At 36.1% G+C, this 72,089-nt stretch overlaps 1 protein-coding gene and 1 pseudogene across 4 annotated transcripts; both read left to right on the top strand.

Annotated features, from left to right (window-relative positions):
• Nucleotides 1-29,954: 29,954 nt before the first annotated feature.
• Nucleotides 29,955-60,080, top strand: Lactb2 (lactamase beta 2). Of its 4 annotated transcripts, none has more exons than XM_063257441.1 (8): nt 29,960-30,161; nt 34,397-34,560; nt 36,846-36,972; nt 50,449-50,627; nt 53,205-53,353; nt 56,332-56,413; nt 57,035-57,122; nt 59,454-60,080. In XM_063257441.1, the coding sequence occupies exons 1-7, from the start codon at nt 30,040-30,042 to the stop codon at nt 57,076-57,078; spliced, it is 867 nt and encodes a 288-aa protein (XP_063113511.1). In that variant the 5' UTR covers nt 29,960-30,039; the 3' UTR covers nt 57,079-57,122; nt 59,454-60,080. The 4 variants fall into 4 exon arrangements, with proteins under 4 accessions (XP_063113513.1, XP_063113511.1, XP_063113512.1 ...); XM_063257442.1 differs by having other exon boundaries at nt 57,803-60,080; XM_013144069.3 differs by having other exon boundaries at nt 57,035-60,080.
• Nucleotides 60,081-69,351: 9,271 nt separating this feature from the next.
• LOC100734873 (ubiquitin-conjugating enzyme E2 Q1-like) lies at nt 69,352-70,746 on the top strand (annotated as a pseudogene).
• Nucleotides 70,747-72,089: the final 1,343 nt, after the last annotated feature.

The raw sequence follows: 72,089 nt of genomic DNA, 5'->3' as shown, positions 1-72,089 counted from the left end.
GAACATGTGACCATGGAGAAGTTCTCTCTATAGAGCACCCGTGATGGAAACTGACTTCACTCCTCCCCAGTGAAAGTCTTCTCCCACATGCCAACAAGAAAACTATCCAGGGGGTAGAAAAACTTGTCCAACATTGAGTTCTGCCCAGAATGCCTAAAAATCTCATTGCTAAGATTAATATCATAGCATACTCAAAGCTACACAACTACCTGAGATGAGAACCCTTGGCATCTATCAAGGGAATTTAGATAGACTCTCTGGAGAGTGTTTCTGTTATCACAACTACGACCATCTTCAACAAGAAGTAGCCAGAACAATCTTGGCCCTTGCCCTCTCACAGCAGGAGGGCTGGGCTGGTACAGGCAGTCAGACAGGACTGGGCCCTAGAAGACAGTCAGTACAGGTCGGCGGAGGTATAAAGACTGCTAAAGGCCAGAACTCAAGACAAAAGATAGAATGACTATACCTACATACTTCCCCTATGGATGAACAGCAGTGATTGATCTTCAGCTGCTGCTATTACAAAAACAAAAGCAGGGAGATGTGGGAGACCAGATAAAAAGCTAGCATGGTAACATGCTTCAAGTTTCAGGGAAAAGTCAACACAACTGAGATCCCTGTTATTTACCTGGCCATATACTACACAGAGTAGGACGAAGGTGAACTTTGTGTTACTCTGATTGCTTGCTAATGTGTCTAAGTAAATAAAAGTGAAGTTAGCCAAACGCTCAGGGCTCTCTGTCCACTAGACGCAAGAGACTCCTGACCCCTGTATTCTAAACTAAATCTGTGCCTTTTTGTCTTTCAGCCTCATGTATGTCAGTCCCCTTTCCTTTGGGGACAAACTCATAGGCTAGTTCCTACATATGAGAAAGGTGCACAAAAGCTATATATTTTGAAGTCACATGTCTCAAAAATGTTTATTCTACTCTCATAGTTGATACACAGTTTTGTAAAAATGTATCAGCACTAAAAATTTAAAGTTAAAAAGTAAACTACTTTGATGATAATACAGTGTACTCTCCTACAATCTTGTTTTAAAATTTTATATGAATGTTTTTATTGTTTTTCTTTAAAATAAAAAATGTATGCATGTAAATATTTTTCATTGGAATTTTGACGTCATTGTTCTGTTCTAATTTCAATTATTATAATTAAAAATATCAATGTTGTTCCATTTCTCTCTTTAGGAAATGATCTTTTTGTACCAAATCTCCTATAATTTTATTTTTCATTGCTTTTCTGAAATATGACACCCTGTCTACAGCCATACCACCCTGAACATGCCCGATCTCATCTGAAATATGACATCCTTAGTGTGAAACATTTTGACTCATTCTTTCAGTGTAATAAACCACACCCTTCATTAAATTCTGATTTCATTCTCTGGTGGTTTCTCTAAAAGATTACAATATGCATATTATAAATACAAGTTTAACACTAATCCAAGTTGTTACCTAAAAGGTAGATTATGAAGGTAGGGAAACTTAAATTCCAAAGTCACTCACTTTCTCAGTCTTCTTCCAAACCTGAAAAGTCCCTAATAATGCATTCACCTTAGTGTATATTTTTATAAAATTTGCAAAGTAAGACATTTTTGTGTCAGATGATTAAAGTCCCTTTCCACTTTACTTAACCTCTCTCACATTTTCCCTTGGTACAATGTAATGGTTATGGGCATACTGGGAATGTGGCTAAGGAAAACTGAGCTGAGAATATATTCAGGTCAGGCTGAAGAAGACATGTTTACAGAGTTTTCCTGACTAATTAAGATTAGTAAATAGTTGTGCCTAGAATCTCCAGGCAGTTTGCCTGACCTTAACATCTAGTGAGTGATACAGTGAGTCCTCCAAATTCATAGGTTCCACAACTATGGATTCAACTGACCATAGATTGAAAATATTTGGGGAAAAACTACATTTACACTGATCAAAATCTTGTCATCATTCATTAACAATGCAGTGTAACTACAGAGCATTTACACTATATTGTGTATTATAATCTAAAGATTATTAAGTTCCCAAAAAATGCACACAAGTTATATGAAAATACTATGTCATTTCATATAATGAACTTGAGTATCTGTAAATTCTGGTATCCATGGAGACCCAAGAATCAATCCCCTATAGATACTGATGCATAGGTATATTGCCTGTCATGATTACAACATTAACTGGCCCTTGATTCCTAATATTAAGGCAGAATGGTCTAGCCTCATCCAATTAATACCATTAGTTTGGCATTGTTGCCCATTCCCCACTTCTAATGTTTTTAATGTTTTTTTTTTCCTGATTGCATGACTGTTCTGACCTGTGCATTACACTCTATTCAAAATGAAGTCCTTGTCTTTACTAAAACCTGCCTTTATTTATACATTTCCCTTGGCCTGAAATTATCTTGTACAATCACATTAAATTCTTGTTAATTTCTCAGTGACATGAGAATGAATTGTTTTTAGTCTATGAAAGTTATAAATTCATTTCTGAATCCAAAGACAGTATGAAGACAAAAATTAAACAATATTAAAATAATTTTTCAAATATTACTTTTCTTCATTTTGTTAAATCATTTCATGAAATTTGGGATCTATGTCAACCTTAGATAAACAGGATTTACTGTAATTTATTTTCTTTTTTTATTTAAAAAGAAAAAGAAAAAAACAGAACAAAACAAAACAGTGTAAGGGTACAAGTAATACAGAACTACAGAAAAAAAAAACAGTAAGATATCACCAGTTAATGGATTACACACTATCACCTTTGAAACGGTGATTCAGGTCACAGGATCAAAGCATACAAAGTGAACATTCAAACAGTGAGATTGCAAATAGTTGTGTTCAATGATCCAATCAAAAATATTAATATGGTCATCTATTTAACACACCTAAACACACTTGCTGTTGTATTCTTTAAGGCAGTTTTTTTTCCTCTCTTTATTACAACACAATTTACACATTTTGGGTTTTATTGCTCCCATAGATCTTATTACTTTTTTTGTAAGAGAATAAAATCAAACATGATAAAACAAAGCTTTCAGTCAGAACCAAGGATAGACATAGCACATGATATAAAAACAGAGTACAAGGTTATCAACATAATGCCTCTTGCTTTCTTAAGAAGAATTGTATATCTCATTAGGTATTATAAAGTTAAAACAGTAGAAAACAAGTCCAATAAAACCTAAACATTGTAAACCTTACAGAACTTCAAAAGAGGATAATAGTCAAACCAGATGGGATTCAAAGTGAATCTTATTGCCATCAAAGTAGTTGCCTATACTCTGATACTTAATACTATCATACAGAGCAGAACAGAGTCTAATCACTCAAAACAAGATACTGGGAGTATTACAGAACTTCAAATCAAGTTAATAGGAAATCAGAAAAGTTACTATAATATATCCTGCTAGTTTTTTTGATTTTTTTCCCCTTAGTTTAAAAAAGAAATTTAAAAAATTAAATAATTTTTTAATGAATAAGGGAGAGGTTGAGATAAAAGAGAGCATAACAACATAACGATACAGGTCAAAGCATGACAGTTTCAGCAACCTAGTGCTTCACCACCAAATAACCCAACTTAATAGTAGTTACCATAGTGTCTTTTTCCTTGAAATATTTGAATATAACTTCCTATGCTATAGCATCAAACATATCAAGACAGGGTAACACCATTCAAGTGGATGAAAGCATTGTAGAGTATTTAGAACCAGCTAACAGAAAAATGAACAATGGTTTCTATATTGTCTCTTTGCCTATAACAATTTTTATTTATACTACCACATATGATAAAATCCAGCAAGATACAACATGATAAAACCAATGCAGACAGAAGAGCCATAGTTTGGTGGGGCTTTAAAACAAGATGGTATTAAATCAGCACTAGCTATTATGATGTCTTGTTTTCTTCAAAATAGCTGTTCACTGCATCACAGCCCATAATATCAAACAGCCCAGAATAAAGCCATTCCAATTAATGAGTGAAAACTTTATAAGGCTTCAAGGCCACCTAATGGGGAATCATGATTACCACATACTTTTATATATTTGAATCATTTCCTACACTAGGGAAACTATTCAGTGTTCACAGATGCAAGTTTGATTTATTTCACTTATGAGTATGGTTTCAAGCTGCGCCCATTTATTGATAAATATCTCAATGTGATCCTTCTTTATAGCTGAGTAATACTCCATTGTACAGAAATACCACAACTTTTTTTATCCATTCCTCAGTTGATGTACACTTGGGTTGTTTCCAAGATCTGGTGATTACAAACTGTGCTGCTATAAACATAAGTGCACATATATCACTGTGGCATGATGCTTTCAGTTCTTCTGGGAATATGCCTAGAAGTGGAATAGCTGGAACAAATGGGACTTCCAATCCCAGTTTTTTGAGAAACCTTCAGACTGACCTCCACAAAGGCTATACCAGTCTACACTCCCACCAACAGTGTAGGAGAGTTCCTTTTTCCCCACAGCCTCTCCAGCATTTGTCGTTGTTGGTTTTCTTGATCCTAGCCATTCTTTCAGGAGTGAGATGGAATCTCAGTGTGGTTTTAATTTGCATTTCCCTAATGACCAATGATGATGAACATTTTTTCATGTATTCATTTGCCATTCATATTTCTTCATCTGAGAAGTGTGTATTCATCTCAGATGCCCATTTTTGGTTTGGGTCTTTGAATTTTGGGGGTCTGAGTTTTTTTAATTTTATATGTTTTAGACAAAAGTCCCTTGTCTGAGGGGGAGTTCACTAAGATCTTTTCCCAGTTTGTGGGTTTTCTTTTCACTATGCTGGAGGTATTTTTGACTTGCAGAAACTTTTTAATAAGAGGTGGTTCCAATTATCGATTCTGAGAAGTATTTTGCATGCAGTTTGAGTCCTGTTCATGAATTCTCTACCTACCCCTATGTCTTCAAGGTTTCTACCTAATTTGTCTTCCAATAGATTTAGTGTTTCTGTTTTAATATTCAGATCTTTGATCCACTTAGATTTTAATTTAGTACATGGTAATAGGCTTGGGTCTAGTTTTAGTTTTCAGCAAATGTAGAGCCAGTTTTTCCAACACCATTTATTAAAGAGACTGCCGTTCTTCTAGTGAACCTGCTTGGCTCCTTTATCAAAGATATGGTGGTTGAGTGTGTTTGTAGTTGTGGTTGTATCTTCTAATCTATTCCATTGATCTTCAGATCTGTTTTTATTCCAGTACCATGTTGATTTTATTACAGTAGCTTTCTAGTGTAACTTCAAGTCAGGGATTGTGATGCCTCCTGCCTTGCCTTTGCTACTTAGAATTGCCTTTGCTATTCTAGGTCTCTTCTGGTTCCAGATGAATTTTAGGAGTAATTTCTCTAGATCTATAAGGTATGTTGATGGTATTTTTATTGGGATTGCATTGAATCTGTATGACAGTTTTGGGAGAATGGCCATTTTCACAATGTTTGTTCTTCCTATCCATGAGCACGGGATGTCTTTCCATTTTCTGAGATCATCTTCAATTTCTTCTTTCAGTGTATTATAATTTTCCCTGTCTAGGTCTTTCACTTGTTTCATAAGAGTAATTCCTAAATATTTCATTTTTTGCTTGCTAGTGTGAGGTGTGGCTTCTCTTATTTCTCTCTCTGTGAGTTTGTTGTTAGTGTATAAGAATGCTATGGATTTCTGAGTATTGATTTTGTATCCAGTTACATTACTGAATTTATTTATTGTATCTAAGAGTCTTTCAATGGAGTTTAGGGGGTCTTCTATGTAGAGTATCATGTCATGTGCAAACAATGACAATTTAACTTCTTCTTTTCCTATCTTTACCCCTTTTATTTTTCTCTTTTGTCTAATTGCTCTGCCTAGTACTTCCAGTACTATATTAAATAGGAGTACTGATAAAGGACATCCTTGTCTTGTGCCTGATTTTAAAATATAGGCTTTCAATTTTTGGCCATTTAGTATGATACTGGCTGTTGGTTTGTCATAGATGGCCTTTATTATATTGAGATAAAGACCATCTATTCCAATTTTCTGTAAAGGTCTTATCATGATGCACCTTATCAAAGGCTTTTTCTACATCTATAGAAATGATCATGTGATTCTTACTTTTGGCTTTATTGATATGGTGAATTACATTTATTGATTTATGTATGTTGAACCATCCCTGCATGCCTGGGATGAATCCCACTTGGTCATGGTGTATGATCTTCTTAATGATTTGCTGCATCCTATTTGCCAATATTTTATTGAGGATTTTTGCATCTGTGTTCATTAGGGAGATTGGTCTGTAGTTCTCTTTTTCAGGTGGGTCTTTCTCAGGTTTTGGTACTAGAGTAATATTTGCTTCCAGGAATAACTTACAAAGGATTGCTTCCCTTTCAATGTCATTGAAGAGTTTGAGGAGTGTCAGCCTTAGGTCTTCTTTGTATTTCTTGTAGAATTCTGTAGTGAATCTGTCTGGGCCTGGGCTCTTCTTTGTAGGTAAGGAATTAATTACATGTTCAATTTCATTGATAGTGATTGGGTCATTCAGCAGTTTTACATCCTCTTGATCTAGCTTTGGTACTTCATATGTTTCTAAGAATCTATTTCTTCAGTGTTATCAAACCTTTGAGAGTAGAAGTTTTTGAAATAGGTGTTTGATGATCTTCTGTATTTCTATAGAGTCTGTAGTGATTTTACCTTTTTCATTTCTTATTGCATGAATCTGAGCTTTTTCTTCCCTTTTTTAATAAGGTTAGCTAGGGGTTCATCAATTTTATTTATTCTTTCAAAGAATCAACTTTTTGATTCATTGATTCTTTGGATTGTTTTCTTTGTCTCTATTGCATTGATTTCTGCTCTGATTTTTATAATTTCCTCTCGTCTTTTGGCTTTGGGCTTGCTCTTCTTTTTCTAGCTGTTTGATTGTAGCATCCAGTTGTTTATTTGTATTCGTTCTGTTTTCCTGATGTGGGAACCCAGTGCAATAAATTTTCCTCTGAGGACGGCTTTCATTGCATCCCACAGATTCCAGTAAGTTGTATCTTCATTTTCTTGTAGGTATTGCTTAATTTCTTCCTTAATTTCCTCTGTGACCCACTGATTACTCAAGAGGTGTTATTCAGTTGTGGGATTTTGCAGTATCTTTTATTGTTAATTTCTAATTTCATAGCGCTATGGTCCTATAGCATGCAAGGGATAATTTCCTCTATTTTGCATTTATTTAAATATGTTCTGTGAGTTAATATATGGTCTATTTTAGAGAATGTCCCATGTACTGCTGAGAAGAATGTGTATTCTGTTGTTGTTGGGTGGAATACTCTATATATGTCTATTAAGTCCATTTGTTCACAGGTGCAATTCGGTTCTTTTATTTCTTTGTTGATTTTCTGTCTGGTTGATCTGTCCATTGGTGTCAATGGTGTGTTAAGATCTCCTGTTAGAATTGTGGTACTGCTGATTTGGTTTTTCATTTCTGTTAGTACTTGTTTTATATAACTCGGTGCTCTGGAGTTTGGTGCATATATATTTAAAATAGTTATCTCTTCCTCTTGGAGTTTTCCTCTAACCAGTATGTAGTGACCTTCTTTATCACTTCTGATCATTATTGGCTTGAAGTTCACTTTGTCTGCAAACAGAATAGCTACCCCCACTTTTTTGGGGGTTCCTGTTGCATGAAGTATTGTTTTCCATCCTTTGACTTTCAGTCTGTGAGTTTCCTTTTGGGTTAGATAGGTTTCTTGTAGACAGCATATGGTTGGATTTTGTTTCTTGATCCATTCTGCCACTCTGTTTCTTTTAATTGGTGTATTGAGACCATTTACATTAATAGTTAGAACTGCTATATATTGGCTTATTGTTGACATGTTATCTTTCTGCTGTAGCATGTTTATCTTTCTGCTGTTTAATTGTCTGCTTTGTTTAGTGGTTTTTTCCTAAATGTATCTAGGCTGTCTTTCAGTATTCTTTGCTGGGTTGGCTTGGTGATCATGAAGTTTTTCAGCTGATCTTTGTCATGGAAGTATCTTATTTCTCCATTGATTTTGAAGGACAGTTTTTCAGGGTACATCAGCCTAGGTTGGAAATCATTTTCCTTTAGGACCTGAAATACTTCACTCCATGCTCTTCTTGACTTTATTGTTTGTGCTGAGAAGTCTGCTGTGATTCTACTAGGTTTTCCTTTATAGGTCATCTGTCTTTTCTCTCTGACAGCCTTTAATATTCTACTCTTTTGTTTGATTTCTGGAATGGTCATTATTATATGTCTGGGTGTAGATTCATTTTGGTTATGGCTATTTGGAGTTCTACATGCTTCACTGATCTTGATATCAGTTTCCAATCTTGTGTTTGGGAAATTTTCAGCTATTACTTCTCTAAATATCCTCTTGACATCCTTTATGTTGTTCCCTTCTTTTTCATTTATCCCTAGCAACCTTATGTTGTGTCTCCTTGCGTCATCTTGCAGGTATTGAATTGTTACTTCCTGATTTCTTGTTATTTTTAAAAGATCTTTTCTTTCCTGTTCACTGGCTGCAATCTTGTCTTCAATGTCTGAGATTCTATCTTCATATCCATTGAGGTGGTTTTTACAACTTTCAATGGAGTTTTTGATTTCCTGTATATCTCTTTGCATCTGTTTTATTGTTCATCCAGGGATTCTATCTTTTTGTTTAGTTCCTCCAATTTTTTAACTGCATCTTCTTTAGCTATATTTAGCATCTGCTTCATTTCTTTTATCATTTCTTCCTTTACCTGAGAGATTATTTCTAGTTTGAATTCCTTTAAGGCTTCCCAGAGTTGCTTCTTTATTTCAGTTACTATTATTTCAGGTATTTCAGTTATGTGGCATGTGTTTGCTTCTATGCACATGGCTCCTAGGCTTTCTTGGGATGGGCTGGATGTTTGAGATTGCATTTTGGTCTTTCATTTTGTCATCTTCCTGTGTTTCAGAGCTTCAAGTGTTGTTCCAGGTGTGGGAGAGAATTCTGCCAGCCTGGGATGGGGTTCCCTGTGGTGGCCCCACTCACTGGACCCGGCAGGGAACTGCCCTAGTCCCCAGGCCAGGAAGAGAGTTTCCTCAGGCTAGGCGGGATTCCCAGCCGCCACTGCTCCACTCACCAGTCCGGCAGGGACCGGCCTGGTAAATAGACCAGAAAGAAAGTTCCCTCAGGCTGGGCAGGATTCCCAGCCACTGCTGCTCCACTTACCAGTCCGGTAGGGAGCCTGCCTGGTCCCCAGGTCAGGAAGAAAGTTCCCTCTATTTTCTTCTTTTAAATAAATGTTTGCTTTCATATATGTTATAGGCTGAACTTCATATTCTCAAAATGCATACCTGAAGGCCTACGTTCCAAAATGGCTACTATATCTATTATTGTAACTAATAAGGAGATAATTAAGGTTAAATGAGGTCATAACGCAGGGGCCCTGGTCTGATGAAACTACTATTCTTATAAGAAGATGAAATACTAAACATTAAGTTCATCCTTCCCAACCAGGCATGGTAGTGCACATCTGTGATCCCAGCACTTAGGAGGCTGAGGCAGGAGGATTGTTGCAAGTTTGAGACCAACCTGAGCTACAAAGTGAGCTCAAGGATGGCCTGAACTGCAGAGTGAGACCCTGTCTCAAAGGCAAAAAAGAAAATCTTCCTTTCCCTTTCTCTCCCCACTATCCAGTACCTCTCTCCCTCTCTTTTTCCTTTGGCACGCACAGAGGAAAGGCCATGTCATTACTCAGTATGAAAACAACAATCTGCAACCCAAGAAACCAACCCTGCTAGCACCTTGATCTGGGACTTTCAGACTTCAGAACTGTGCAAAAATATGTTTCTGTTGTTTAAGACACTCTATCTAGAATATTCCCTTATGGCAACTGAAGTAGACTAATAACTAACATCTAATAACTATTATATCTACTATTATAACTAATAAGTAGTATCTTATTTTGTTTCCATAATACATTCTTTCACTTAATGTCTAAATGTTTTTAATTCACACCTCAAAAAAACAATCCATTTCTTATTTACCTTTTCCTAAAGTATCTAAGAATTTAAGATTTTAACTCTAAAAGAATCATCAAATAACTGACAGTTTTAGCTTCCTTTTTTGGCAGAGGAAGGAAGGGGAAGAAAAGAACAGGAAACAATATATCTTTTTTTTTTTGTTTTGTGCTTGAAAATATTTATTATTATTGCATACTGATTACATAGAGAAATGGATTTCAGAAAGGACATTTGATATCTGAATCATATTACTGAGCTTCCTTTTCAAAACATAATTCTTTCTTCAAAGGATTAAAAGAATTCTAAAACCAAATAATTGAAATGTGTTATGTACACGGACAAATTCACCACAATGAATATAATCGTACTTTATATGGACTGCAAATATATGCTAATAAAAATTTTAAACATTTAAATATAAATTTACATTTTTAAAAAATTATAAAACTTACTTGAGAGTTATATAATTTACACATGATCTTAGAGGCATCTGTCTAATAAACAACATAAAGAAAGACTTACGCTGACTGAGATTTGGTTGACTGTACTTCAGAAGGATGTACAGCTGAATAACAAGTTGTGGGCAGCCTTCCAGGAAAGTCTCAAAGGGTCTGACACACTTAAATCAGTCACTGCATCTATAACTTCCTTAAAGGGATCAATTTGTTCATTCATAAGGTTATTTAGTTTTACCACTATGTTTGAAAAACCACACAGTAACCTCTTATCAAGGCAAACCAATACCCATAAAAAATGAACATTTATCTTCAGTCATATATTTTTATGAATTTATTTAAATGATGCATAAAAACAAAATTATGCATGTTTATGAGGTATGAGAGATGTTGCAATACACATACACACTGTGTAATGTGTAAATCGGGTTAAATACATGTGTCTCCTCAATGATTCATACTTTATGATAAAAACATTCAAAATCCTTTCTTCCAGCTTTCAGAAATATATAACAGATGATCAAATAAATATTCAGCTATACACTGAATATTTAAGTTTAAAAATACATTACAGTAAAAGAGAAATTGCCATTAACTCTTCTTAAAATATTCCCCTTAATTTCAAACACCCTTGTGCCATCATTCTTACCACTTTCTGAAGCACTTTCAGAAGTCCTCCTTCATGAGTGTCTTTATAGAGTACAATCAAAATATAGTGCTGCCTCCTGGCATCTGAAGGATGGGTATGCTTATACAAAAGAAATTTTGGTGTATCCTCACTCACTGTATCTGTCACGTGGCTCTTCCTCAAAGTCAACTGGACTTTATGAATACTAGTCTTAACCTCTACTTTCCAAAAGAAACTGTAATTTCACGTCATGAAATTTATCTTAACACACACACACACACACACACACACACACACACACACACTGCTTTAAGAGAATGTGAGGGCTGAAGATGAGATTGAATCTTCTTTTAATTTAATTTGGCAAACAGTTGCTTGCTGGGCTCTTTGACTACTTCAAAGCTAGAAAATACTAAAATTCCTTGCTCAGGCTTCTCTTTAAAAAAATTTTAAATGAACATGAGCTGTCACTATAAAAGTAAAACTAATAATAAAAGCAATGAGGCACTTATTTAGAAAATATCTGAGACTAGCAGTAAGACAACCGAAACTTACCATAGTTTCTTATTTACACCTTAGTTTCCTCATATATAAAATAAAGGCAGTGATAAATACATATTTCAGTGCAAAGTGCTAAATACGCCATGTTTCTTAGACTCAAAATGTGAAAATTTTTCATGTCTTCTTCCTCACTAAGTTCTCTTGGCTCTTGGGTCTAACATCAAATACAATAATTCCCTAACTTACAAACGCATCCTATTCCAGGAGAACATTCATAAATCAGATTCATTTGTATCTGACAAAGTGAGTCTTATACAGTATATCTGTGAGAGTTTATAACTCAATGTTCATCAGTCAAGAACTTACTGTGTATCCAGATTTAAATACTTCTTACTACTTTCAGTGATACTATCCTAGTTTAAGCAGCCAACCCTCTGTCCTAGAATATTTCCATAGCCTCTTAATTGGTCTCTGATTCTTCTCTTGCTCCCTATAACTTACCATCTGCATAGCAGATTGAATCTATCTGATATAGTTCCTATGTCCTTTCTCTGGTGAAAATGTTCCAATGATTTCATCAAACTTAGACTAAAACTCAAATTCTTACCATATCTTGCAAATCCCTCTGTGACCTGCCTCCTCAACACACTACTAACTTTCCATCCATTTCTCCCATAGTCACAGTGCAGCTCCTTGCCATTCTTCATAAACTGAAGGCCTTTGTCTTTGCTATGCCATCTGCCTGGAACTCTCTACAATCACAGAGATTTTCAAAGTTGGTTCCTTAACTTTATTCACATTTCTTCTCAATTGTTTCTTCATAAAAGACTAATAAATCATATTCTATAAAATACTATTCTCCATCATATTTTCTTTACCATTATTTTTCTTCAAAATACTATGTGATACATTTATTTTTTGATACATTACTTATTCTCTTACAACAATGTAATCTATGTAAAAAGAGAGACTTTGATTCACCTGTTGCAACTAGAATAGTAGCTGGCACATAATAGAACTACTAAATGAATAAATAAGAATTTATGACATTTTTTTCCATAAAAGGGCAGTAGATTCTTTAGAGAACTGAAAGCAAAATACAAAAATAAACTATTCTTATTGTAAAAAAAATGTGTACATATACAGATGTACAAAGATTTCAAATCTAAAAAAATAGATGGATTTTTTTTTATTTTATTACTCCTTAGTGCTTATTACTTTTGGGGGGGGGAGAGAATACAGTCAAATATGGCAAAACAAAGCTGTCAGTCAAAACCAAGGATAGACATAGCACATGGTGTAGAACAGAGTACAAGGTTATCAACAATGGTTATCAACATTGTCTCTTGTTTCCTTAAAAAGAATTGTCTATCTCATTAGATATTATAAAGTTGGACAAAACAGTAGAGAACAAGACCAATAAAACTTAGGCATTGTAAACATTACAGGACTTCCAAAGAAGACAATAGTCAAACCAGAATGGGTATCTTAGTGAATCTTATTGCCTTCAAAGTAGTTGCCTATGTCTTCAAACTTGATACTATCATATAGAATGGAACAGAGTCTAATCAGTCAAAACAAGATCGTGGGAGTATTACAGGACTTCAAAACAAGTTAATAGGAAATCAAAAAGAGTTACTATTTATATATCCTAATTTTTTAAATTTTTTCTTTAATTAAGACAAACATAGAAATGACTAAATAATTTTTTTTAAAAGAATAAGGGGGAGATTGAGATAAAACAGGACATAACAATATAACAATAGAGGTCAAAGCATGACTGTTTCAGCAACCTAGTACTTCACCACCATATAACCCGACTTAATAGTAGTTACCATAGTGTCTGTCTTTTTCCTTGAAATATTTGGATAAAACTTCATATACTCTAGCTTCAAATATTTCCATATCAAGAAGCCCAGAATAAAGCCTTTCTAATTAATGAGTGAAACCTTTATAAGGCTTCAAGGCCACCTAATGGGGAATCATGATTACCACATATTTTTATATATTTGAATCATTACTTACATTAGGGAAACTATTCGGTATTCACACATGCGAGATTGATTTATTTCACTTATGAGTATGGTCTCAAGCTGTGCCCATTTATTGATAAATATCTCAATGTGATCCTTCTTTATAGCTGAATAATACTCCATTGTATAGAAATACCACAACTTTTTTATCCATTCCTCAGTTGATGGACACTTGGGTTGTTTCCAAGATCTGGCGATTACAAATTATGCTGCTATAAACATAGGTGCACATATATCACTGTGGTATGATGCTTTCAGTTCTTCTGGGAATATGCCTAGAAGTGGAATAGCTGGAATAAATGGGATTTCTAGTCCCAACTTTTTGAGAAATCTCCAGACAGATCTCCATAAAGGCTGTACCAGTCTACACTCCCACCAGCAGTGCAGACCACTGGAGTTTCAGAATAGCATGAGCTAGTGTAGGGAGCGGTTTTGAATAGCTGCTGCTGCCCTGCCCCTCCTGCCTGAGGGCATTTTGTGTGTCAGCCTACATTTCCCATGATCCTCCCCTTGCCTGCAATGCACATGACAAGCAAACTTCCTGTTTCAGCCTGCCTACATTACCCATAATCCTCTCCTGCTTACATCATATAACCGAATGTGACGATGACCTATCAGATTACGCCTTCTTCCTGCCTATGGCCCGCCCCCACCCTATATAAGTTGTAGCCATTTTAAAAATAAACGAGACTCGATTGGAATCTCATCCTGTCTCCATCTCTCTTTTCTCTTGCCCTGCCCCCATCCCCGATCCCCTCTCCAGGTTGAGACCCATAGATTGGTCCGCAGGCCGGATTAAGCTAGTACATTCAATACAGCATAGATACCAGGTTAGAGAAGAATGCCTACAAAGTGATGACTGAGCCAAGTACAGTGGTAGATAGATATCTGTGATCCCAAACTACTCAGAAGGCTGAGTCATGAGGATTGCAATTTCCAGGCCAGCCTGGACAACTTAGCAAGACTGAGTCTCAAAACTAAGCAATAGCCATTGTGGTAGCACAGACTTGTAATCCTCATCCTAGCTCTGGGGAGACTAAAATAGGATTGCTGAAAGTTCAAGACCAGCCTCCAGTACACAGTGAGTTTAAAGCCAGACTGGACTATATAGTGAGATCCTGTCTCAAGAAAAAAAAGGTGAATAAGTCGATGAGGGGTAAGCACAATTTATTTCCACATATTATTTTTTTTTGAGACAGGGTCTTGCTATTATAGTCCATGCTGGCCTTAAATTTACTATGTAACCCATGTTGGCGTCAAACTCCCAATACTCCTGCTTCAGCTTCCCAAGTGCTGGGATTTCAGGAATGTGCCACTATGCCCCACTCTCTCTACATTTCCTTATATTTAAAGTAAAAAGGTCCCACCTTCTAATAATGATTAATCACATTTAGTAGGCAAACCCTCTTACTAGTAACAAGGATTAAGCCCAAAAATAAGAAATTTGAGGGCACTCAAGCCTTGAAAGAAGGGAACTACACTATAAGAGACATACATTTACCTGACTTTTATTCTGAAGGCACTCTGCAGTCCAAAGAACAGAAAGGAGACATAGTTCAAGAAGTGAATCATTATCATCTTACCAGAAGAGTCAGAAGACTAAGTCTTGTGCTATAAAAGTGGCTAATTTAAGAGAGGATTTCAGAAAAGAGGGAACCACAGATCACAGGCCAAAATCTGCATCTCTTTCACTCAAATCCTTTTCACTGACCCCTTAAGGCACATATGTGGCCTGAGACTCCAAAAATTGAGGAAAAAAGAGTTGGAAGGAATCTGAGCAGATTTCAGCAGCTATAAGAGGGAATAGTTTAAAAATGGAGTCTCTCCAAATTAAAAGAGCTTGGTAAACATCTCAGAAATTTCCCCAAAGCATCAAAAATGCCATGCTTTAGGAGTAAATACCTATAACAGTCAGCTTTCCCATCATTAAGACACAATATCTGATACCCATAACTTAAAGGAGGAGAGCTTTAATTTGGCTAATGGTTTAAGGGATTCACTTCATGGTTAACTGGCTCCGAGGTTAAAACATCATGATGAAAGAGTATAATCAAGCAAAGACATATAGTTCATGGTGACTGGGAAACCTAGCAGAACAGTTCCAGAGATAAAGGGATAGATATATACCTCAAGGTCACATCTCTATGATCCATCCAGACACATCCAGAAATATTCTACCAAGCCAATCAATTTGACAATCCACCATATCTCACAAAAACCATACATGAGAACTAAAAAATTTTTCGCCAGGACCAAGGTCAAAAGCAAAATCTTCCTATGAAAGCTAAAACCAAGCCTCTACAAAAACATCTAAGCAATTTACCAATTATTTAACTGCTTTCTCATCACTGGATGGTAACAGAAACTGGTGTCTCTACCAAGAATCAATCTCCTACCTTATGAAGTCCAAAACACAATAACACAATCTCCTACCTTATGAAGTCCAAAACACAATAAAAACATGCTTAACATACAAATGAATGGGGAAATGTGACTCATGATAAAGAGTAAAAACAATATAAATAAATCAGTTAATAGAAACATAACTATAAATAATCCAGACACTGAAATAGACAAAATCAAAACTAAAATAACTATGCTATGTTTTTAAAAATCTATATGGAAGAGATGACAGAGTGATGAACAGCAGAGAAATAGCCTCTCTGAGATTTGGTGTCTAGACACTGGAATATAGCAATGTGAAGAAACAAAGGAGGTGGCAAGTGGGTCTCTGGGACCCAGGAAATCTGAAGCAAGAATTAAAGTCCACAAGGAGAAGAAAGCGGCAAGCAGTGCTTGCTCCCTAACACCTGGATTGTGATATGGAAGGAGTGGCTCACACCTACACATGCATGGTGACTACTGGAAACTCTAGAAGTCTCCATGGAGAAACATACAAGTGGAATAGAGAGGTGGATGAAGCAGACTGTAGTGACTGGTGAGTTATTCGGGTTCAAATGTCCCCTGGGAGAGGGTGATTGTCTGGTTGGCATCTTGGAGAGAAGCCAACTGAACTTGGAACTCAGAGCAGCTATAGGTTAGCTCAAGCTATTGGTCCCAGTGTCAGGTGAGGTTGCTGAGTTCCAGTTGGCAGAAGGTCAAGGAGTTGAGTTCAGGATGCAAGGGAGCCAAGTCCAAGCAGGCAGAAAGCACATACAGTGTTGCTGACTGAACAACTCAGGGTCCAGTCTCACAGCCAGAAAATGGCCTGAACTGCAGTGGAACTAATGGCACAGGCTTGCTGGGATTACCCACTAACCTGCTGAAAATCTACTAGCTCTAGGCTCTGTGTGCCCACTCTGTCTACCCATAACAGCAGACACAAGCCCTGAAGTGGACATACTTCACTTTTTGGAGCTTTTTTTCTCTTTTTTTTCTGGACTGATTTCAAATGAGTATAATCATTGTTCCTAGTTTCTTCTTGTTGTGGTTTTGTCTGTTGTTTTTATTTCTTTTCATCAGTTTCCCAAAAGTTTTTATAGTCTACCTTTGTCTCCCAGCCTTGCTTCTAATCTCTTTCTTTCCTTCTATTTCTCTATTTTCCCTCTAACCCCTTATAAATTTTCTCCCTTGAGGGTAAAATCATCATACTTACTGTACACAATCTTCTGGATTGTTTTAGATTTGTTATATAACCACAAATCTAGTTCCTATAAAGGTGGCAAACTAATAGTTACCACATTTTGACATATCAGACAATATGTATTAGTCAATATATATATCACTCAGTAAGTATCAGTCACATAACAATGTAAATGGTCTCAATTCACCAATCACAAGAAACAGACTGGCAGAATGGATCAAGAAACAACATCCAATCATATGCTGCATGTTTAATTCAAAAAAATTCACAGACTAAAAATCAAACAATTGGAAACAATGTATCATGCAATAGGAACCTGGGAAAAAAACAGAGTCATCTACTCTATGTGCAAACAAAGTGGATTTCCAACCAAAACTGACTAAGACAAAAGTCACTGTATCACTTAAAGAGAAAAATTTAAGAGGAAGAGATAACAATCAATATATTCACCAAGTATCAGTGCACCCAACTATATAATACAAATAGTAATTAACATGAAAACTCAAATAAGCACTAATACAACTGTAATCGCTCATGATAAAAACTCTCCAGAAAATTGGAATAGATGGTTTTCATCTCAATCTGATAAAAGCCATCTATGACAAACAATAGCCAACATCATATTAAATGGACAAAAACTGGAAACTTTCATTCTGAAACATTAGACAGAACAGTTAAATAAGAGAAAGAAAAGGAATAAGGATATGAAAGGAAGAAGTTAAATTATCATTATTTATAGATGACATGATACTTTAGAAGACCCCAAACACTACACCAAAAGACTTCTACATTTAATAACCAAATTTAATAACATAGCAGGACACAAAATCAACACTCAAAAACCAATAGTCTTCTTGTACACAAATAACAAACTCACTGTCAAAGAAATTAAGGAAGCAACACCTTTCACAATAGCATCTAAAAAAATGAAACACCTAGGAATCAATCTAATGACAGAAGTAAAAGACCCATATACTGAAAACTACAGTACTCTTAAAAAGGAAAACAGGATATCAGAAAATGAAAACGTATCCCTGCTTTTGGGTAGGAAGATTCAAAATAGTGAAAATGGCCATACTTTCAAAACTCATATAGAATTAATACAATCATCAAAATACCAATAGCATACCTCACAGAACTACAGAAAACAAGCCTGAAGTTCATTTGAACTAAAAGAGACCTAGAATAGCAAAAGCAATTCTGGGCAACAAAGGCAAAACAGCTGGAACCACAACCCCTGACTTGGAATTATACTACAAAGCTACTATGATAAAAACAGCACGGCAGTGCCAAAAAATGTCCCAAGGATAAATGGAACAGATTCAAAGATGCAGAAACAACTCCAAACACACTAAGCCACTTTATCTTGGACAAAGGGGCCAAATACCTCCATTGGAAGAAAGATGCCCTCTTTAATAAATGGTGCTAGGAAAACTGGCTTTCTACATTCCAAACATTAAAACTATGCCCATTATCTTTCATCAAGCACTAAATGAAAACTGAAATGGATCAAAGATCTAAATATTAAAACAGAAACATTAAATCTGCTGGAAGACAGACTAGATAAAGCTTTTGAAGATATAGGAAGAGACAAAGACTATGAACAAAACCTCAACGATGGAGGAAATATCACAAAGAATCAACAACCAGTATCTCATTTTACTGAAAAGCTTTTTCATAGCAAAAGAAACAGGTAACAAAATGAAGACACAAACTACAGAGTAGGGAAAAAATTTTTCCAGCTGTTCCTCAAAGGACTAATATCTAGAATACATAAAGAACTCAAAAAAATTAGCCCCTGCCAAATTTAAACAGAAGAATAATTCCTCAGATAATAATGAAAATATCATATTAAACATACAGATATTCATAAAATTCTCCAGGCCTATTTAGCTTCCAGGTTTTCTTAACCAGAAGATGCTTTAACATGATTTTTAGGGTTGTTTTTGGTTCTTATGAATCTGCACATAGCTAACTACATCCTACAGATTATAGTATAATTTTCATTTAGTCAAATCAATGGTAGAAGTAATTTTTTAAAAAAGTGTTCTCTCAGAGTTGTAAATGATAGCCTACATTTACATATCAGACTTAGAATGCACAGAAAAAGGATCAAAGTGAGTACTCAGCAGAAAAAGTAACTTAATTAGGTAAATTAAAATACTGTACTAAGGAATCTGAAAAAGTCTGACAGTTTAACAATGATTCATATAAACACCAATAGGGAAGACAAAGTAACCTTTGTGCTACTTATAAATAGAGGACCTTTGCCCATTTGATTTTCCAGATATAAAAAGCTAGTAAATGTTTGGATAAATGAACACCAATGTTAGTGATCAAGAGACTCACTTTATAAAAATTCCTCCTTGTGGGGGCTGGGGATTTAGCTCAGCGGCATAAGCGCCTGCCTTGCAAGCAGGCAGTCATGAGTTTGATCCCCGGTACCGATAAAAAGGAAAAAGACAAAAAAAAAAAAAATTTCTCCTTGCAAGTAATGAAGTAGAAGAAAACAATGGACTTTCTTTGCTTGCTTTCTTCAAATCAGTTTTGAACCAAGAATAACTAAAACACTAGATTACTAATGTTCCAAAAAGTATAAAACTTAATGTTAAACACCAAAAACATATTGACCTTCATGAAAAATCTGATATCCAAATGTCCACAATTAAATCAGTTATATAGATTATAATGCTAAGAACTGACATCATAAAATTGCATTTAGTATATTTCATTATGAAGAACTATAGCTCTTAGTTACCTACTCTCTTCTCTCAAATATGAAAAGAAAAAAATGCGAAAATGAGTATTAGCACATTTTTTGGTATAGCATTAAATGTTAATTTCCATTCCCTAAATTTGTTTAGAAAAATATTACGTATTATGAAATGAGAACACAAAACTGAAATAATTTTAACTTTCTAAGTCTTGAATCTTCATTATAGAAGACAAAACTTAAAATAAAATAAAACAAAACAAAATTTTAAAAAAGAAAATTACAAATATTTGAAAATAATAAAAAAATAAAATAATACTGTAAGTTCCTAAAAATCTTAACTGTAAAACCTGAATCTTGATTTTATATAATTTTATAAGAATAATATACTGCCAATAAATATAGGTCTTTTAATAGCTTTTGGAAAGTAAAGTCTCAGTGACCTACTTACTAGTTGACAATTTCACCTCAAAGTATTTCCTTTCAGATAAAGTATTTATCTTTTAAAAATATAATCTGCTCACAAAAATATTTTTTTCCTTTCTTTTTCTTTTTTTGTTTTTTCTTTTTCTCTGTCTTTTTGAGACAGGGTCTCTCTATGCAGTTCAGGCTGGCCTTGAGCTCACTTTGTAGCCTAGACTGGTCTCAAATTCACAAGGATCCTCCTGCCTCAATCTCCCAAATGCTGGGATTATAGGCATGAGCCACCACGCCCGGCTGCTCAAAAAATATTTACCACAGGCTCATTTGTAGTGGTAAAAACTGGACACAGCCTACATGTATCATCATAAGAAAATAAGTAAATAAAAGTATATTTACAAAAATGGTATATTACAAGTACTAAAAATAAATTTAGCAAAGATAGAATAGCTGTGAAAATTCTTAATATGCTTTTAACACAGAAATTGCTTGCAGGATTCCTTGTAGGAAAATGTTCACAGATATGCACAAAGATCTGTACCCTTTTTTAAAACAGCAACAAAAAATTAAAATTGAGCAAAAAGGACAATTGTGAGGCCTAATTTAATAAATCACAATACATCACAGTAAAGGATATATCATGCAACCTTTAAAAAGAATGAAATAACTTTGTCTAAACTGACTTTAGGAGATTTCAAGAAGTGTTAGGTGAACAAAGTACCAGAAAGATAAATGTAGCCTTTAAAGTTTCTAATTATACTATATACTAAGAGTGGAAAAGTATATAGGAAGTAAATGCAACTTTAGTATTCATGTACTCATGTATTATTCCTATAAGTCTTAAGATAAAAACAATGGCAAATGATTCTTATGAGGAATTTTGATGATTAGAGAAAATGTTTATGCTAGTGAGAGCGAACATTTATGTAATATTATGCACCAGGCACTGAGCTAAATGTAGTATATAAAGTCCTAATTTAAATTTACCAAAATTAAAGTGTAGATCCTATACTACTATTGAAGTGGCCGCTACAACACCATGTTAAATAGACTCCATTTTAGCTCCCCTTAGTCCTCTTACCTACCCCTCCCAATTTCCTTTGCTGCATCATACAGGCTAAGCAGCCATGAGACAGACCTGTCGTAGATTACTTCACCACGACAGCCACTCCTACCACCAAATTTCACACCAAATAAAGAGCAAATCTCAAACCCAAAAATCATTCCCTACATAATATCTAGTCACTTGATCCCAGGGTCAACACTCTGGACTCCAATTCAGATGCTGACCCCCTTTAATAATGCTTGTTTGCCTTATTCTTGGCCTCTGCATCTCATTGCAACACTATTACAATTTCAACTTCCTAAACTTGTGGTAAACGTAATCTGTACAATATTTGTGTGATTCAATCTGTACAATATTTGTGTGATTCAAATGTTTTTGTTTGTGTTCCCAATTGCCAACATTATACACACACACACACACACACACACTTCTGTGTGCTATCAGAAACAAAAAGATCAACACTATCACTTTATGAGCAGTGGCTTGCTGACTACATGCAGTATGCTCTATGCAGTTTACCACAGTAGCCATCTGGCCCACTTTAGTCATTTCAAAGGCTATGTCTCAATGCTAATGGAATTACCCAACTACCCACTAGCTCTGTGTCCTTATTTTCTTTTCTTCATCTAAAATATAGAGATAATAATGTGTATGTTTTATAGAGTAGTTGTGAAAGTTAAGAAAAAAAATACAGATAATATATATAATTATATATAGTATATAGTATAAATAATTATATATATATATATATCAAACATATAAACATATATATCCTTAAAAGAGTAACTGACAAATAGGACTCAAGAAATGTTAGTTATCATTACCTGGCATTTCTCTTATATCTAGGTTTTCAATCCCTGACTTCATTTTATATAATGTGAAGTGGAAAAAGTACTATGGCATGATGTCTAAGAGAGTCCATCAGAAACTAACCCTGATGACACCTTGAACTTGGACTTAAGTCTCCAGAACTGTGAGAAAAATTAACTTCTGTGGCTTAAACCAAAAAGTCTGTAGTATTCTGCTGTTAGGGAAACCAGAGGAGTTAACATACTATATCACCTATAAAGAACATTTATTACTTGAAAACCCAAAGGGTATGGGGAGCAGTTAAAGCCAGAGATCAATCACACATGCAGGGCTGGAGCAAGGCCCATCCTGAGAACAAAGAGAGCACCGTGAACAAGCAGCTCCAGCCCAGAGAACACCAAATGCCAGAGGCAAGCCAAGCAAACAGGTTGCTAGGCAGAGGCATGTCATGTGACATTAACTAGCCAAATGTATAAATAAATGTGCTGCAGGTGTTCATCTTTTCCTCTTTTCCTATCCTGTGAGAGGGCTCCATCTGTTTCCTGATTTTTGTCGTTTTTTCTTCATCCTGCACTGTCCTTCACCCCAAGAATTTTGATAGCTGCACTGGATGCAGCAAGAGAGGGAAGAAATACTAAAATACAAATAAATATCTGTGGTGTTCTTCTCATTCTACCATTTAGGGTCATTTTCTTTAAAAGCTTTCTGAATCATATCAAAAGGTATTTCACTCTTCTGACAGACCAAAACAAAAGTTCATTTTTTTTATTTTATTTAAAAGGAAAAAGAGAAAAAACAAAACAAAACAAGTGTAAGGGTATAAGTAATACAGAACTACAAAAAAAAAACAGTAAGAAATCACCGGTTAATAGATTACATATTATCATCTTAGAGATAGTTGCTCAAATCACAGTATCAAAGCATACAAAGTGGACACTCAAACAGTGAGACTGCAAACAGTTGTGTTCAATGTTCCAACCAAAAACATTAATATGGTCAGCTATTTAACACCCCTAAACACTCTTGCTGTTGTATCATTTAGAACTCTTTTTTTTCCCCTCTCTCTTTTGCAACAAAATTTACACATTTTGGGTTTTATTACTCCTTAGTTCTTATTACTTTTGGGGGGGGGAATAAAGTCAAATATGGCAAAACAAAGCTGTCAGTCAAACCAAGGATAGACATAGCACATGATGTAAAACAGAGTACAAGGTTATCAACAATGGTTATCAACAGTGTCTCTTGTTTCCTTAAAAAGAATTGTCTATCTCATTAGATATTATAAAGTTGAACAAAACAGTAGAGAACAAGACCAATAAAACTTAAGCATTGTAAACATTACAGGACTTCCAAAGGAGACAATAGTCAAACCAGAATGGGCATCTTAGTGAATCTTATTGCCTTCAAAGTAGTTGCCTATACCCTCAAACTTGATACTATCATACAGAATGGAACAGAGTCTAATCAGTCAAAACAAGATAGTGGGAGTATTACCGGACTTCAAAACAAGTTAATAGGAAATCAAAAAAGTTACTATTATATACCCTGCTAACTTTTTTTAATTTTTCCCCTTAATTAAAAAAAACATAAAAATAACTAAATAATTTTTTAATGAATAAGGCAGAGATTGAGATAAAACAGGACATAACAACATAACAATACAGGTCAAACCATGACTGTTTCAGCAACCTAATGCTTCACCACCAAATAACCCTACTGAGTAGTTACCATAGTGTCTGTCTTTTTCTTGAAATATTTGAATATAACTTCATATACTATAGCTTCAAGTATTTCCATATCAAGAAGCCCAGAAGAAAGTCTTTCCAATTAATAAGTGAAAACTTTATAAGGCTTCAAGGCCACATTATGGGGAATCATGATTACCACATATTTTTATATATTTGAATCATTACTTACATTAGGGAAACTATTCAGTGTTCACAGATGCGAGTTTGATTTATTTCACTTATGAGTATGGTCTCAAGCTGTGCCCATTTATTGATAAATATCTCAATGTGATCCTTGTTTATAGCTGAATAATACTCCATTGTATAGAAATACCACAACTTTTTTATCCATTCCTCAGTTGATGGACACTTGGGTTGTTTCCAAGATCTGGCGATTACAAATTGTGCTGCTATAAACATAGGTGCACATATATCACTGTGGTATGATGCTTTCAGTTCTTCTGGGAATATGCCTAGAAGTGGAATAGCTGGAATAAATGGGACTTCCAATCCCAGCTTTTTGAGAAATCTCCAGACTGACCTCCACAAAGGCTGCACCAGTGTACACTCCCACCAACAGTGTAGGAGAGTTCCTTTTTCCCCACAGCCTCTCCAGCATTTGCAAAACAAAAGTTCATAATAACTACTTTTCCTGACAAGAATACTGTGACTAACAGAATTTTAAAAATAATTTTAAATTTCAATTTTCTTAATCTATCAAACCATAAATTTCCCTGCAGTGTTTCTTATCTTAATACAAAAGACATAAAATTCAACAAATACACAGGTTTAGGAGGATAAGACTAATGAGAAAGTTCTGTTCATTGAATTAATTAAGTACTTATTTAGAATCTACTGGGTGGTGTTTTTTAGGCTGTCGGAGTAAACCAAATAATGAAACAGTCAAAAATTCTTCCCCTTGTGAAGCTTACATTGTAACACAGAAAATCAACCAATAATAAAAATAATTCAATTATTTAATTCTAATTTCAATTATTTAATTCATTTTCTAGCCTTTTCTTAGCAAAATTTTATAATCTAAAACCATCTTCAGAATAGCAAAACTTGTCTAAAAGGCAACAATTCTGCTAAAATTTCATATAAGGTTATTTTAAATATAAATAAGTTCTGTAAAATTACAGACTATGTCTCAGCAATCTGTGGGGAATTTCCTATCTTCATATTTGTACCCATTAGAATGGTAATGTTTATCTTGTACCATTATTAGAAGTGTTTAAATTTCTTTTCATTTCTATATGGGATCACATCTACTAGTTTGCTTTAAATCTCAAAGGATACACTGAACTTGGATTGTTTGGCAATGCTGAAACAGTCAGGACCTTGGCAACTCTTAAGAGATAGACTAAATGTATTTGTCAGTTAAGTTTTAAGAATGTATGATTTGTTCACAGCATATCCAAGTAACAAGCCATGTTTGTCAAATATTCATATTAGTAAATTTTAAATACTCTAATAAAGAATTTACAAATTATCATTAACTTAGTCTTTGTTGTGGTTTATATCTAATTGTCCCCCAAAATCTTATGCACTCATAAATGAGACTTTGGAATGGTCAATGGATGATGAGGATGTGGTATGCATTAAGTAGATTCTCTACTGATGAATTTATAGCTAAATATGATGTTTCAAAGTAAAGCCTTCTCTGTGGTGCTGGATCACTGCAGGTGTGGCATAGAAGGCTTATCTCCCTCCCTTATCCTTTAATCCGTCTCTCTGCCTCCCACTGACACGTCATGAACTCTTTCTCCTCTGCTATGTCCCACTTCCATTCCATCCTGCCTTAGAGCCAGCTGACTATGAAATGAAACTCCACAAACTATAAGCCTCTCTTCCTTTTAATTTGTGGGTGTCAGGTTTCTCAGTGATGACAAAATAATTAAAACACATTTTAGTACCAGAGAAGTGGTGGTGTTGCTGTGATGTTATCTGTTCACGTGATTTAGAAGCCTTTGGAATTGGTTTGCAGGAGTCTGGAAAGGTTTGGAGATGTCATCTGGAGAAGCAATCCTAGAATGAAGTAAGCTGAGCTTCATAGGAGATTCTGGTCAGAGCTCACAGCAGAACGCTGATAAAAATGTGGCTAGGCTTATGAGGTTTCAGTTGGGAAGAGACTCCATTGGGGGTTTGACTCTAGGCCATGTATGTTATCCTCTGTCAGAAAAGTTGTCTACATTTTGGTCCTGTCCTGAGACACCACCATAGACTAAGATTAAGGGCAGCAAACTAATTAACATTGTGGAAGAAATTTCAAGGCAGCCTAATATTGAAACAGTGGCACAGTTGCTCTAGTGGGCTTCTAGCCTGCTCAACTTTGAGAAGCAAGAGCAACCAGCAGAATCACTTAAAAAGTTTTCAGTTTGATGAGAAAGGCAGATTTGGTAAAGTTGGGGCCTGCAAAGATGAAACAGAAGATAATTTGATTGCTAAAAGGATTAGTATTAACAAGAACCCAAGTACTTTGGAAATGTATAATAGAAAAAAATACCTTGAGGTATGAGAAACCAGCAAAACCCTACCTGTCATAGGCTCAAACTTGCAAAGGTAAATGACTTCACTTTGAAAAGAGAACCCTAAGGTTCCAGATTAGTGTCTGCCTAAGGAATTTGTTCCTCAGGATTCAGTTCATAGTGATCTGTCACCTGCGCACTTAGAGACTCCCCATACCTGTGACTGCAGGAAGCCTGGCTACTGCTCCAGCAGGTGGCAGACCTTGACATCACTAACATGGTACTGGTTTTACATATGCAAAATGCAAGAGATGTGGGGTCAGGGAGGCTTCCACCCTGACCAAGCTTGGAAGGCCAGGCAGTGTGCTTCTGAGAGGGCAATATATGAAGCTGCAAGAGTGAAGTAAGCAAAGTGGAGACCTCAGAACGCTGGAGAAGTTAGGAACCTGGAGGAAAGGTTCTGAGGAAAGTTACAAGGAGTGAAAAAAGATGACAAAGAGAGAATCCAAAGGGACTACAAACACCAGCAACACTAGAGGGGCAGGACTGTCCAAGCCTTTTGGCGTTCATGTCTTGCCACAGATTGCCCCAGGTGTTACATATAAACCTCTGGATTTTAACGTTTGACATGCTAGATTTAGGTCTTGCTTTGGTCTCATTCCTATCTTCATATTTGTACCCATTAGATGGTAATGTTTATCTTGTACCATTATTATTATAAGTGTTTAAATTTCTTTTCATTTCTATATGGGATTACATCTACTAGTTTGCTTTAAATCTCAAAGGATACACTGAACTTGGACTGTTTGGCAATGCTGAAACAGTCAGGACCTTGGCAACTCTTAAGAGATAGACTAAATGCATTTTGCATAAAGGGATGGACATGAGTCTCTTGGGGGGCTGGGGCAGTTGCCTTTTATATCTACATATCCTCCAAAACTTTGAGGGGGGTGATTGGATCATGGGCACATGATATTCATAAATGAGGAGTCCACTGATGTGTTTATGGTTAACTGTGATGCTGGGAGGCGAAGCATGGTCTGTGGAGTTTTGTCACAACAGGTGTGGCCTAGAAAGGTCATCTCCCTCCTTCATTCCTTGATCTCTCTCTCTGCTTCCCATTGCCATCTCAAGCCTTAAACACATGGACCTTTGGGAGACATTCCAGATATACACTACAGCATTTCCCACAATAAACACTTCATTTCTCCTATTTCTAAACCTTGCTCAAGTTCACTTATCATCTACATGTAACCACTATCTGATGAAGTTCCGCCAATCCTTAAAGAATCAGCTCAAAACTCACCATCTTTGAGGTTTCCCAGATCTTCCCAATAAATAGGATCCTTCCCTTCCTTCTAGAAATTCCATCCTTTTAGAAACTGTACTTTTTGAGGATTTATTCACATTTTAAAGTAACGTCATGTACATCTACTTCATGGTTACGACCCTCAGAGATTAATTTACCCAGAGACTAATTTACTCATTTTAACACTCCCTATATGCCTATAATACTTTCATATTATAAGCAGATAATAAATGCTTATAAACATAACTAAACAGAATGTAAAAATCTTTGCTCTTATTTCTTGGAGAAAAACTTACACTTTAAGTCACATTGCTAAATGTATTCTCAGATTCGTTTTTCATCTATAGTCTAGACTCACTTTTGAGCTCAATCTATATACAATATCCCACAATGACCTCAATTTAAAGTTTTTGTTTTGTTTTTGTTTTGTTTTGGTACTGCTAAATTGAACTTACAAACTCACTCCTGACAGGCAGGCACTGTGCCAATGAGCTATATCTCTGGCCTCAACTTCAAGTCCTTTAATACATGTTCGCTATTCTTTCTGATCTACCACATCCTCATATGACCTTGAAAATCACTTTATTCACACTCACTGAGTCAGTTTCTTAATCTGTCAAGTAAAAATCCTGATGATGGATTAAATGAAGTCATGATGGAAAGTACAAAGGATACTGTGATGACTTAAAGGTGGGAGAAGGTGTTGCTCAAAGTCTCAGGAAGACTATAACTCAGAAATTATTACTTCATCGCCTTTTCCAGGGTTCACTGACTTTCCAGTAATGATCTTAAAGAGAATAAAAGTAGTTGCTGCCTGAATAGCCATTAATTGATGGCTATAAATAAATATGGTAGGATGAAAATGTCTGATAGATTTTGATGGTTACTCCAAGCATTTTTAAAAAGTATATCATTTATCCCAAAGATGAATTATAATGATTAATTCAGTAGCAATTTTTGAAAATTTTCCATTGAGTGTAATTTTTGGGACAGGAGACAAGTTTCTCACAAATGTTTTTCAACTGATTTGAAATATTAAACTGACTTGTAACCTAAATGTAGCAAGAAGTCTCTTCTAAAAATGCTAAAAATATCCTAATTTTTCAACTGCTCATTTTGTTAAAAAAAAAAAAACTACACAAACAACAACATTACGTACTGTTAATATGCACACACAAAAAAGGGGGATCAAGTGATGAGAAGAGGGAAGAACAAAGGAAGCCAAAGGGGATGATAAAAGTAGTTAAAATGCGAACATGTACCAACTCCCCACTAGGAATGTAAACATTATGGACCATAAACATGTACTAATAAAAGGATTTACAGTGCAGAATGGCACAGTGACTATGTTCTATATCTCTTTAGTAGTAGTTAATATAATTCTAGCAATTCGAAGGAATTATTCACAGGACTGCATTTTTTTAGGTAACTTAAAATTCAGGGTTTAAAATTGGAGTATTCTAACTTGGCCCGGTTAGAATAGGTCTTGTTAGAAAACAAGACACTTCCTTCTTGGGCACAACTCTACAGCCAACCTTACTTCCCTGGGAGACGTAAAGCACAGAAGAGGATGGAGCAGTACTTTTGTAAATGGAGCTCTTCCTCAGACTGTACAGCTCTCACCACCATCACCCCCTTTCAAAATTACACTCGTACAGGAGGGACGGAGCTGGTGTGAGGGAGATAGCAGGAAGCATAGAACTGTTCACAGAGCTGTTATCTGGGAAAGCCTCCCAACCTTCGTTTTTCATTTATAAAATGGAGACAAAATAGTGCCTCTTCAGGTTGCTTTGAGGATTGTGTGTGTGCAAACAGCACCTCAGCACAGAACTAAACATCATATTTAGCATTAGTTATCACTACTTAGAAAAGAGGCACTCCATCACTCCCTTTGAAACCTGAGCAGCAGTACTTTCCAGGACTTGGTACTCAATCTGCCGGCTCCTTGATCCATCCTTGGTTAAAGTGTCTCTCCTCCACTCAGCCAAACCTGTTCGCCAAAGCACAAAGTGCTCTGAGGCATCGGTACCCTGCTGCGCCACAGTTCCACCTTCTAGCCTCGTCTAGCGCCACCTCAGGCCACCTGAGCCACGCGCCAAGAAACCAGCGAATCCATTCCCGCCGCCGCGGTTTCCGCAAACCACGCGGCCTCACGTGGTCTGTGGCCCCGCCCCCGCCCCGCTGCTAAATCTCGCCCCGACTCAGTGGCGCCCGGGACTTGCGAGTGGCCCCGCCCCGCCCAGCGGCTAATGCGCATCCCTACTGGCTCACGAAGTGTCACGTGACTCTCGGCACTCAGCCGACCTCCTATTTGACTCCGCGCTGGGGAAGCCTGTTTCAAGTGGAAAGCTGAATCAGAGATGGCTGTTGCACTGCCGCATATTGAGAAGCTCTCCTGTCGGGTGGTGCGCGTGTTAGGCTGTAATCCAGGTCCTATGACCCTACAAGGCACCAACACCTATTTGGTGGGAAGCGGCTCCAGGTAAACGTCCTGTCCCTACCCCCACAGGGTACGCTCTGGGCTGCCGGTCGCGCAGCGGAGGAACTTCGCCTGTGGCGTCTGCTCGCGGCGGAGAGGCCGAGCGCGGGCTGCGGGGCGTGCAGGGACGCACCTGGGACCCAGTGCTCGACCACGTAACTAGCTGGTAACCGTTCTAACCGAGGACAAAGTCAATTTAGAAAACAGAAAGAAAAAGCAAAGTCTTGCCTCTGAGACTTTACTTAACGTTTAAGTCCCCAGGCGACCATGTTTAATTAGAATCTCCTGGAGTCCAAGAAAATTAGGCAGTGCTTTGCTGTCTTGACTACCTGGTCTGGACTCATTAATTGTTCTGGCAACATTTCCTTAACTCAGCGACAGAGGGCGGGATTTTCTTGCTTCCAACTTACTTGACTTGGTAAAACGCAATAGATCATACCGAGCCTTGGAAGGAAGCACTGACCGTAAAACTAATTTTGGTTTTTGTTACAGTTGCGTGTGAAATGTAATTTATTGAGTTTTTGTTTGAAGTATCTACAGTATTTACCCTTTTTCAGTATATAAGAATTTCTAGAGCAGGAGAACAGGAGAGACTACATACTGAAACTCTTGTAGGCAAAAGATTTAAGTCCAAAGTAAGCATGGCAAGGTAAAGTAGGTACAAGACCTTTAGTCTGCTTCAAGAATCCAGGGGAATAGCTAACGAAGCAGAAAAACAATAATAATAACTTGTCTCATGTATAGAGATGTCTTAGTTGGGCTCCCCCCATCCAGTAAGTCCACAGGCATTTTTTCCTTCACAGGGTCATTTTAAACAAGGTCTAAAATCAGTACCTAAGAAAAAGATTACATATAGTCAGAATTGCCCTTGAAAAACTTTTAGGAGACCACCATGGTGGCAATTAGGGTATGCTCTTAGTAAACTCAACACAACATTCTTTTTCAGCCAGAAACAGATGGTTTGAAAACCAGATGAAGAAATTGACTTGCATTTAGAGGCCATGTTGTATGAAAAATAACATACTGTATCTTTAAACACTAGACTCACACTTGACACAGCAAAGTGCCTGTGCTAAAGAGATTTTTAAAAATTTGACAGTAACTGAAGAAAGCAAATTCATGATCTCTCATCTGATACTGCTTAACATTATCACATACATTCATGAAGTAGAATGATGAGATAGCTAACGGGTTTCTTAAATCTACACTCTTCCATGACTCAGCCATTTGAAACATTTCCCAGACTGAACTCATGGTCTTTCATACTAAACCAGGCCCTTCTCCAGTCATCCCTATGTTGGTAAACAAAACTATCCGTGTATTTGATGAGAGATAATGCCTAAGTAACTCCCTGACATTTCTTTGCTTCCTGCCACACTTGCATTCCCTTTGAAGATCTCTCCATGTCCGCTGCTATCAGCCAGTCCAAAAGCCAGTTCACCTCTTGCACAGGCTACTATAATATCTTTCTGACTGGCTTCTCTGCATCGACCTTTGTCCCATTTTCAGTTGATCCACCAACATGTGACCAGAGTAACTTTTTAAACATGAAAGTGGAAAAGCATTGCATATTTTGGCTCCCACCTGCCTCAGCAGGCTCATCTCAAATCTGTCGTCATTCCAGTCATGCTGGCTTTCCTATGTATGTTTAGATGACTTGCATCTTTTCTGCGTGGGGAATTAAATATACAGTCTTTTCATCTTTCCCTCACCGTTTAAGGCTCATTTGAAATACCATTACCTGTTGGAGTTTTTCACCTTCTGATGAGTTTAGTGCCCCTATAATTCAGTCACCCTCCAAAAGCCCACCTCTGAAAAACTTTTGGAGGACACTTTACAGCTAAACCATAATACCTGTCATAAGTCAAACTTTGACCTGCAAACAACCTAGGCATTCTAAAAGGTGTTTGCTAAGAGATTATAGCATATTTGTGTGTTAACGCTATTTTGTGATGACTTATGACCAGAGCAATAGGATCTCACCCTTATTTAAGATACTGAGATTTAAATTCAGCTTTAAATTGCCAGATATTTCAAAACAGTTTCTCGGAAGGAAAGACACCAATTTAAATATAATAAGGGCCCTTTGAAAATAATTGAGACATCTTGATCTAAAACATGGAAAAATTCTTCTCAAAGACCAGAAGACCCCAAAAGTAGTTGAAGTGATTCTAATTACGAAGCAGCAAGAATTTGGGATAAGTAAATACCAAATAATTCCAGATACATAGTGATAGGGAAAATATGGGATTATGTGGAAGAATTATAGTGTTATAGTTTTATATATTTTGAATTTAGTGTAACTAAATCTATACATGGCCCAAGCATTAAACAGTGTATTATAGATACGGAAATACAACCTAAATTTCTTGAACCAAACAGACAATATTCCTACCATCGTGGGACAACTCACATTTTTAGAGTGATAAAAGATAAAGAAATAGGCAATAAGTATATGTGTAAACATATATTGCATACTAATTGTTTTGGAGAGGCAGCAAGGTGAGATGGTTATCTAAATCTAGTTAATCTCAAATTGTTCCCTCCAGTGTTTATAGTCTTTGTTAATGACCTACCAATGACCTAGAAATAGCAGAATGATCAACTCTTTCTCTTCCTTCCTTTTCCTTTCTTCATCCAGCTGTTTTAAAAAGGCCTGTTGATTGTACCTTTTAAATGTTTTCTAAACATTTTCTTTCTTACATTTGTGCTGCAATCAAGACCTTATAGTGCCCCCTTGAACCAGTATAACTTCTGGTCACGCATCCGCAGAACAGACCTTTCAACACTACTTCTACACTGTTCCACTACTCTACAGAATTTAGGATATAGAGTCCAGATGGCCTTGGGGCCACTGCCCTCCTCCGCCTTTACAGTGAGATGCCAGGTTTCATTTTTTAAATTTTTTAAACTGATTAGTGGAAATAAAAATTGTGCATAGTAATGGAGTATCATGTAATGCATTGGTACATGTATTACTGTGTAATGTTAATCAGATTAAACAGTTATACTTTTTTTATTTATGGCAAAAATTTGAAAATTCTTCTAACTTTGAAATGTATTGTACATTATTATCAATAATCACACTACTGTAGATAACATACCAAAACTTGCTTCTAATTATAAAGTAGTATAAAGCTAGTTTGTTTTTCATTAGCCATGGCTTTCAGGGAAACAAATCCATCCAGTGTAAAACATCCATCCAAGGTAAAGGTATAGCTCAGTGGCAGAGTGCAGGCCTGCACAAGACCCCGAGGTTCAATTGCCAGTGCATGGGAGTGGGGAGGAAAGCCATCAGATAGCTTCCTGTCTACCCACCTTATTTTACTCTGCTGTTACTTTTATTTTTTGTTTTTAATTATATACAGCTTCCCCATTCCCGCCCTTCTTTAAAAGATAAGCAGTGTTGCTTATCTTGTTTTATGGGTGAAATGAAGGCATGTACATAGTCGGTAATCTGTAAACCCTTCCTGATGAATGAATTAATGTTTCAGGTTTTTCATCAAGACTGTCTTCTCTCACCTTAAATTAGTGAGGTGTTACTGTGAAGCAGCATGAATTAAGTTCATGAGCTGATTCTTAAGGGAATTGTTATCCTGATTTCCTAATAGTGAAGAAAGCAAACAAAAGTATAGGAAAGAATTGCAAACATGAACTAAATGATGTAACAGAATTGTCGAAGTAAAGAAATAAAACAGCTAGATCTTGTTTCTATGCTTCCTACAGCCCTTTTGATGTGTAGGGGCACAAAAATAAAACTTCAGTGTTAGGTACCTACTCCAAAAGGCAGCTTTTATTTAGGGATGGTAAAGAATCAGATTCATTCGTATTAGTGGAACTGTATAAAAGATCTGGAAGGCCAGGTAGACAAGAGCATATATTCTAGTATCCAAATATCTGGGTTTGAATGCTGAGTTTACAGAGTAAGTTCTGATTATAATAATATATTTGTAGAAGTTATTTAACTTCTTAATATAATAATGAAATACCTTCCTTAAACAGTTGTGGTGTGGAACACTGACATGTTTTATTTTAGTTGCTATATAAGTGTTCAAGATTACTTTGATTACTTGTTTACACTTACATTTATCTATAATTTGTTTCAAAGAAGTTGAACACTAGCATGTTGAAAGCAAAATAATTTATAAACTTTCTTAAATTCAGTGTAGTTTGTGAGGGAAATATGCTCATGTTAAATGTGTTCCAAATTATGTAATTACTTTCCATTTAATTTTCAGGAGAATCCTCATTGACACTGGAGAACCATCAACTCCAGAATACATCAACTATTTAAAACAGGCTCTGGTTGAATTTAACACAACAATCCAGGAAATCCTAGTGACTCATTGGCATTTTGATCATTCTGGAGGCATAGGAGATATTTGTAAAAGCATCACTAATGGTAAAGAGAAAATATTCGTCAAGTTCATTGTCAAAAATGATATTGGGCAATAAATTATCATTTAAGTAAGCCATAAATACCTTTTATTTAAATGATACTTTTATAAATTGATAAAATTTAAGTATTGTTTCTAATTTTAAACAAGAAATTAAAAGTCCCGTTTTCTGTTTCATAGCCTCTTATCTTATTTTTCCCTATGTCTTAGTTACAAAATATCTAACACTCATAAATTAAAGGAGGAAAATTAAATTATCTGTCATTCTCATTTATTTTAGCTTACAGATTGGAGAGGTTTTAGTCCATAGCCAGGATAGCATGGCAGAGAAAAAGCAGTCCATGGCATAGCAGGCAAAAAGCATCAGTCTGTCACCTCGTTTTTTCTTTTTTTGTTTTTTTGTTTTTATTCCATCGAGGCACAAGTCTATTGCTTGGTGCCATCCAAACCTGGGGTATGTCTTCCCTCTTCAGTAAATTCATAAGCACACCCAGAACTATGCTAAACTAATCAGTAGATTAATCCAGTATCATATACCCATGGTCACATGTCATACCCCATGATCCAGTTACCTCCCAAAAGCCCCACTTATGAGCACATGAGCCATAACACCCTATAGTAAGGTTAATTTTAATTAACAATTGTTGAGCAATTACTATGTGCCAGGCACTGTGCTGAACACTTAAACACAATGAGGTAAATGCCATTACTGTCTACACATAAACAGATGATCTCAAACCTTCCCTAACTTTAGTAACTAGGCAGTTACTAAGATATATTGCAGTTAAGGCAAGATATTATTAAATTGATAATTCTGTCTTGACACCTGTTCCACAGTGACATTTTACTAGCCCTCATTCTTATACTTTCATCCCACATTATACACCTCAATTTATTCATCATTCATTCATTCATTCAACAACTATTCAAGTGACTACTATGTGTCAGTCATTGTTCTTGGCACAAGGAATAGAGCGGTGAACAAAACAGTCTCTGTTCTCATGAAGCTTTCATTGTACAAATTGGACATCCCTAATTTAACAACCCAAAATCCCTTAAAATATAAAACATTTGTGCATAGTACTTGCATACCAGAATACAAACATCAGAAATATTGTATAAAATTACCTATGGGCTTTGTGTAGAAGGTATATGTGAAACACAAATCAAATTTGCATTAGATTTGGGTCCATCTCCAAACTCTTTCATTATATATTTGTGAATATTCTAAAGAACCAAAAAACTTTTTCTAAACATTTCCAATAAGGGATACTCTACCTATAACTTGGGGAAGATAAGTAGTAGTAAATAAATAGATCAGATAATGGTAGGTGCTGTGAAGGAAAATAGAGCTGCACAAAGGGAATGAATAAAGTTAAAGAAGGCAGTGGCTGTTTTGTATAGGGGTGAATGGAGTATTTATGTCTTGATAGTTTTATTATTGCAGCTCCAAGTATGTGTCTGTCACATATTATACATTTAGACCATGTTATAATACATATTTAAAAAGTCAACTATTTGCATGTATGCTGTTCAATTATAATGTATTTTTAATTAGAAATTATTGTAAATGTATAAACAATACTGCATTTGTATCTGCTGAAATTAGTATTCCCAGTGATGTTAGGAAGTATTATTCAAACATCAAAAAATGACTGAGGATTTGTTCCTATTAAAATAACTGTATGGAACTGGAGGTGTAGCTCAATAGTGATGAGTATGGGTCTTTGTTTCCTTTTGTAAGTTCATTTCCTCCAAACATGACAGATTTTTAGTGTTCAATACCATGGCACATATATTCACTACACATAGTATACTGGTTAGATAATTGGGCTTAACCATTAATGGGCTGATTTTGTTTGAGTCAGGGAGTGGTGTGTTTTAAACATATGTTAAAGGTTAAATATCTTAACCTCAGATTTAAGGTTCTATTTTAGCACTCACAGTAAAAGCTACACTAGAATCCTCTTATTAGCTACTGCCATGATTTCTGTATTTTATGTAGGCACCTGGATAAAGAAAAGTTCTCAGGTTCCATAAAACTGCCTCTTTACAGTCTCTCCTATTAACAGAGCTAGGTGAGATTATAAAGAACTACTTTCAGACTTTTGTATAAAATAGAAATGACTAGAAAGTCACAAAGGGGCATAGGAGAATAACGCTTCTGTTGAGAGACATGAAATATTTATAGACCAGAGATAAAGTGTTTTAATTCATCCCATTTTTCTGTTGTCCTTTAGTATTTAAAGACTGAGTCATCTAAATCTAACTTAATGTGTTTTCTAACTAGACACTGCTTATTGCATTAAAAAGCTCCCACGGAATCCCCATAAAGAAGAAATTATAGGAAATGGAGCACAACAGTATGTTTATCTGAAAGATGGAGATGTGATTAAGACTGAGGGAGCCACTCTAAAGTAAGTAGATATCCTTTGGTGTGGAAGTGAAAGGATCTAATGTGTGTGTATAGATACACATATACATATACATGTATATGGACATATACATGGACATATACATATACATGTTAGGGGAGAAGGCAGATTTAAGTATATTTGCTTGTATGTGGGATGAAAGTCTCAGAAAGGGCCCCAAAGAAGTGCTGATATTGAGAACTGTGGGAAGGGAAAATGGATTGCTTGACAAACCATAAAACGAAGGCCTTTTATTCCACATGCCCTTTTTAATTGTTAATTGGACTTTATCAATTTTTTACCTCAGATTTTAAAAGTAGCAAAATTAAGGTGGTTTGAAATCTACTTATACTTCGGGGTTTCCTTATGTTTTTACTTTCAAAAAAATGACCTGTTCTATAGTGAATAGAAGTTAGGCCAGACCCATAATCTTTCAGGATCTGTTCAAGGAATTCAGAAAAGCATTTCAAACTCAATAATTTTAAAACTGAACTAATTATAGTCCTCCTTTGTCTCCTACTTTATTTGTGGTTTCTGATCTCAGAATATCTACTTTGCTCTGTCCTTTGGACTTCACTCATTCTTTTAAAATAAATGTGTGGGGATTACCTTTCATCATTTAATTGCTCTATATCATTCCCTCTTTTCTAGTCTTCCCACATTTATTCAGATTAATTTTGTCTCAGAAACATTTGTCAATACTGTCCTTTCTGCGTGTCCATGACAGATACTTCCTGCTTGACTTTCCTATCTCATTTTTCCCCTATCCAAGGTACTTTGTAGACTTATACTATCATTTGAAAGCTTTAGTGACACTCACTGTTTATTCTTCTTGTTGTGCCAGTCTGGCCTTAAGCCACAGTTTTGGTCTTCACAACCACTGTTCCCTTCAGGAGCACAGTTAGCTATATGCAAATGTTTCTGGTCATATTACTAATATTTATTCATGCCTTTGTTTATATCTTCCTTTTTTCTGAATGCTGTTCCTTTCCCCATACTTGTTTCCTAGTAAATTCTTATTTACTTATTCTTCATACTCCAGTTCACATTACTTACTTTAAAAATCCTTTCTGGGCAGAATTGACTGCTCCTTCCTCCTGCTTTGTATAACATTTATTATTTCATTATTGTACTTATTAAATTCTAACCTACTTGCTACTTCCCTAAAAGATAATCACCTCCCTAAAAGATAATGCTTGTTGGCATAGTAAGCTACGAAAATGTGTAATAGCTCAAACATCACATAAAGTCTAAAATAAGTTCTTCAAGCAACTAACTCAGAGAGATTAGGAAAAGCACATCCTTCACAATAGCATCTAAAAAATTGAAGTACTTAGGAATCAATATAACAAAGGATGTAAAAGATCTGTATAGTAAAAATTGTAGTATCCTAAAAAAAAAAAAAAGATCAATGGGATATCAGAAAATGGAAAGATATCCCTTGCTCTTAGACAGGAAGAAGCAACATAGTGAAAATTGCAATGCTTCCAAAACTGTTACACAGATTTAATGCAATCCCAATTAAAATACCATTAGCATCCCTCACAGTTCTAGAGAAAACATACCTAAAATTCATTTGGAACCTGAAGAGACCTAGAATAGCAAAAGCAATTCTGGGCCACTAAGACAAGTCAGAAAGCATCATAATCCCAGACCCTAAATTATATCACAAAGCTACTGTGATAAAATCAGCATGGTGTATTGGGAAGGGGAGAACAGGCCTGAGGATCAGTGGAACAGAATGACAGATGCAGACACAACCCTAAACACACTCAGCTACCTTATCTTTGACAAAGGAACCAAGCATGTTCACTGGAAGAAAGATAGCTTTTTTAATGACTATTGTGGGGAAAATTGGCTTTCCACATGCCAAAGACTATACCTAGACCCATGCTATTACCAAGCACTAAACTAAAATCAAAATGGATCAAAAATCTAAATGTTAAAATAGCAATAGTAAATTTACTGAAAGAGAAAATAGGTAGAAATCTCAAAGACATAGGTGCAGGCAGAGACTGCTTGAAAAAACCCAGCATGTAAGGGAAGTATAAAAGAATCAACAAATGGAATTTCACTTTATTAAAAGAACTTTCACAAAAAATTTTTTTAAATAAAAAGCTTTTGCACAACAAATGACAGAGTAAAAAGGCAACCCACAGAATGGGAAAAAATTGTAACCAGTTCTCCCTCAGACAAAGGACTTGTATCTAGAACGTACAAAGAAGAGGAAAATCAGACCCCTCAAATGCAAAGAACCCAATCCAAAAATGGGCAACTGAGATGAACACACATTTCTCAGATGAAGAAGTACAAATATATGAAAAAACGTTCCATATCTTTGGTCATTTGAGAGATTCAAATTAAACCAATTCTGAGAAAGAAAAAAAAATGCTGAGATTCTATCTCACTTCCAAAAGAATGCCTATCATGAAAAAATCAACCAATAACAAACATTGGAGGGTCTATGAGGAAAAAGAAACCCTTCTTTATTGTTGGTGGGAGTGTATACTGGTGCAACCACTGTGGAAATCAGTGTGGAGATTCTTTAAAAAACTAAGATTAGAGGTCCCATTTGAACCACCTATTCCTCTTCTGTGTATCTTCCCAGAAGAATTAAAAACATCATACCACAGTGATATATGTGCACTCATGTTTATAGCAGCATTATTTGTAGTAGCTAAATCTTGGAAATAACCCAGATGCCCATCAACCAAGGAATGGATAAAAAAGATGAGAATTTTATGTAATGGATTATTATTCAGCCATAAAGAAAGGTAAACTAGAGACTTTTATAGGTAAATGTATGCAACTCGAGACCATACTCATAAGTGAAATAAATCAGACCCACATGTGCAAACGTCATATTGTTTCACTAGTGTGAGAAACTGAACCAGTAAATAGGATTCAGAATATACAATGGGGAGAGCAGGGATATAGTTCAGGGCACAAGCAAACTCAGGACTTGCCCAACAAGTGCAAGATCCTGAGTTCAATTCCCAGTACCAAAAGAAAAAAAACAAATGCACACTAGATATTTTGAATTAGGAAGAAACTATTGAAAAGATAAACAGATGAGGGAAAAGAGAAAGAGAAAAAGAAAAATATACACGTATACACAAGATAGTTTATCTAGTTACATTGCTAATTTCTCATACTTCATTGAAAAGAAAGGTTTGCACTAGTATTGTTTAGACATATATCTATCTTGTACTCTTAATATACTATAAAGACAACATGCAGTGTATTATTGTACTCTTACTAACCTGTTTTTGAAAACTATTACTTTTTCTCTTTAAAACTAAAACAGTAAATAAAATAAGTTCTTAATTAGCAAGTGGCCCTCAAAAGTATACAGCAAGATAATGATTAAGACTTCTTCCATCTTGTGACTCCGAGCACTTAGCTTTCTGAGCACTTAGCTTTCAGTTACTGTACTTTAATCAAACCACAGTAAAGTATGGACAGAATATTATATTATGTAGTAGTTTTTATGGAGCAAGCCTCCTGCTGCATAGGCTGTGGATATAGCCACGTGCCACTCCTAACCATGGGGAAGTTGGAAAATAAAGTTTTAACTGCATGACCAGAAAAAGAAGGAATGGGCATGATAATTAGCCATTCTCTGACATGGGCAGGTACTGGGTTCCTCTTTATATCTTTAGTCCCTGAACACACAGAAGCCATCAATACTTAAAAGTGTGGTACATTTTTGTAAACAGACAAATAGATGAACAACTGAGAAAAAGAAAATGAAATAATGAGTATACACCTTAAAGATTTGGGGATCATAGTACTTGGGTATTGTGCTTTACCACAGCATTATGGCTATTAGACCTTTGCAAAGTAAGAAAATTCAACCCTTAACTTCATTCAAAGTGAATGAGCAAAAAAAAAAAAAGTGCTTCATTATGATTAGGACATGTTAACTACCACCATATAAGCAGGACTACAATTTTTTAACTTTTTATTAAAGTATAATATGTATAATATGTAAACATAAAAGTATGCTATTGTAGTCAGAGTTTGCAAGGGAATAGATTTAATACAGAACACATAATTGATAGGATCATTTTATAGTATTCACCCAAAAGGTCAAATGCAAAGGAGTATAAGAAATGTGTCCACACACTAGGGACCCAAAGGATCCACTGAGGACCTGGATTCCACAGCAGTGTCCTCCATGAATCCAGTTTAGTACCTAGGACCCATGGCAGTGTCCTCCACAGGTCCAACTAGAGGCCACAACAATGTCTCAGGCAAGTCTGTACCAAGAATCTGTGCTGGGAAGGCTGAAAAGTTAGTGGTAGAAGCTAGGAAGTGATGCTGAAAGTAAGGACCAGAGCTCCCTCAGAGAACTAGCCATCTTCAGTGACAGCAAGGACCCAGGCTCCTCCAACAATGAGAACACCTGAGTTCATATCACAAAAAACAGTGTGACAAGCTTCTCCAGGAGAAGCAACAGCATACCACCTTCCCTTCTACTTCTTTCATGCTGTTGGCAACAATCCTCAAGTGGGCCTTCCACACCCAGAACCACACTGATTCAATTCAGCTGTGTGTTACAAATTGACCATTAATCCACCTCATACACCTATAATAAATGTAATGTATAATGAATTTTTACAAACAAGCTGTATGAGCAACACTCAGATGAAGACAAAGAAGAGAATCAGCACCCCAAAAAGCCCCTTGCACACTAACTTCCTGTCACTGCCACCCCTTTAAATACTATCTTAGATTCACAGAATAAATTGATGCCAAGAATCCCAATGTTTTATGAATTCTATTTAATGTTTGTTGTGTTTCACTTTGAATAGGACAAGTTGGGGGTTTTTTGTTGTTGTTTTTGTTTGTTTGTTTTTTGTTTTGTTTTGTTTTGTTTTTGTCTTTTTGAGACAGGGTCTCACATGCAGTTCAGGCCAGCCTTGAGTTTATTTTGTAGTCCAGGCTGGTCTCAAACTTGCAACAGTCCTCCTGCCTCAGCCTCCCAAATGCTAGGATTATAGGCATGCACCATCACACCCAGCTCTGAGTAGGACAAATTAAAAATGGAAATCTGTTTTTAAGATTAGAGGGAAACTAACCCAAAAAATAAAAACCATCCACAATTATTATAAAAATGACTATTAGTGAGTAACCTCTTCCTAAAGTATAATTCCTAATTATAATAAAACATTTTGTTTCCTGAAGGCCATCATTTCAAATTTCCATTTCTATGAAGTCAGTTAACTGAGTTGTTTCAATATTTACCTACAGACTTGTTATAAGCAAAAGTTGCATAAATGGAAAGTTAAGCCAGAGATATATAGCTCAGTGGCATAAATACCTGCCTGGCAATCACGAGGTCATAGGTTCAATCCCTGGTACCAAAAAAACCCGAAAGTTAAAATCTGCTTAAATCTTCAGATATTTGTTGTCAAGTAGTCATTGTCCAGTTGATATTACCTACTTGCAAATTTTGAAGGAAAAAAAAGGCAAAATATAATAGAGGCAGAGGTAATAACCCACTAAAAAATACTTAAAGAGGAAAAGTAGAAAGCTAAAAAAAGTTTCTGGTGGATATCACCTTTAGGAATTTTCTACAGATGATCAATTTCTTGAAGAAAAGACAGCCTCATAGCTTTTGCTAACTGTTCTGAGTCTCCAAGAGAACTGTCCTTATAAAGACAGCAAACTGATTAGGAAAGGCCACAGCCACGTTTCTCCTCTGCTCTTTACCAAAGCTTTTCAGATGTCATTTCCTTCTCTCCACCTGCTCATGTGAACTGAATTTTAACAGTTATGGAAATTAAAGCTTTAGCCACCAGGTGACGAGAGTTGAATTTATGACCCCCCCCCCAGTGTAAACTATCTTGTTGCCTGACCTACAAAATATCAAAAATAAACCATTACCAAGTTCTAGTCTGGCAGCAGATAAGAAAGAATAAAAGCAGTATTGTAAGTATGTTGACAAGACAGTTTGTGGACTGAAAATGAATGGCTCGCCAAATGAGCTTTTATAGATTAAAAAAAAATAAGGCTTAAGATACAGCTCCGTGTAACAGTATTTGCTTTGGTATCTTAAGCACACATACACACGTGCATACACACAAATCAGTTGTTAATGCATTTTGTTCATTAAAAAAAATGATACAAACATGCATAATTTTATCCTGGGCTAGAAAAATACCTCCTGAGATTACTTGTATATACCATTAACTGTTTTATTAACAGGTAGCTGCAGATTTAATCGGACAAAAGAAATTATTTCAAACAGCTTTTTAACACCTCACCATTGGAACAATTATATAATCAGTAATTATTTGCAATATATAAAGCATATACTTGGAAATCGTAAAAAATAGAATAGTTTTTAATGTCAAGCATTGGCCTTTCAAAAGTAACTGCTCCCATTGCAGTAGTATTTCATTTTCTTATACCTTATGTAAATTACATTTTAAGCAGATTTTTAAAAAAACTTTACAGTTTCAGTGTTTAATATTAAAAGTGTGATTAATTTTTAGTTTCTGGCAAAGGAAAAACTCCTTTAAGTTAGTTATTTCAGGTCTCTAAAATTCTACTGAAAATTTTTGTCAAATGTCTTTTCAAAGTTCAAGAAGATGAACTTACTATGCTTCTCTTAACTATTATTTTCAGAGATTTTCTAATATTACAATACATGCTTTTAAAATTTTATTTGCTTATGATGTTACTATATTTCAGTGTTCTTATTCCATTTGTTAATATTCTAATTAATTTTTATGACAGAATGTGTATAAGGCTCCCCAGGAAGACAGAATGTAAAAAAAGAGAGACGTAAAACAAAAGAAGGGCAGAAGGAGGGAAGGAAAAGAAGGGAGAAAGAAGGAAAAGAAGAGGTTATGAGAGGGAATTTATTTGATGATTATATTATTACCACTGTAGACATTTTCATTGCTGAGACATACCCAACAACATTAAAGGAGGAAAGGTTTATTGTAGCTCATGGTTTAAATTCATCATGGACTGGCTCCCACTCATGCAGAAGAGAAGCCGTTCCATGTGGGCAGAGGGCAGCAAAGAAGCAGCAGGAGCAATGACAGCAGACCCACTTTATTTCTGTCCCTTCTATACTTCCGGACTGCCCACCTTTTGAGTGGTGCCATCCACTTCCAGGGTAGAGCACCCTTAACCCCAGCATCATGTGCCCTAACCCAGCCACCACCTATGTCCATGTGAGGCTTTTGGGGGGAAATCTGGCTACAAACCATAACAATGCTACTTACAGCCGAAGCACGTAGTCTACTATGCTTGCTTACTTTTTCTTTCTTGTCTTCCCTGCTTTCATGCACCTAACAATTACTTTGTTTTATTTGAATAGTTTTCTGTACACTTAATGCTCATATAAACATCTCCATATGTTTAAATATATCAAGGATTCTGCCAATTTCATATTCCAGAAGAAATCTTCATCTATGCCTTCTGTCTTTCTCTGTCCAGTCTGAACTGGTTTTCCTCCAAACTTCCTGCAGCTATCAAGTTCCCATCATTGTCACTTGGGGCTTCCCTTTTCCTGTCTGCTGTGACCTTTGGCCTGATAGCTCTAATTCAGAATTTTTTGTACCCTCTCATGTTGGAAATCCATCTCCAAAAACTTTGAGAAAAGGTTCATTTTCGAGACCTTCTGTGTCTAAATATGTCTCTTAATAATATGATATGAGCTTTGCTCGCTGAGCACTAATTTATTATTAGATGAAAGTAGTCACACAGTAGGGTGAGTATATTTGGCAATAGGGGGTAGCTATTTGGGAGCTCTGAGAATGTGAGGGAGGGGCTTTCATAGGTTATGACACTTTACTGTATGATTATCTAGATATACTATTTAGTTGGGAACTTCCAACATTATTATCTTAGAGTCTTTCTTCCTCAGCTAGTGAAATAACTAAGGGAAAATTCTTCTAATCTTCATGTCAGATAAAAGCCTGGCTGTCGGCATCATGGAAAGAATGTTAAAAGGCAGATGGGGGAGGAGGAGCAAAGATGCCGGATAGATAACTGGCTACAGAGGCTCTCTGAGATAGTCAACTTAGAATTCAACATAATACAGAGTGGGAAGCCCCAAACAGAGGGAGATGAATTCTCTCGTCCCAAGAAGAAATTAAGGTGAGAAGAACCAACCAAACATACAGTCCCGATGATATTATTGGAACAGCTAAAGGTTCAATGTTTCCGCCACAGCAGGCAAATTCCCAACCATCCAAGGTCCCGCTGCAACTTGCCGAGGTCCTGCCACGATTTGGTGAGCCATCTGAGGTCCTGCCACTTTGACTCACTGGAGGCGCACTTACATTGAGTTTGGGGGTAGGCAAGCCGAACGGAGAGCTGAGTTGGGGGGGTGCCTATATTGACCTGTGGTGAGTGATGGGTGTGGAGCCATTCCATAGAAAGGGGGACTCCGGCGGACAACATTCTGTGACCAGGCAGGACTGGCAAGTACAAGGGGCAGCAGTGAATTCAGTCAGTTATTCCCATCCTGAATGGGATTGGTGGAGTGAGCTAGGCCTTGGTTACATGACCCGGCTAAGACCCAATAGGTTATCTGAAATCAAGTCCCTACAGCAGAGGCACACACTAACCACACTAACCCAGTGAAGCCTCAACAGCTTGACTGACCCGGAGGGGAGGCAGCCCAAAGAAGTACAGTGCAGGCCACAGCAGCTTGACTGATCTGGAGGAGAGGGGCCAGCTTACGCTGTCCCTGTTTGCAACTCACTAGTACATGGCAGTAGGAAGGGTCATCTAGCCAGCACACTTCAGAAGAATTGTAACCAACAAAGAAAGAAACTGGGGCCTCCTGGAAGAAGCAAAAAAGATGGGAAGAAGAAGCAACAACAAAAAGTCCCCAGGCCCCAACCCTGAGAACATTGATCCAGGACAGGTAAATACAAAGGAGAATGAGAACAGCAAACATGCAATATCAGACACAGCACCAGTGGACATAAAATTATATATTCAAGACCTCATATATGAGTTCAAAAGTGAAATAGCCAAATAAAGCAAGATATAAGAAGATTAATAAAAGAGATACTAAGTACCCCTCAGGCAGACACAGATGGAAGAAGGGAGGAACTCAAAAAAAAGAACCATTTGATGAAGAATATTTAAAATATATAGAATACATGAAGCAGATCCAAAGACATTACCAGGAAATTAAAAAAACTATGGAAAGATGGCAAATCAGCTAGAAAGAAACTAAGGATAGATTATCCAAACTGTAGGACAATTTTGCAGTGTGGGAGTATGAAAGGGAAAACCTTTTTAAAAATAACAAGGAAACAAGCAGTAACAATACAAATGCTAGAAAATGGCAAGAGGATTTATAACTTGAGAATAAAGAATGAAAATTTAACAAAAAGAGAATAAAGAATGTGAATGAAGAAGCTAGAGTACAAACAATGGAACTACAAAGGTTATTCACAGAAATAATTAAGGAAAACATCTCAAACTTAGGAAAAGGAAATGATATTCTGATGTATGAGGCATACGGAACTCCAGCCACCTACAACCAAAACAGAGCTGCACCCAGGCATATAATAATCAAGATCCCAGAAATTCAGGGGCTGGGGATTTAGCTCAGCGGCATAAGCACCTGCCTTGCAAGCAGGCAGTCGTGAGTTCGATCCCTGGTACCAAAAAAAAAAAAAAAAGATCCCAGAAATGCAATATAAGAACAGAATATTAAAAGCTGTTAGGGACAAAAAACAGATCACCTACAAAGAAAGGCCCATCAGGATAACGGCAGACTTCTCAACACAAAACATCAAGTCAAGAAGAGCCTGGAGCAAAATACTCCAAGCCCTGAAAGAAAATAACCTCCATCCAAGATTGATATACCCTGATAAACTGTCTCTAGAAATTAATAGAGAAGATGCTTTGAAGACAAAGAGGAACTTGGGAAATTTGCAACCACTAATCCAACTCTACAGAGAATACTGCAGGGCATTCAAGAGAGAGAGAAAAGTACTAGGATTCCAGGAACAGTGGCAGAGAAGCCTCAATGAATAGAGCAGAAAACAAAATGAAGAAGATAAGCAGATAACAGATGAGAAAAAAACGAAGAGCATAACAGAAATGAGGCAGAAGGGGCCTGGGGATTTAGCTCAGAGGCATAAGCGCCTGCTTTGCAAGTTCATGGTCATGAGTTCAATCCCTGGTACTGATAAAAAAATAAAAGAAATGAGGCAGAGAAGATTTTATTCAAAACTGATATGATTGATAGTATCGAGTCTGAGAGTATAGACAACTACACTGAAGATGATAAGACTCTACCATATACATTCTGGTTTGATAACTGCTGGTTTTTGAAGTTCTATACTATATACAAAGTTGTATTTTTATTGATACTGTTATGTAATGATATATTCAGTTATACTATGTCTGATGATATAGCCAGTTCTATTGGAGATAACAACAACAACTACATGTCAGCTACAACACAACACAGGAACCATGGTAGAACTCTTTGTACAACGGTCTTATATGTTTATTTTGTTTCATGTGTTTATAGGAATATGTTTTGTTTTGTCTTTGATTTGTTTCTCCCTCTAATATAGAAAGGATAGAAATACATGTTAAGACTCATGCATGTGTAGAATCTATAAACAGTTTATGAAAACTGATCTTATGACACATAATGAAATGAACAGATACTTTGAAGAAAAAGAGACACTAAAATACCCAGTGCTGATCCTGGAGTGTCATAATGTGACACCCAGCAATAGTATTATTCTTTGTTCAGAGTGATATTAGCCTGCTTGGGTTTATTCAATCTCAGCATAATTGAAGATGCAGATAACTGCATGTATGTTTAAGTGTATAGGATTGATAACCATGTTACTAAGTTTTTGTTGGATAGCTGAACAGAACTGGTTGCAATCTCACTGTTTGAATTCCCACTTTATATGCTCCACTTTAGTATCTTGAATAACTAGTTCTAAGAAGACAATCTGTAATCATCAACTAGTGATTTCTTACTGTTTATTTTCTCTTTGAAATTATTTCTACCCATTTTCTGTTTTGTTTAGTCTTTCTTTAAATTAAAAAAAAAAAAAAGACACTACAGTACCCAGTCCTGATCATGGAGTGTCATGATACGAAATCCAACAATACTATTACTCTTTGCTCAAAATGATTTTAACCTGTTTTAGTTTGTTTAACCTAAACACAAATGAAGATATGGATAACTGCATGTATGTTTAAGTGTATAGGATTGACAGCCATGTTACTAAGGTTTTGTTGGACAGTTAAACAGAACTGTTTGCAGTCTTGGAGTTTGCATTCCCACTTTACATGTTCCGTTTTTGTATCTTGAGCAACTATTTGTAAAAGGACAATATGTAAACATTAACTAGTGATTTCTTACTGTTTATTTTTTTCTCTGAACGTATGTATTATTTCTACCTATTTTCTGTTTTGTTTAGTCTTTTTTTAAATAAAATTTTTTAAAAAGGCAGGTGAGAATCTTATCTATACTGAACTAATTTTTTAATATATTATTACTCCCTCCTCTGTGCCTGTGTTTTATCCTCTTCAAAGATTCAATCTTCTGTCTTTTTCTTTAATAGGATTAAGACCCTTCTCAAATCACTCAAGATAGGAAAAGAATCTGGAAATCAGAATATTTAGAGGTTTCTGTTGTTGTTATTGTTTTGGTTTTTGTTTCACTTTGTTTTGGGTTTTAAGGATGAACTGGGGCCTTGAGCATGTTAAACACATGCTGTGCTATTGACTTGTACCACTAGTCCTGAATATTTGTTAAGTAGGCTGTCAGTTAGGTGTTCTTACTGTAGTCACTCTTCTCCCACTTCGCCCTCCACGTCAGACTGTTGATATCTCAAATCCTCAGACTTCAGGAAATTCTACATTGTAAATCTCATTGGCTTTCAGGTTTCCCTGCTGCCTCTTTAGGCTTCAGTGTTCTTATGGATTTATGCCACTTGTGGATTATGCCACTTGTGGATTTATTCCTCTTAAAAATCCTTTTATGATAATTTTATTGGTATTTTAGAAGAAACACAAATAGATACAGGTGTCACTCTACTGCCTTTAACTAAAAACTTACATTTAGTTCCTAAATATTACATACAAATATGCAATTAAATTCACCTTATCTCTCAAAATATTCTATTATTGTGAATTTTATTAAGAATACTGCAGGCACATAAAACTTAATACTGTCTATAACAGAAAGATAGTTAACGTCTGAAGCTAAATAAAATGCAATTTAAACTATACCTTCATATTTATTGCTGTCTCCTGTGTTTCAGTTATCTAAAATGTAACTTGAGCGGTTGTATCCACCCCAAAGTAGTGTAAAGTTTAGTGTATAATACCTGTAAATCCCTAAAGACAGTGCCTGACATACAGAAATCACCAGTATGTGCTGAGCATTGAGAATAAAAAATTGGAACAAAATACAAGAGTTCTGGTCTTTAGGAATTCATAATCTGTGAGGTCAAATGGTTAAAAAAACAAGAAAACAGCATGAAACTTATATAGTAGAATTACCATTCAAAGTATAAGAGTAATATAGAGGGAAAAATGACCAGGGCAAAAAGTTAAGTCTTTATGTAGCTGAGAAGCTAAGAAGTGCTTTGCAGAACAAATTATTTACTCTTTAACTGGCTCATTGTTGATAATTTTTATGATGTGAATAAAAAGTCTTGAAATATTTATCATCATTTGGAAATATAATCAGTTTTACCATTCTTTGAAAATATTTATTATAATCAGTTTTATCAACAAAAACAAAAATTGGAAGAGAAAAAGTAAAAATGTACTAAATATTTTATATGGGATGAAATCAGTTTTCAAAACTGCTGTGTTCTTGTTTTGTTTTGTTTCAGTCCTAGGGATCAAACCCATGGTCTGGTCTACACTAGGCAAGTGTAAAAGGCTGAACTACATCCCCAGCGTTTACATTATTTAACTACTAAAATAAAGTATTGATCATTTATAAGCATGTAACCTTACGCCAGCTACATGCAAAGAATTACATACTTTGAAAAATATTTAATGATTTAAGAAAATAGAAGTAAAAAGTCATGTATTAAAGTAATATCACAATTTCATGTTCAAATGTATGCATAGGAAACTGTAAGAAATATGTTCTAAATAACAAAAGCATTTTGTCTCATGGAAATGATTGCTGATTTTTATCTCCTTTAGGTACTTCTTTTATTTTCCAAATTTTTTTAATCTGTGCTTGTTGGTTATAAGAAAAGTTAGAAAAGTATTAAATTTGTACTTGACAGTGAGATATGATTTAGTTAGAAGAAAGAAATACCTGATGCTAATTTTCACTGGGCACAAGGACAACAAGACTTTATTTTGTTTATTTTTTTAACTCATGGGCATCATTTATTTATGTCTTGTCCAAGTAACAAATAAAATTTTACTCCTCAGGACTTCTCCTCTGCCTAAGAGTTCATACTTCCTTTTTTTATTTCATTTTTCAACCAGAGTTCTATACACACCTGGCCACACTGACGATCATATGGCGCTACACCTAGAAGAAGAAAATGCCATTTTTTCTGGGGACTGCATCCTAGGGGAAGGAACAACTGTATTTGAAGACCTCTATGATTATATGAATTCCCTAAAACTGTTACTGGAAGTCAAAGCTAATATTATATATCCAGGTGGGCAATTTTTTTTTATTCTAGCAAACTATTCTTCAAATAATGAGGAAATTCATTTTGGCTTGTGTCTATGTGTATACTCAGCCTTGAAGAAATATGTATAAACTGCTTTAAAATAACACCCCTAAGTCTTGCCTAGATATATTGTTAACTTTAAAGAGAAAGCTGAGAGTTATATTAATAACTCTTTATATAATGAATGTAATCATTGTGTACTGCAAAACGTGTATTAATAAAAATGTCTAAAAACATTTTGGATAAAATTTTTAGAAAATAACCTATTATAAAGGTAAGATTTATTTTTCAATATCTACACAGCTGCTGATAGCCCTGTTAAGCAAAGAAAATAATATGCCAGAACAGGAAAAGGTTTTCATTCCATAAACTACCATTATTTTTGTTAACTTGCTTTCTATTGGAACCACATTTTAGCTCTCTGCAATCTTGGGCAATATTTTACATCCAATTTTTGGTTTCTTAACTCACAATATTGAAATGTCAAGTTTCCATAACAACAATAAAATGTTATTTTTTTTCTACTCTCCAGAAAAAGAAACTTGTTAGTATTTCAGACTGCACTGCCCTACAATATGAATCTTTTCTCCATCTTAAAAACTAAGATACAGAACTCAACAAGAAGGCCCAGATAGAAAGGGGGATTGGTTACTTGATTTTCTGATTCCTTCTAAATTTGCTCCAAGGGAGGCACAGTGGCACACGCCTGTAATGCCAGCCAGCATTCAAGAGCCTGAGGCAGAAGGATTGCCACAAGTTTAAGGCTAACCTGGGCCGCACAGTGAACTGAAAGCCAATCTGAACTACATAGCAAGACCCTATAACCAAATACATACATTAATTTGCTCCTACTAGAGCGACCATAAAATGTAACCATCTGTTAGAACAGTATCTTTATCATGCTTGCCTTCTCTCATTCATTCCTACTGCTGAGGAAATGGTAGAACTGGGCATTTAGATAGTTATGACATAAAAGAAACAGATGCTGAGAGCTTTTTTAAATAGAAGAGTGTGCGATGGACAATGAGAAGCTGCCTACAAAAGGTGCTTAGAGTGTTTGCTTTGGTGAATCCAGTGAACTGGCTTTTTAGCACAGCAGCTATTAAAATGTAAATTATGTTCTGTAACCATTGCTACCATGTATTAAAAACCTGCTGTCATCATGTTCTGTGTAGGGGCCTTTATACCTGCAATCCTCATAGAAACTCTTTGAAGTAGGTGGTGGTGTCTTCTTCACTACATGGTTGAAGAAGCAAGCTCAGAGAGACTTGGGCACTTCCTCACACCTACACAGCTATTAAGTGATACTCTAAATTCCAGAAATCTTTATGTGATACCAGGTTAACCTGCTTCTAGATATTATATTCTCAAGTGAAACATTCCCTTTGCAAGTTTGTGTAATACGTAAATTTATATTGTTTTAAAGAGTAAGGTAAATTTCATTATAACTTACTCTGAATTGTTACATTTGTGAATTACTTGCCTAGACATAAAATTCTTTAAAGTCAATTATGATTCTTTTTTTTTTTTTTTTTTTTTTTTTTTTTTTTTTTTTTTTTTGGTACTGGGAATTGAACTCATGACCTTGCATTTGCCAAGCAGGCAGCTGCGCCACTGAGCTAAACCTCCAGCCCTTCTATTACAGATCTTAAAAATTTTTATTAACCTTGGCCACCTGCATGACTGATTTTTGCTTTCCTCTTTACAGTCAAGTTTACCATAATTGTTAAGAGCACAGACTGGTTAAAAACAGCCAGGACAGGCTGAATATGCTGGCACGCACTTGTGATCCCAACTACTCGGGAGACTGTGGCAGCAGTATCTCAAATTAAATGCCAGGCTAGGCAACTTGTTGAGACCTTGTCTCAAAAAATAAAAAGGCTCAGGTAATAAAAAGCCCCTGGGTTCCATCCCCAGATACACAAAAAAAGAAAAGAGGAAAAAAGTCTCAGTCAGAACCCCAGTTCACCCCATCTAGGCAGATCATCTACTATCTCTGTGCCTCAGTGTCTACTATAAAAAAGGAATAACAGTAGTACCTATATCACCAGATCCTTGTAAAAGTAGTGTATATTAGGCATGAAGAACTGTGCTTGGCATATAGTATTCTGTAAATATTACCTATTGTTGTGATTATTGACTTTATTGCTATTAGTAAAATTTGTATTTTAGTATACACAATTACTTGTTTGTTGGTTATTTTTCAGAGACAGGGTCTCACTATGTAATTTAGGCTGATCTTGAACTCACTGTGTAGCCCAAGCTGGCCTGGAACTTGCAGTGATACTCTTGCCTCAGCCTCACAAGTGCTGAGATTACAGGCATGTGCCCCCACAACTGGCAACACAATAGTATTTTATATAGGTTTTATTTTATATCATTTTCTAATGTCTTTGGCATTATATATGTTTTAAATCTTACACCTCTGTAGCTTTCCAAATATTTGTGTAGTTAGTGTGCTTTTTCAGAGCAGCATATAAATAATTTTTAAATAGAATGCATTAACTTTGTACTTAATCATTTTATCTAGTTAAAGAAATTTGTGTAATTATTTCAATTCAGGTCATGGCCCAGTAATCCACAATGCAGAAGCTGCAATTCAACAGTATATTTCTCATAGAAATAACCGAGAAGAACAAATTCTTACATTCATTCGTGACAATTTTGAAAAATCATTTACAAAAACACAACTGGTAAAAACTCTTTACAAGGTAATTTTGATTTATCGTACCTGTGCATTGCAACAGATGTATTAGAATAAATAATTTACTCAATAGTCTGTAATTATACCTCAACCTAGATCAGATCACATCTGTCAGAATTTTATATCTTATGTCACTCATCTGAAATTGAAACCAGCAATCTCATCTTTATATTACTAAAGTTTAGAAAAAAATGTACTGTCTATAGAGAACAAAACTAGCCATCCTGAGGCTTTCTTCAGCTTTTAAATACTTCACTCTACAGGAGAAACTACTGCCCACAGTTTTAAAATGATGTATGTTGTTCTAGCATCTTGAGTGTCTGGTGTCTTAGCCTACAGAAAGTGAGACCAAGTGATTGGCTACAGACAGATACTGAGTTAATGGCAATGAACTGCCTAAAAGGGAGAAAATACCTGTCAAAGAACATGAGTAATTTCAAATATAAGAAACGATTCCCATACCTCTGAGTGTAGCCTTTGAGCATGTTATAGTACAATAGCTCTATGTGGCAGTATGTCAGTGTTACTTAGTTTTTCAGCAAATGTTCATTAGGTATCTGTTGTATTGTTAATAGTAAATTCACAGTTAAGAATTTAGGTTTTGTAGTAAGACTGTATGAGTTAAGCCCCACCATTGCAACTTGTATAGCTATAAGTTACATGAAATTGTTACTAAAGATAAATTTAGAAAGGTCATGTAGGGACACAATCCATAAAAGACTTTAATTTCCCATAGGCCTTAGTTGTTAAACACAGTTAAATTATACTCAGTATGCTTTGTTTTAAAAGAGAGGGATGAATGGTCAGAAGATTAAAAAATGTCATTATCTGGAACTAGAGATGCTACTAGAGAGCATTTGTCTGCCATACTCAGAGCCCTTGGTTCCATCTGCAACACCACACATACACAAAAATCATTGTCAAAAGAGTAATGTACCCTGTAATCCCAGCACTTAGAAGCTGAGGCAGGAGGATTGATGCAAGCTCAAGACCAGCCTGTGGTACATAGTGAGTTCAAGGCCAGCCTGAACTGCACAATGAGACCCTGTCTCAAGACACCAAAAAGAGAAAAAAAAAAAAGTAATATAAATATTTAAATTGCATGAAACAACTCAATACTAGAGCCTGGGTAAATCAAGGGTTTTGTTCCTAACCTGTATACAGATAGTGAAAAATCCCATAACCCCCACAGATGAACTATCAAGTAACTGCTCACACCTAGTCAACTGCTAAATCTGCACTCAGAAGTATTCAGTGTATGTTCAGAAGTGTTCAAAATTTACCTGATGCATGCAGTAGATAATCTAAAGCTATTTATTCATTGATCATTTATTGAATATTTTGATATGCAGAGATACAGAGGTGACTATAGATCTCTGACACTACTGGATTCATAATTTAATGAAGACAAATATGTTCAACAGATACTTGCAATACAGGCTTGATTTTAATAATGTCCATTTACTGCACACATGTCTGCATGTCAGGTACTAACATAAATGGTTTATACAGGTTAAGCAACTCTAATCCATAGTTTTCCAAAATCTGAAATCATTTGCGCATCCACAAAAGGTTTCAGATTTTGGAGCATTTTAACTATTCAAATCTTGTTGAAAGTAAGTGTTGGCTGAACTTCCTCCAAGACCTATACCCAGTTTGTCAAAGTACAAATATGGAAATCAACTACATAGTAAAGATGCAGAGAATAAGACACAAAAAGCCTTTTGAAACTTACTGAATTGTACCTTGAAGAAGGAACAACCATTTTTTAGGTCAGGAATAGAGAAGAAAGGAAGTTATTCTAGACAGAGAAGTAGATGTGTTCAAACAGAGTGATACTGCAAAAGAGCACTGCGTGTTTAGAAACTCAAAAAAACCACGTATGACTGCAGCACAAATTGTGTATGTGGATGGACAAGAAGGGAGCCCCAGAAAATGAAGTGAGAAAAGGAGGCATGATCAGATCACAGAAAATCTTCACTGCCAGCTAAAATTATGGGTTTAGCCAATAATTCAGGAAAGGTGATTTAAAGATCATAGGAAAGTCACATAATGAAATCTGGAAGAATCACAAATCTGTAAATTCAGATTTGGGAATCAATATCACTGCTTATAGTGAGTTACCTAGTAACAGAGAACCATGGGATGGCTCTTTGTGAACATCAGTGTTTAAGAGATATATAAGGAAGAATGTCCAAGACGAAGACTAATGACAGGAAGAGTGGGATAAACAAGGGAAAAGTATCTTCAAAAGAAAGAAACTACCCACTGGATTTCAGGTACAATGGGGCTGAGAAGAATCTGTTGAAATTTAACTGAAGTAATTTAGTGATCTTGGCAAAATACTTCAGTTGAGAAATCGAGACAATGAGTATAGGCAAAAAACTTGGTTTCAGAGTAGAGAACAAAGAAAGTTATTCTAGACAGTAGGGTGTAATCCTTAAAGAATAAAACAAATATTCAAATAGTTGGAAATGTTACACTGTTTTAGCAAAACTGGAGGGAAATTGTGAGTCATGAGGTGTAAAGATATCAGGATCTGGGCATTATGGCACATGCCTGTAATCCAAGAACTTGGAAAACTGAGAAAAAAAGGTCACCAGGAATTCGAGGCCTGCCAGACCATATAACATGACCCTGTTTCAAAAGAGAAAAAAAAAAAAAAAAAAACCTAGTAAATAAACCATATAGCAACTATTAATTTATAAAATATTAGTGTGTTACTACTGTGTATCATTATACCAAGCATGAAAACACTGCTATTGTTATGGAACTTATTCTACTTTATCTATAAAAGTATTCAGCAATGCAGTGTCTTAAAGCATTTACACATTCACAAAGTAAGGGATTTTTTAGGCTGTTACTATGTTAAAATGTGTTTCAATTAAACTTTTGTTCTTTGTTGTATTTGGTTTTCCTTTAATGGTTTCAAAAAAAGTTATTTTTTAAAAAGAAATATTTTTCCTTTCAACCTTTTTCTTTTAGAATGTTCCTGAGAATTTACATAAAATGGCTGAACGTAATCTTGAGCTTCATTTGAAAAAGTTAGAAAAAGAAGGAAAAATATGTAAGTGTACTTCCAAATTTTAAGTCATTTACTACTAGCATGTAAAATACAGGATGCGCTAGTTTCCTATTAAGAAAAACAAAACCTATCAGAATTCCCTCTTAAATATCACATTAAATTAGAGAGACAGGCAGTAGGAAGATTGGCCAATCATAAACTCCCCCAGGATCTTTTTCATAGGGTTCAGTAACACACCATTTTCACCCACCAGAATAATACTCAAAAGGCATGCATCAGGAAGAGTAGCTTCTGTTCTCCCAGACCCAAGAGCTACCAGGAAAAGTTCCACGTTAAAGATTAGGGAACAGGCAGAGGTTTAAAAACAGTAGTAAATTATTGTTTACTCCAAGATACTAAAGCAATAACTATAATATTTACTGTGTTAATTTACAGATTTACGTTCATACAAGTTTGATCCTTAAAACATTCTCAAAGCTTAAATCTTGTGTAGAAACTTCACCAGTGTATTTGCATAGACATAAAAAACCATTAACAAAATTATTTACACAACATTGTAATGAAATTATTTTAAAAATGAGCGATTTTTCTAGCCACAAACTAACTTCAAATCCAGTAGATTTGCTTACCTTTTACTAAATACTGGTTTTCTTTCTTCCACAGTTAGCATCATGGACCCTGACAAGAAATGGAAAGCTGTACTTTGAGTTCAGCTTAATGAAAGCTTTGTTTGCCTTTGCCTTTAAGGGTGGTATGTGTTCTTAGCTGTGTGTTATAGACACTACAGAATGTAGGACTTCAAAACTAACTCTAGATGTACAAGTGGACACTTAACTTACGAACTCACATTGTTCTAGAGAGCAGGTTGTACCTCAAGTTGGTTGTAGGTCAAGACTGTCTTTCCCATGAGAAATAATGGACATACCCATACTGTGTTCCACACCTCCCAAAGCACCCCTTAACTAACCTTTTCATGATAAAAAGGGCTTTCTAATGTGTCTAATTTATCAGAACACCAATAATTTTCCTAGTATATTCACCAAAAAACTATGAAATGTGACCAGTTTACCAAAAACTATTTTATACTGTACTCGGCATTCACCATTCAAGTTGACATCCTTGGCTTGCAGGAAGGGAGGATGACATGAAATGTGGTTATTGTTTGGAAGGAGAATCCCCTTCCATAAGGACATAAAGAATCTGGTATCCTTTCTCTCCTTGGGACAGTCTGTTGCCCACTACTACCTGTTTCTGGTTCACTGGGTCTCAACCTTTTCAGAACTAAAAACTGGTCTAAGGTTGTCTCTGTCTTTTAACACTTCCTATGGTATGACATGAGATTGTCATAAGCAAGTGAATGCAATGATTGGCTTTTTCTGTCTGGATGGGTCTTCTCTGCACTTTGTTTGTAACTCTGTTCTTTTTTTCAAGATTTCCTTTATTTCAGAAGAACTTTGCTGCACTGATTGTTGATACTCCCTCTCCTCTTCAGAAAGCTCCTCAGCTGCTATTCTCTGTTGCTTAACCAGAAGTTACTGAAGTTCCTCTGTAGACAATTCTGAGTGTTCCTCCACCAGTTTCTCAACTTTACTACTGTCTTTGTGCCAGCCTTTGCTGGACTTTGCTGTCAGTATCATCACAGGATCAACTGAAGGCTGAAGCTCCTCTGCACAGCTTTCAAAGTCTCTCTCCTGTATAATTATAGGCCACTCTTTGTCCCAGGCAGATCTCAATGTCCTTAAAGAGACATTGGCCCAGGATTTCTCAGTTAACCCCACACAAGAAAGGATGTAGCAATGTTCCTTCCAGAAGTCTTTAAGGGTTAAATCTGTATCTGAGACCCATCAGCAACCACTTTAGGAACAGTTCCTTGGTGTATGCCTTCTTAAAGTTATCTATAACCTGCTGGTCCATGGGCTACAGTATAGGAGTTATATTAGGCAGGAGGAACTAAACTGAGAGCCTTGAGAATTCATCAGTCAATTCTTTTTCCAAATTTGTAGGTGAGTAGAAGCATTGTCCATGATGAGGAGAGCCTTGAGTGGTAAACCTTTGTCCTCTAGATACTTCTTAAAAATAGGAGAGAAAGCCTTCTGATCCACTCAAGAAAAAGAACTCCTGTTACCCAGGCTTTTGCATTAGATCTCCACATGACCGCTAGCCTGTTCTTCATGACTGTATGTTTTCTGAACACTCTAGCAATCTCAGTGATAAACCAAGAGACGGTTTATCTTGAGGTCACCACTTGCATTGGCCCATAGCAATAAGATTAATCTATCCTTCATAGGTTTGTGGCCTGGCATTTTCTCTTATTTCTGGGTAGTATATATTCTCCTGGGCATTTTCTTTCAGAGAAAGCCAGTTTCTTAACAGTTGAAAACCCAGTAAGAGCAAAAGCAGTTTCTCTGTGTGACTGATTCAAAATGATGTATGTAATTTTCAGCAGCGCTTTTATCAGCACTGCCTGCTTCACCATGCCTGGTTATGCTATAAACCCCAGTTCTTGCTTTAAAATTGTGAAACCACCCCTTACTGGCACAAAATGTTTCACCACTATCACTCATTGATGGATTATCCTTTATGAGATCTACATTTACAGCGATAACATTTTTACAAATTATAAACTCAGGTAATAACCTGCTATCTGCCTTTTATCTGCACATTTAATAATAATAACCTTTCTTCCTTGGCTAATACTGTTGGTTGTGATTTACTAATTTGAATAACACCTTTAGCAACACTAGCTTCATTATACAAATCTTTTCTCTGTAAGAGTGTCAAGATGGTGGATTTTAACATACTATACATATTAGCAAGATCAGTCACACCAATGCTATACTCATATTTTTCTATAATTTCCTTCTTTTCAGTTGTGATTGTTTTCTTTACCTTCCCTTCCTTCTTTCCTTAGCTTCTTTTCTAGCTTTTTGGGGTCATTTTTATAACATTAATCATAGCAACTATATAAAGCACTGACTGAAATCACATCCACAAATACATGCGTATAGGCTAAGACTGATGTTTATATATAGTTTTCTGTCATCACAAGTCTTTTTTTTTTTCTTTTTTCTTTTTGATACAGGGGATTGAACTCTCGACCTCACATATGCCAAGCAGGTGCTTGTGTCTCTGAGCTAAAACACCATCCCCATCACAAGTCTTTTCGGCCAGCATTTGGGTTGTAACATAATACTTTAGTCATAAATTAAACCTAAAATTACAGTCATAACCCAAGTTTTTCATAACTCAAGTAGTTCATATGTGAGGCCAGTCATAACTTGAGGGTCCACTGTATTTCCAAACCATGTCAAATTTTTAAAACAAATCAGATTATACACTTACAATACAGGTTATTGAACCTTAGTCTTACAGCATTTTACAAAAAATTCAGAATCTAGAAGTTTATTGATTTTATATGTGTTAATTAAAATGGATACTTTAAAAATAATAAAATTTGTGTAATTTACACCGGGTAATCCTTTTGCAGAATAATCGTTATTAGTCATAAGTAAAAATTGTATTTTATTTTTCAACTCTCTGTATCTGTGGATAACAGTTTTGTTTTCATATTTTTGTCAATTATAATTAAGAATTGGTTCTATAGCACTGTATGATTATATATTTTTATAATATCAATGATTTATGTATAACAAGTGCTGCTAATTGAAAAATATTGAATGTTCAATTAAAAGTATTATATGATGAATAATTGTTTTTGTAACTCATTGTAATCAACATACTTTCCAGGTTTAGATATTACTATATAATTATCAGCTTATGTGTGAATTATATACCAAACAGTCTTTTCTAAAATTAGTCATGGGGCTGGGGATTTAGCTCAACAGCATAAGTGCCTGCCTTGCAAGCAGGCAGTCATGAGTTGGATCCCTGGTACCGATAAAAACGAAAAAGACAAAAAAATTAAAAAATAAAAAATAAATAAAATGAGTCATAAGATAGGGCCTTTTCCTGCAGGCTGCAGTAAGTGCTCAGTGCACTCTGCCCAAAGCCCAGACTATTTGTGACCCTCCAGGCTTCCGGGTGCAGTGAAGTGGATAAGTGGGTTTGAGGCATCTACATCCGCCTCCCCATTCCGGCTGCACTTGGAAAATGGTGGAATTTCCAGCAAGTAGGCAGGCGCACACTATCCCCGGAGCCCAGCCTATTTGGGACTCCTGCACCGCATCATCTGGGTGCAGAGGAAGGGCTGGGTGGATCTGGGGCACCTGCATCTGCCTCCCCGTGTGTCTGGAGAACTGTGGATATTTTAGCAAACAGGCGAGCATCGCAGGTTCCAGAGGCCCCACGGCCTGCAGTAAGTGCTCAGTGCACTCTGCCCCAAGCCCAAACTGTTTGGGACCCTCCAGGCTTCTGGGTGCAGGGAAGTGCATAAGTGGGTTTGAGGCATCTACATCCACCTCCCCATTCTGGCTGTACTTGGAGAACTGTGGAGCTTCCAACAAGCAGGTGGGCACACAGTGTCCCTGAAGCCCAGGTTATCTGGAACTATAGAGTTCTAAACAGGCAGAAGAGGGCCATTGGTTCTACAGGCCCAGTGGCTTGGGGTAACTGGGTGCCAAAGACCCAGGAGCTGCGAACATAGAAATGGATTTCCTACAGACCCTGAGGAAGGTTTCAAATAACACTTGAAACACAGAAATATAGAAAAATCACAAAACAAAAGACCAAATTACAACCTCAAATCTCCAGCCCATCTCAAGAAACCCTAGGAGCAATGTATATAGAAGAAAATATATGCCATTCACCTCAAATATCGGACATAATAGCTACTGAAATTAACAAGCAACTCCAGGAAGCTTTAAAGGAATTCAAACTCGAAATAATCTCCCAGGTAAAAGAAGAAATGATAAAAGAAATGAAAGAGATTCTGAATATATCTAAAGAAAACACAGTTAAAAAATTGGAGGAACTAAACAAAAAGAATCCCTAGATGAGCAATATAAGAAACAATATATAATGCAGATGCACAGAGATATACAAGAAATAAAAAACTCCACTGAAAGTTGTAAAAACCGCCTCAATGAAAGTGAAGATAGAATTTCAGACCTTGAAGACAGGATTGCAGCTAGTGAACAGAAAAGGAAAGATCTTTAAAAATAACAAGGAATCAGGAAACAACAATTCAACAACTGCAAGATGATGCAAAGAAAAATAACATAAGATTCATAGGGATTAGTGAAAAAGAAGGAGACAACATAAAGGATCTCAAGAGGATATTTAGAGAAGTAATAGCTGAAAATTTCCCAAGCATGAGATCAGAAAATGACATCAGGATCATTGAAGCATATAGAACTCCAAATATTCATAACCAAAATAAAACTACACCCAGACATATAATAATCACCATCCCAGAAATCCAACATAAGAATAGATTATTAAAAGCTGTCAGAGAGAAAAGACAGATCACTTACAAAGGAAAACCTATCAGAATCACAGCAGACTTCTCAGCACAAACAATAAAGTCAAGAAGAGCATGGAGTCAAGTATTCCAGATCCTAAAGCAAAATGATTTCCAACCTAGACTGATGTACCCTACAAAACTATCATTCAGAATTGATGGTGAAATATGATACTTCCATGATAAAGAACAGCTGAAGAACTTCATGAACACCAAGCCAATCCTGCAAAAAATACTGAAAGGCAGTTTAGATACACAAAGGAAAAAATCACTAAGCAAAGCAGATAATTAAACAGAACAGAAAGATAAAGATGCAACAACAGAGAGATAACGTCAACAATAAACCAGCATTTAACAGTAATAACCATTAATGTAAATGGTCTCAATGCACCAATCAAAAGAAACAGACTACCAGAATGGATCAAAACCCAACCATTTGCTGTTTACAGGAAACCCATCTAACCCAGAAGGATACTCACAGACTGAAAGTCAAAGGATGCAAAACAATACTTCATGCAGCAGGAATCCAAAATAAAAGCAGGAGTAGCCATTCTGTTTGCAGACAACGTGAACTTTAAACCAACAATGACCATAAAGGACAAAGAAGGTCACTACATGCTCGTTAGGGGAAAACTCCAAGAGGAAGAGATAACTATCTTAAATATGTATGCACCAAACTCCAGAGCACCCAGTTATATAAAACAACTATTAACAGAAATGAAAACTCAAATTATCAGTAACACAATTGTAACAGGAGACCTTAATACGCCATTGACACCAAGGGACAGATCAACCAGACAGAAAATGAGCAAAGAAATAACAGAACTGAATCACACCTGTGAACAAATGGATTTGATAGACATATACAGAATGTTCCACCCAACAACATCAGAATACGCATTCTTTTCAGCAGTACATAGATCATTCTCTAAAATAGACCATATAGTAGCTCACAGAACATATTTAAACAAATGCAAAAGAGTTGAAATCATCCCTTGCATGTTATCGGATCATAGCGCTCTGAAATTAGAAATTAATGATAAAAGATACTGCAAAAATCCCACAAACACATGGAAACTGAATAACACACTCTTGAGTAATCAGTGGGTCACAGAAGAAATTAAACAATACCTACAAGAAAATGAAAATGCAGATACAACTTACCAGAATCTGTGGGATGCAATGAAAGCTGTCCTCAGAGGAAAATTTATTGCACTGATTTCCCATATCAGGGAAACAGAACGAACACAAATAAATAACTTGATGCTACACCTCAAACAGCTAGAAAAAGAGCAAGTCACGCCCAAAGCCAAAAGAAGAGAGGAAATTATAAAAATCAGAGCAGAAATCAATGCAATAGAGACTAAAAAAACAAGGAATCAACGAATCAAAGAGTTGGTTCTTTGAAAGAATAAATAAAATCGATAAGCCCCTACATAACCTTATTTTTAAAAGAGAAGACAAAGCTCAAATTCATGCAATAAGAAATGAAAAAGGTAAAATCACTACAGACTCTACAGAAATACAGAAGATCAGCAACACCTATATCAAAAACCTCTACTCTCAAAGGTTTGATAACACTGAAGAAATAGACAGATTCTTAGAAACATATGAAGTACCAAAGCTAGATCAAGAGGATGTAAAACTGCTGAATAATCCAGTCTCTGTTAATGAAATTGAAAATGTAATTAAGTCCTTACCTACAAAGAAGAGCCCAGGCCCAGATGGATTCACTGCAGAATTCTACAAGAAATACAAAAAAGACCTGATGCCGACACTCCTCAAACTATTCAATGAAATTGAAAGGGAAGCAATCCTTCCTAAGTCATTCCTGGAAGCAAATATTACTCTAGTACCAAAACCTGAGAAAGACCCAACTAAAAAAGAAAACTATAGACCGATCTCCTTAAGGAACACAGATGCAAAAATCCTCAATAAAATATTGGCAAATAGGATGCAGCAAATCATCAAGAAGATTATACACCATGACCAAGTGGGATTCATCCCAGGAATGCAAGGATGGTTCAACATACGTAAATCAATAAACGTAATCCACCATATCAATAAAGCCAAAAGTAAGAATCACATGATCATTTATATAGATGCAGAAAAAGCCTTCGATAAGATCCAACATTCATTCATGATAAGGACTTTACAGAAAATTGGAATAAATGGTCTTTACCTCAATATAATAAAGGCCATTTATGACAAACCAACAGCCAGTATCATACTAAATGGCCAAAAATTGAAAGCCTTTACTTTAAAATCAGGCACAAGACAAGGATGTCCTTTATCACCACTCCTATTTAATATAGTACTGAAAGGACTAGCCAGAGCAATTAGACAAGAGAGAGAAATAAAAGGGTTAAAGATAGGAAAAGAAGAAGTTAAATTATCATTGTTTGTAGATGACATGATGCTCTACATTGAAAGACTCTTAGATATAATAAATAAATTCAGTAATGTAGCTGGATACAAAATCAATACTCAGAAATCAATAGCATTCCTATACACTAACCACAAAATCACAGAGAGGGAAATAAGAGAAACCACACTCTTCATATTAGCAAGCAAAAAAATGAAATATTTAGGAATTACTCTTACAAAAGAAATGAAAGACCTATACAGGAAAAATTATAATACACTGAAAAAAGAAATTGAAGATGATCTCAGAAAATTTAAAGACATCCCGTGCTCATGGATAGGAAGAACAAACATTGTGAAAATGGCCACTCTCCCAAAACTGTTATACAGATTCAATGCAATCCCAATAAAAATACCATCAACATACCTTATAAATCTATAAAATTCATCTGGAACCAGAAGAGACCTAGAATAGCAAAGGCAATTCTAAGTAGCAAAGGCAAGGCAGGAGGCATCACAATCCCTGACTTGAAGTTATACAACAAAGCAACAGTAATAAAATCAACATGTTACTGGAATCAAAACAGAGCCGAAGATCAATGGAATAGATTAGAAGATACAACCACAACTACAAACACACTCAACCACCTTATCTTTGATAAAGGAGCCAAGCAGGTTCACTGTAAGAATGACAGTCTCTTTAATAAATGGTGCTGGAAAAACTGGCTCTCCATTTGCCAAAAACTAAAGCTAGACCCATGCCTATCACCATGTACTAAATTAAAATCTAAATGGGTCAAAGATCTGAATATTAAAACAGAAACACTAAATCTATTGGAAGACAACTTGGGTAGAAGGCTTGAAGACATAGGGGTAGGTAGAGAATTCATGAACAGGACTCAAACCGACGGGAAATACATCCCAGAATCAATAACTGGGACCACTTCTTACTAAAAAGTTTCTGCATGTCAAAAGAAATCTCCAGCATAGTGAAAAGAAAACCCACAAACTGGGAAAAGATTTTAGTGAACTCTCTCTCAGACAAGGGCCTCTTGTCTAAAACATATAAAGAATTAAAAAAAAACTCAGACCCCCAAAATTCAAAGATCCTATCCAAAAATGGGCATCTGAGATGAATACACACTTCTCAGATGAAGAAATATGAATGGCAAATAAATACATGAAAAAATGTTCATCATCATTGGTCATTAGAGAAATGCAAACTAAAACCACACTGAGATTCCATCTCCCTCCTGAAAGAATGGCCAGGATCAAGAAAACCAACAACAACAAATGCTGGAGAGGCTGTGGGGAAAAGGAACTCTCCTACAATGTTGGTGGGAGTGTACACTGGTACAACCATTGTGGAGGTGGGTCTGGAGATTTCTCAAAAAGCTGGGATTGGAAGTCCCATTTATTCCAGCTATTCCACTTCTAGGCATATTCCCAGAAGAACTGAAAGCATCATACCACAGTGATATATGTGCACCTATGTTTATAGCAGCACAATTTGTAATCGCCAGATCTTGGAAACAACCCAAGTGTCCATCAACTGAGGAATGGATAAAAAAGTTGTGGTATTTCTGTACAATGGATTATTACTCAGCTATAAAGAAGGATCACATTGAGATATTTATCAATAAATGGGCACAGCTTGAGACCATACTCATAAGTGAAATAAATCAATCTCGCATATGTGAATACTGAATAGTTTCCCTAATGTAAGTAACGATTCAAATATATAAAAGTATGTGGTAATCATGATTCCCCATTATGTGGCCTTGAAGCCTTATAAAGTTTTCACTTATTAATTGGAAAGGCTTTATTCTGGGCTTCTTGATATGGAAATATTTGAAGCTATAGTATATGAAGTTATATTCAAATATTTCAAGGAAAAAGACAGACAGTATGGTAACTACTAAGACGGGTTATTTGGTGGTGAAGCACTAGGTTGCTGAAACAGTCATGTTTTGACCTGTATCGTTATGTTGTTATGTCCTCTTTTATCTCAATCTCTCCCTTATTCATTAAAAAATTATTTAGTTATTTTTTATGGTTTTTTTAATTAAGGGGAAAAATTTAAAAGATTAGCAGGATATATTATAGTAACTTTTTTTGATTTCCTATTAACTTGTTTTGAAGTCCTGTAATACTCCCACTATCTTGTTTTGACTGATTAGACTCTGTTCCATTCTGTATGATAGTATCAAGTTTGAGGGTATAGGCAACTACTTTGAAGGCAATAAGATTCACTAAGATGCCCATTCTGGTTTGACTATTATCTCCTTTGGAAGTCCTGTAATGTTTACAATGTTTAAGTTTTATTGGTCTTGTTCTCTACTGTTTTGTTCAACTTTATAATACCTAATGAGATAGACAATTCTTTTTAAGGAAACAAGAGACATTATGGTAACCATTGTTGATAACCTTGTACTCTGTTTTTACATCATGTACTATGTCTATCCTTGGTTTTGACTGACAGCTTTGTTTTGCCATATTTGACTTTATTCTCTTCCAAAAAAAGTAATAAGAACTAAGGAGTAATAAAACCCAAAATGTGTAAATTTTGTTGTAAAAAAGAGAGGGAAAAAAAGTGCTTTAAAGGATGCAACTGCAAGTGTGTTTAGGGGTGTTAAATAGTTGACCGTATTAATGTTTTTGGTTGGATCATTGAACACAACTGTTTGCAGTCTTTCTGTTTGAATGTTCACTTTGTATGCTTTGATACTGTGACTTGAGCAACTCAGATGGTTAATGTGTAATCTAAGATGATAATGTGTAATCTGTTAACTGGTGATTTCTTACTGTATTTTTTTTGTAGCTCTGTATTACTTGTACCCTTACACTGCTTTGTTTTGTTTTGTTTTTTCTCTTTTTCCTTTTAAATAAAATTTTAAAAAAAGATAGGGCCTTTTTAAGTTTAAAGTGTTTTAAACTAATGTTCATGTCACAATCTAGCTCAGCAATGCTCATTTAACCTTATACGATGGCCAAATTTCAAAACTAAGTAAGTTCAGAATCTGAAGCATGCACTTTCTATATTCTTTCCTAAAGGAAAAAATTTCTTGTCTTTGACATGTCTTTGTCTTCCTGCATCTCCTGCCCCTTCTCTTATCTCCTATCCCTTTTCCCAAGGTTCCTAGCATCTTTGTACCACTTTAATACACTCATTCTCATGCCTTTTGTGTACCCAGAACTATGCCATATTACAAAATAACTATTAAGTTTTTCAAAAATAATTCACAAATGGCAAAGAGTTTAGACATTTCTCCAAAGATGACAGGCAAATGGCCAGTAATCTTATGAAATGGTATATGTGGCTTCTCCAACAGAATGACCACATCTGCATACAGGAAAGCTTACCAGCTGATAAATGCTTCTATATGCTTGTATATACATGCAATTTGTAACCAGTATCTCAAATTTAAATATTAACAGATATATGAAAAATAAGCTTTAAGGAAAAATGACAGTGCAGAGGGAAAAATGCATTACTATCTTTAGATATTTGGTGGGCAGCACTTGTGCTGTGATTTGAGGATGTAGTTAAAAGGCAATTTAAAGCATCCCAGAAAATGCTCAGGGGAGTGAAAAATTGCCTAAGAAGTGCAAGAAGCTTGCATTGTGACTAAGCCTTGTATTTGCCTTAACCTTGAAGCTTTCTCTTTCCTAGTATAGTGGTCATTTCCTAATTATAATAAATGACTACTACAATAGTCACCCAATTCGGTTTGGTTTTGTTTCTGCAGTTTCACTTACCAGTCAAACATTGTCTGAAAATGTTGAATGAAAAACTCCAGAAATTGACCCTTGATAAGTTTTAGGTGGCATACCATTCTGAATAGTGTTATATAATCTTTTGTTATTCTCCACCATCCCACCGTGGACATGAATCACCGATTTGCCCAGTATTTCCATGTTCTGTATACTACTACCCGTCAATCACTTCACTGTCTCAGTTACAGACAGTAATCATGATCAGGTAACCCATATTTGATTTTCTAAAGGCCCCAACATGTATTAAGTAGTACCACTGGCAACTCAGATATTCCAGGAAACTATAAAGTGCTTCCATCTGTGACACTGTCAAAAAGGGAAAATAGTGTTACTGCCATTATTTCAAATGGTAAAAATTATGGCTATAATGTGTAGGTGTAATATCTTATGTGTAATAAGATAGAAAAGGCATTAAATTGTAATGTTTGGTAATGTTTGTGGTTTCAGGCATCCACTAGGAGTCTGGTAACGTACTCCCTGAGAATAAGGGAGATTACGGAAATGATTTCCTTATATGCACCCTATTCCTGTTTCCATTCACTGTGATGATAGTGGTAGTAATTTAACAGCAATATTTGTTCAGTCATTACCTCATTTATAAGAAAGAAATGATACCAGTATCTAACTCAGTGAGTTGCTGTCGATATTGAGTAATTTATAGTGTTTATTGTAAGGTTGGAACCCAACAAATATTAGTTGCTTATTTTTTGTTGTTGCTAACAGTACATTCACATATTCCCTTTTGGCTACTTCATTTGGACTTACATCCATTAAGGGTCACAAAATAACCATATTTACTCCCTTTTTATCAGTTTAAATTTTATTTTGAGACCGAGTCTTGCTAAGTTGGTAGCCTTAAACTTGTGATCCTCCTGACCCAAGCTTCTAAGTACTGGAACTTTAGCCATGTGTTACCATACTTGGCTACAACATATACTCTTTGGTAAACCTTAGCATAATTTTATAAAATAAAATTCACATTCTTCATCCTGAGAGTTAAAATTTAAAACAGTTACTGAGACTGTCTGTCCTCACATAAAATATAACATATGTACAGATAACGTATGTTGCTGGTTAATTATTTTGGGCCATCCTCATATGCTTTGCCTTGTAGGTGAGAAGAGTATAAGGTGTGATAAAAGGGATATTGGACAATAAAAACAAATCTCCACAAGTGTCCCAGAGAACATGTTGAAAATGTTCTGCAGGTAGAGTAACAGTAGGAGGTAGTTGTCAACATAATGAAATACAAACATGAGTAATTGAGAGTGGATAGAATGACATATTTCAGACAATGGCCAAGAGCTATGAAAGTACATGGGAGTATGGATTTGTAAAATAGTATTAGCCCTCACAAATAGAAAATAGTTGAAATTTGTTTTGCTTTCAAAATAGTGTACGTCTTTAAAAAGACTAGGAAATGGTGGTAGGTGATTGGTCTGCGAGAAAGCCAGGACACACTAGAGACAGCAGCATTTCCTGGGGATGCATCAGAAAGTAACTGGACATTTACATATGCAGATCGCGACTGAGAGAGAGCAGCACAGAGACAGCAGCCAAAGGGGCAGCAGCTGGGGGGCCAGGGATGGATGACCACCCGCCCTGTGGGAACTGGGAGCTGAAGCTGCAGGGTTTTAACTTTCACTGCACCACTAGAGCTTCCCCATTGCTAGTGCCCTCCTGGACAAGCTCGGCTGGGAGTTCCTGGTGGCCATAAAGGAAATACTCTGCTCATTCAGCATCTGAAGAGGATCATCTCTGCCTGGTGCAAACTTTACCACCTCCCTCAGCCTCCCGATGAGATGCTGGATCAGCCCTGGGCGGCAAAGCAGTGCACACAGGAGAAAGGAGGAAGGATCTACAGAAGATGAAGATGAGCCAGGTGTGGTGGCACACTGCTGTAATCGTAGTACTTGGAAGGCTGAGGCAGGATAATCATTTTCAAGTTCAAGGCCAGCCTGGACTATGAAGTAAGCCCAAGATCAGCCTGAACTGCATAGTGAGACCCTGAGGGAAAAAAAGGAAAAAAAAAAAAGAAGATGATGATGAAGGCAAGGAGACTCTTGAGGACACAGAAGACCCAGATCACTGTGAAATGAAAGAGGAAGAGCCAGCTGAGGACAAAACTCTGAAGATGATGGCATGGGAAAAGAAAGCTTGGCCATCCTCAAGAAAATGAAAAGGAACCAGAGGAAAGACTGATTGGCTGATGAAGGAACTCCAGGATATATACCAATCAAAGTTTCAAAGGTGGAAACTATGCAGTCAAACTCATGAGTGACCATCTATATGATCAGAATGTCGAACTCCTCAAAGTTGACTGGGATAGTGCTTTGCACAATGATCTCCTGATCCTCGAAGAGCAGGAAAGAGCCAAATTCACCCTACTAACTGTGTCCTTTAAAATAACTTTCCCTTTGACCCCACTGTTAGGATTGTGTCTCCAGTCCTCTCTTCAGGGTGTCCTCTCCTTCTGGATGGAGGTGCCATCTGCATGCAACTTCTCACCAAGCCAGGCTAGAGTAGTGCCGACTCCATAAGGTCTGTGATCATGCAGCTCAATCCACATTTGTGATGGGGAAGGAAAAGTGCAGTTTGGAGCCACAAATCTCAGTGCAGTCTTATGACAGCACAGCCATCCTACAAGTTCTTGGTGCAGATCCATGAAAACAGCTGGTACACGCTGAAAGAAAGACAACTAATCCTGGGGTATCCACCCCTTGTTCCTCCTCGCAAGAACCACTACACCAATTACCTTTGAATGCTGTACTATTTGTATCTCACCTCCTGATTTAGTTATTTTTCATGTTGCTGAAATAAAACACCTGACACTCAAAGTTAAAGGAGGAAAGGGTTTTGTAACTCACCATTTATTTATAGAAGTTTCAATTCATGGTTGACTGGCTACAGGGCAGGGTGGCATGGCAGGGGTGAACTGTTCGTTGCAGGTAGAAAGCAGCAAGCAATGAAGTAGCAAAGCTGCAAACAATGACAGTAGCTCTTTTTCTGGATATATTAGGGCAGGTAGCACTCACATTATCCACACGCAGTGCACTGATTATAACCATACACTTGATACCAGCATCACACGCTCTAGATCCAGCCACTCTTGAAAAGCCCCACCTATGACCATATGAGGCTTTGGAGGAACATCTAGATATAAGCTATAATATTTCCCTCTGTGGTTCTGATATAGGGAAACAAAACTTCCAAGCTACTATATGTCCCATACAAGCTCATGTTCTATAAAACCAAAGAATGAATTTTAAGAATAATAGAGGATAAGAGCAGAAATACTTATTGAGAGAAAGAAAGCTTCTGTCTGAGAGACAGAAGGGGTCCCAAGTGGGTTGCAAGGGATTCTGTCTTCTCTAGGGATTTTTATAGAGTATGAGGTGAGGTAGATCTAAAGTGGGAAAAACTGGGAACTTGTGAGGTAGATGAGCATGAGGTGGGACAGAGCCATGGTCAACCGATAAGTTTAATTGTTCAGGTAAAATTGACCAAATCGGGGACAAATGTAGCAAGCAAACATTCTTAAGGATCAATGACTCTTTCTGTAGGGGGTTGAGATGTGACTCCTGGCTTCTGAAGGTGATCCATACCTAATCCCTAATGTTTATACCTAGGGTGTAGTTGCATTTTTTTTTTTTTTTTTTTTTTTTTTGCCTTCTGTCTTGAGATCTGACCCACAGCAAGAGGTAAGTGTCTCCAAAGTCACCAGACATCTGGTCCTCTGTGCCAGCCTCTTCAAGGCCCTAGCCCTTTCCGACTACCTATAATATTTCTAATTAGCTCAGCTACCTGTAACAGTTCCCTTCCTCATTTTTCCTGCATGTGATAGCCCTGCCTATTTCAGGACGATGATGGCTAATCTATAAATACTAAGGAAAAACAAATACATACAAAACTGTTGCAAATACTCTAACTACAACCTTGCTGGAACCTTCGCTAGCAGGGGTTAAGAAACTCAAGCCTCCTGTCTTGGTTGTTTTTTTCTTGTTCAGGTAAAATACCTGATGCCCAAAATTAGGGGAGGGAAGGTTTATTTCTTACAATTTTGGAGGTTGCAGTCCATACTCAGCTGGCTCCAAGGCAGAGTGGCATGGCGGGGCCACTGTTCATGGCCACCACAAACAGCAAGAGCAAATAGAGCAA

The sequence above is a fragment of the Cavia porcellus genome, unplaced genomic scaffold, assembly GCF_034190915.1.
Source record: "Cavia porcellus strain 051 isolate PalLab524CR breed Dunkin Hartley unplaced genomic scaffold, mCavPor4.1 scaffold_10, whole genome shotgun sequence".
Taxonomy (NCBI): domain Eukaryota; kingdom Metazoa; phylum Chordata; class Mammalia; order Rodentia; family Caviidae; genus Cavia; species Cavia porcellus.
Note: the sequence above shows the minus strand (reverse complement) of the source record. Positions and strands in the feature narration are given on the sequence as shown.

Excerpts from the sequence above, each read along its gene's own strand:
- Lactb2 (XM_063257441.1), top strand. The coding sequence starts at position 30,040 with ATGGCTGTTGCACTGCCGCATATTGAGAAGCTCTCCTGTCGGGTGGTG. Across the intron at positions 36,973-50,448 it reads ACTGAGGGAGCCACTCTAAA|AGTTCTATACACACCTGGCC; the intron begins GTAAGTAGATAT and ends TTTTTCAACCAG. Across the intron at positions 50,628-53,204 it reads AGCTAATATTATATATCCAG|GTCATGGCCCAGTAATCCAC; the intron begins GTGGGCAATTTT and ends ATTTCAATTCAG.